This window comes from Glycine soja, chromosome 6 (genome assembly GCF_004193775.1).
Source record: "Glycine soja cultivar W05 chromosome 6, ASM419377v2, whole genome shotgun sequence".
NCBI lineage: Eukaryota > Viridiplantae > Streptophyta > Magnoliopsida > Fabales > Fabaceae > Glycine > Glycine soja.
The window spans coordinates 16,173,087-16,245,175 of record NC_041007.1 but is presented as its reverse complement, the minus strand read 5'-3'; the positions used below and the strand labels follow the sequence as shown (position 1 = coordinate 16,245,175).

Below are 72,089 nucleotides of genomic sequence, written 5' to 3'. Positions count from 1 at the left end.
TTAGAAATTTTGATTCAATAATAATAAAAAATTATATCAACCAATTAAGGTTGTCAGGTCGACAGAGTTTGCTTCACTGATTGTGCTTTAATTAAGTTTAAACAAATGCATCAATTTCCCATCAATAAATTATAAGATAAGGCTATTGGTAATTCTCCGCGTAACATATAACAGGAAATAGCTGGCACCGCACATTTGCCTACTTTATAGTATTTTGCAATTTGCACGAACTGGAAAGCTATAGTTTCCTTTCCACATTGGCAAATATTTTCAAAAAGAAAATTGGCATCGGTGTATCAGTGTATGGAAAATGAAAATCTAGAGATAAGTGAACTGGATTAACGAGATGGTCTTGGCTTCATATAAACATGTAAGCATAGTTTATAGAAATTTCGTTGATTTGCGTTCAGTTCAACTCCAGTACAAGCTTTGTTTCAGGATTGCTCAGGTTCAGGTATTTGTTAAAGAGCCACCTTGAAGTGTTTAGAGCATCTCCACTACTTTCCACTGGGAAAATATTCCTACGCTTTTGCCATTCATTAGTAAGCTTAATCCACTCCCTCCTCCATCCCCTTAGCTTGAAATCTTCACCACTCTCTAAGCTTTCTCTTAAATATTTGAAATAAATAGCAGCTCTGGGACCATAGTAATCATGTAGAAGCCCGTTCCAGTACTTGTTTCCTGTGGAATGAAGTTAAACAATATAACTAAACATCGCAGAGCTTTTATTTTCCTTTCCTTCCAGAAAAGCTATTCATAAAGAGGGGAGTGATTACTATTTACAAAAACAAAAGACCAAAAAGCCTTTACTTTAGATTTGTTGCAGCAAAGGCCAGCACATCCCCCTATAGTGAATAACAAGTTAAATAATAAACTCCCACCGGTCTTGAATACCAGCACAAAAGTTTTTTTTTTATCTCAAATATAAGCAAATCTCAATTATCTGTCTTATTTAATGAGATTGTCTCTAAATTATCCTTCATTTAATAAGGCTAAAAACATTTTTTATGCTTGATATCAAAGTTCCGATGAATGATAGTTAAGGGAAAATGTTTATTTTTTAATTAGAAATGACACAATTTAATAAAGTTAACTAATTTTCTTAATAAATGTGACATGTGTCTTTTTTTGCTCATAATCGAGATTGGAGGGAGTAGCCGAGTAGCATGGTATTAACTGTTTTTCATACCATAGTCACGAAGCAGACTGGCTTCCTCATCTGAGTTGTCAAACCACATGGTGATTTGTGTTCTAGCATTCCACTCAAACTGTAAATGTTACATCAATAGAAGTATAAGACAGATGGATTGAAAAATATGCACCAATGATATTAAAGTATATCAAACCTGTCTCTCCTGTTCTTCATTTAGAGCTAGTTGCTTTGCGCTTTCTAACCAAGGTCCCAGAAGAAACCCATCATGGCAAGCCAATAGTGTGTCCAAATCTTCCACTAGGTCCAGAAATCTCTGGCTGAGGAGGGTCATTCCATGGATATCACGTGATTGATATGCCTCTATGACCTTAAAGAACAATTCATTAGCATATTTTGCCAAGACTTGTCTAGTCAGATCAACTAGGTCATACCTGAGTAAAGAATAAATATCATGGATCTGGATATTAAATCTCAACATATGGTAAGACTATTGAGTTACATTCAGCTGAGTTCTGAAACAAGAGCAAGAATTCTTGTATAGCCAACTTTTCAGTCTTACCTATAAGTATTGCATCTAGAAAGTTCATCTCCACTAGTTATAAATAGTTCCAATGCATAAATTACTTCAGAAGTTGGATACCATAAATGCGGTTGATCAAATGAATCAGTTATTTCCTTGATAATTGTTCCTGAGTAGGGCTTGTCATTGTGGTGAGACTGCTCATGCTGTACTGAAATTAAGGAAGGGTCAACATCTGGGAATGCTACGATGACATCTCTGTTTTTGTCCTGTTCCCATACACCAAGAATATCTGGTTAAAACTAAAATATGATATACTAATCTATTCATGATTAGTTAGGACTAGAACTGAGCATAAAATGTGCAGTTCAGATTGTCATTTGTGAACAAGTTGTCGGTTGGTTGGTCCGATTAAAGGAGAGAAAATAAGTGGTCAAAGCAATGTGATGTATCCTTTCTGTTTCTTGCTTTATATGTATCAAGGACATAATGAAATACAACACCATTTTTGTTTTGCTAACATAAATGCATCACAACTTTGTGAGATAAGGCTTTGTTGTTGTATAAATGCATCATAAAGGGAAAGATACAGTAATAAAGGGAAGACAGTAAATGAGAAGCATTGAACACGTAATTACATAGGTCTTCTATTGCAGGAATAACTGAAAGAAATTACTAATCTGAAGCAGGTTATAAGTATCAACCAAGTACTTACATATGCTCCATCAGTGCAATTGTAAATGGTGTGATATAAGACGTTCCATCCCTCTTGTATTAAAGGAAGTGTCTGTCCATATCGTCTAGTTGAATACATATCAACCCATGCCTGAAAAAGGAATGATCATCATGCATTTCAATCTAATAACATTATGATGTTAGTTAAGACTGAAGACGGATATATGAAATAAAAGAAGGGTTTTCTATCCTTTGAGCCTGATGTATAAGTAGTACTAAAGGGAACAAAATGGTTAGTTATTAATGGAAAATAAAACATTTTTACGTATTTGAAAGCATTTAAAGGATATATTTAATGTGCTCTTAACAGGTGAAAAAACACAAAAGAAAGCATGGATTCAGCGGAAGGTATGCACTGCTTACAACTTCAGATATTAACAGCAGAAACCAAACACACTTGTAAAGGACAAATGACAGAGCTATAGTAAGCTAAATTGGGCTCCTACTGCGGTTGTACCAGAGCTCTAATGAACAATACATACAAGCATACTTTCCTGCATAATATATTGTTAAACCCAAATAACCTATCAGATATATCAAATAAAACTACCAAGAGGAATTGGGTAAAAACATTTGTCAAAAGAATATAGTATATTTACTATATTGTTCCCTTGGTTACGATGATTTTCTCAATGTTAAGGCAAATATATAGTTTCTGATAAAAATTATCTGCAAAATGGGGTTCATAAATATTCTATTGTTCTGTGAATATGTAATTGCATGCATGGGAGGAGAGAAAAAAGATAGAAAGTTGGAATTACATCTGAAGTCCAAAAATTAACTAGTAGAGGTGGATAATTAAATTGGTGTCGTAGAAAGTTTCTCCTAAATGAAACTTGGCAAACAATAAAAGTACAATTTACATTCAACAGAACTGGCCACCCACATTATGGGGGGTTCCACAGGTTACACAAGGTCCTCCTAGCAGGAGAACATAGGAAAACCATGAGTGAAATAAATACAATCTCTTGGCACCAAAGATTCTCTCACTTTTACCTTAACATCAACTTTCTTGTGCTGAAATGCCATTTCTGACATCAAATCATAGACAATGGGATTCTGTTCTATACCTTCCATAGACATTCCAACTCCAACCTTCACAAAATCAAATAGGTAATAATAAGTATTAAAGTATAAAAAATTATTAGCAGAATGACTTGTGAAAATAATATCATCTCTTAAATTTAGAAGGAATAATATTTTATTTTCTCATATAGAATTATGAGGTCATTGAACCTATATGTACATGAGTCTGTTGGCTATTTTAGGAAATATGGACAACTAATTCTAGGGAGACAAATCCCTATAATTATGGGATTTATTCTAAATACATAATCCTAGTATTAATAGCAATATACAGCTGTGATAAAGAATAAAAATACAATCAAGGATAAAATATAAACTTTCTTAAAATACACACTAAGTGACACGATTTTGAAACTTTCCCTCAAGCTGATGAATAAATGTTCTCCATTCCCAGCTTGGATATAATTCTTTCAAAGTTGATACAATTCAGCCCCTTGGTGAGTATATCTACAAGTTGATTTTGAGTGGACACATATGGAGTGCAAATCAAGCCATTGTCTAGCTTTTCTTTGATAAAATGTCTATCCACCTCAATATGTTTGGTTCTATCATGTTGCACTGGATTGTGGGCTATACTAATTGCAGATTTGTCACAATATAACCTCATAGGTTCATCCCACCTTATCTTTAAGTCTTCTAATATAATCTTCAGCCATAGAAGTTCACATATTCCTTGGGCCATTGCTCAAAATTCTGCTTCAGCACTTGATCCAGCTACTACACTTTGTTTTTTGCTCTTCCAAGTCACCAAGTTTCCACCAAGGAAAGTGCAGTATCCAGTAGTTGATCTCCTATCCACAACTGACCCAGCATAATCTGCATCCGTATATGCTTCAAGACTTACACTCTTGTTTTGTTTGAACAAAATCCCTTTTCCTGGAGTCCCTTTTAAATATTGAACAATTCTAAGGGCAGCTTGTAAATGTGCTTCCTTTGGTTGGTGCATAAATTGGCTGACTAAGCTTACAGCAAAAGCAATGTCTAGCCTAGTATGGGATAAGTAAATAAGTTTGCCCACAAGTCTCTGATACATTTCCTTGTCCACGGCAATATCCTCCTCTGCACTTCCTAACTTTATGTTTGGATCAACTAGAGTACTTGCTAGTCTACAAGCTGTTTTACCTGTTTCTTTAAGCAAGTTAGTGATGTATTTTTGTTGAGATATGAAGATTCCTTTCTTAGAATGGGCCACTTCAATTCCCAAAAAATATTTCAGTCTCCCTAATGTTTTAATCTCAAATTTTGTGGCAAGGCATTGACTTAACTCTTGCTGCTCCCTTTTGTCATCCCCAGTTACTATAATATCATCTAAATACACCAGTAATATTGTTACTTCCCCTGAAACTGAATGTTTGATAAATAAAGTGTGATCACCTTGGCTCTGTTTATAGCCCAAACTTGTCATAACTTTGGTGAATCTTCCAAACCATGCTCTCCGGGATTGTTTCAGCCCATATAGAGCCTTTTTTAGCTTGCAAACAGTTCCAATAGCAACCTATCCATCATAACCAGGGGGTAACTCCATTATATTTCTTCTTCAAGATCTCCATGTAGGAATGCAATCTTCACATCAAACTGCAGCAAGTCCCAATCATGGTTTGCTGCTAATGACAATATTATTCTGACCGTGTTCATCTAAGCAACTGGGGCAAATGTTTCCAAGTAATCCACTCCATATGTCTGAGTGGATCCTTTGGCCACTAACCTTGCCTTGTAACGTTCAATGGTCCCATCAGCTAGATACTTTATGGTGTATACCCATTTGCACCCAACTGATTTTTTTCCAGTTGGCAAAGTGGCAAGCTCCCAGGTCTTGTTCTTGTTTAACGCCTCCATTTCCACATCCATGGCTTGTTTCCATTTCCTGTCAGATAATGCTTCAGATACAGAGGAAAGTGTGGGTGTAGTGTTTAGGTTTGTGAGAAAGGTTTTATGGGTAGGAGAGAATTTTTTAAAGGATAGGAAACTTGATAGAGAGTAAGTGGTTGTTGGGTGCATGTTCTAGTTCCTTTTCTAAGGACAATGGGAAGTCAAGGTTTTGGTTCACCAGTACTTCTGAAATTTCAGCAACAAACTCATTAGAATTATTTATAGGATTAGAAGATGTTACCTCATGTAATGATGGTGGACCAGATTCTTGGACATGGATAGAATCTAAAATGGCCTTTTCTCTCCTTGAATATACCATATTTTTCCCAAATTTCCCACCATTAGTCTCAGGTTGAGGTGCAGGTCCTGCAGAATCTGGACTTCTTTCAGTTTCAGGTACAACAACGCTAGTTGTCCCAATTTCAGGTCCAAATGTCATATTTGGAAGCATTAGAGGCTCATCTTCCTCTATTACATTCTCCCCCTAAAGATGAGGTTGCCTGAAGTAGATTTCTTGTTCGCTGAAGGTGACATCCCTTGACACATAGAATCTTCTTGATGGAGGGTGAAAGCATTTGTATCCCTTTTGTGTGGTTAAGTACCCTAAGAATACACACTTGACAGCCCTAGGATCCAGTTTTCCCCTTTCATTACTATGAACATGTATAAAGTATACACACCCAAATATTCTAGGTTGGAGTTTATTTGTAGGGTCCAAGTGTGGGTAGAATGAGGATAGGACTTGCATGGGACTTTTTGATTCTAAGATTTTTGAGGGTAACCTATTGATAAGGTAGGTGGTAGTAAGGAGGGCTTCCCCCCAAAATTTTTTAGGGACATGATTTTGAAAAGGCAAGGCTCTGGTTTGGTTTAATAAGTGCCCTTTTTTCCTTTCTGCAATCCCATTCTGTTGGGGTGTGTTAACACATGAAGACTCATGGATTATCCCTTCCTTTTGACAAAAAGAGTTGAGCACAAGATTAAAGTAGTCCCTGACATTGTCAGACCTAATTCTCTTAATGTTGACTCCAAATTGGTTTTTAATCATTGAGACAAACTGAAAAAAAAACAGAGCTAACTTCAAATTTCTGTTTTAATAAGAAAACTCAAGTCACCCGAGTACAATCATCTATGAAGGTTAAAAATCATTTAGCACCCGAGATATTAGGGACATTAGCAGGACCCCATACATCAGTATGAACAAGAGAAAAAGGGAAAGAACTCATCTTATTACTAATAGGAAAAGATACACGCTTGTGTTTAGCAAGCTCACACACCTCACAATGCAGACTCCCCACATTTAAATTCTTAAACAAGGAAGGAAATATCGTTTTTACAACTTGAAATGAAGGATGTCTCATCCGGCAATGGTATAGTTGAATTTTCTCTTTGCTGGTCATGGTGGATTCAAAGATGAGAGAGTGGCTCCAGGTAGGCATATTAGGATCCTTTATGTAGTACAGGTCATTCCATTCTCTAGCATGTCCAATCATCCTCCCTGAGTTCTTGTCCTGTAGTATACAAGAATTGCTATAAAAAACAACATTACATGAGAGATCTTTTTGAGTTTTTGTATAGAAATCAGATTGGTGGACAGCTTAGGAACACGAAGGACATTTTTTAATGTTATGGATGGGCTTATTTGAACCTCTCCTTGTCCTGCTGCAATTATAAGGGTTCCATTTGCTGTGGAAATTTTCTTGTTGCTAGGACATGGAGAATATGTGGAGAAGTATTTGGGTAGAGGGGTCATGTGGTCTGTGACTCCAGAATCTAATATCCAGTAGTGGGTAAATGGTGTATCTGAAACATTAAGTCCAAAAGAAAATGGAAATTTACCAGAATATGTTAAGGAGCACGTACTTGTGGGATTCTCTAATTTACTAAGGAAGGATCTTACCCTTTCTATCTCTTCATGATTTATCTGAACAACCTCTTCGTTATGTCCAACATTAGCAGTGTGTGCTTGCCCTTGTCCTCCCCCTTTTTTAGGACCTCCTTTCTGCCCCCATTCTCGACTTGGGGGTTTTCCATGTAATTTCCAGCACTTCTCCCTTGTGTGGTGTGGCTTGTTGCAGTAGGTACACCGTACACCAGACTTCCTCATGTTTTTTCTCCATATTGGGAAATCCGTTTTTCTTATGGTTAACAACCATGGCTATTCCTCCTTCAGTTATCATTGTTGAGCTTTCAGCAGTTGGGGTTTCCAGCATCAGTTCTCGCTTGCTTTCTTCACTCCAGATGATGGCTATCACTTCATTAAGTCCTGGGACTTTCTCTTTTCCCAGAATTTGGATTCGGACCTGGTCATATTCATAATTCAGGCCTACCAAAAAATCATAAACTTTATCTTGTTTAATGTATTCCTTAAGGATTGTTAAGTCTTCTGAACACCTTGCTTTTATGACTCGATAGTGATCCAATTCCATCCATAGGGTTTTGAGTTGATTGGCATATTCTGTGACTGATTTGTTTCCCTGTTTGGCACCCAAGGTTTTCACCTTTATATCATATATTTGTGCATCATCCTTAGCCTTAGAATAGGTTTGTTCTACTGCCTCCCAAATTTCCTTTGCTGATTTAAGGAACATACAAGTATCACTGATTTCTGGGACCATTGAATTCCACCGCCATGCCATGATCATGGAGTCTTCTTCATCCCATGATTTGAACTTGGCATCCTTTTCATTAGAGGCATTATCAGTCAGGTGACTGCCTTTTCCTTTTCCCTTCAAGATGGTCCTAACGAGTTGAGACCATTTAAGATAATTCTTTCCAGTTAATCGATAAGCAGAATGAATATTCTATAATTCTCCAACAATCTGGAATTTGTCTCCTATTTCAGGAACAGGATTCACAATTTCAGTCATGGGTGAGATCAAGGTTGCGATGAGTAATGAAGGCAGCAATGAGGGCTGCGACTTAGGGTTTCAGGCATGGTCAGAGGTTCCTAAGGATCGGGAGCTCTGATACCATCTTAAATTTAGAAGGAATAATATTCTATTTTCTCATATAGAATTATGAGGTCATTGGACCTATATGTACATGAGTCTACTGGCTATTTTAGGAAATATGGACAACTAATTTTAGGGAGACAAATCCTTATAATTATGGGATTTATTCTAAATACATAATCCTAGTATTAATAGCAATATACAGCTGTGATAAAGAATAAAAATACAATCAGGGATAAAATATAAACTTTCTTAAAATACACACTAAGTGACACGATTTTGACATCATCTAGTGCATCATTCATATTCTGATGGGGAGTGAAGAAGATAACAGATTGAAAAGATATTGCTCATGTTGGGTAGACTGAGAAATGACACTTTTCAACTCAAAACAAGTCTGAACAGTAAATTAGATCTGTAGATAGTAGAACTCAAAGTGATTATACATCTATTTATGTTCATATATGCACCGACTTCAAATTTATAAAACGTAACTGTCCAGGGTAACTAACTGAAAAATGCATAAACATATTTTTGAAGATGTTGGACAACCTCTCTCATGCTTCTGGTTACAGTATAACAAGAAAACCGGGTAATCAATTGAGAACCTATTTAGGCAAAGTTTGGATAAACTTCTTGATAAACACTTATTGAAGAAAATGAATCAAGGTAACATGATTAAATTTCTCCCATAAGTTAAATCAACTAATACATCTCAACTTTTTTTAGAAGCTCTCTCATTTCACTTCTTCACAAGTTGATTTTAACTTGTAACTTGTAATTCTCTTACAAGTTCACAAGTTGATTTTAATTTGTAACTTGTAAGGGAAAATTGATTTCTTTTATCCCCTTAATTCTTTTTTTTAAAATTTTTTTTAAGTGCTTATTGAGAAGTTTACACACACTGTCCCTTCATTTTTTGATAATACAACTGGTAATCCATATCCAAAAAAGCCAATGAGGCAAATTAATGAGTATTAGAATTTGATTAAAACATCTTATAGGAAGAGTGGTGCATAACAAATTAGCTCAATTTATATTATTTTAGGGTAAGTGTTATATTCCTGTTAAGAATCTTATATCATTCTTAGGGATTTTATCTTATCTTATAGGGAGAGAATGATGCATAATAGAATTGCTGGAATGATCCATATGCAGGGCATTAAAATGGAAATGACAAGTTGGACCGGGCTGGCAACCTTTGATTATTTGCTGAGAGAATGCCTCACATTATATTCAATGAAGCACATGCAATCTTAGAAAGGAAAACTAGAACAACGCTCGTTAGCAAAAACAACATGGCAAAGAAGCCTGGTTTGTAGGGTTGTGCAAAAAAACCAGACAAATTAAACCAAACCACAAGCTAAACTAAATTACAATTAAAAAATCCAAATAATGTAAATTGGTTTCTTAAAGCAAACCAATTTCCTTCTTAACATATGGCTTGATTATCTAGTTTTAAAAACTAGTTTTGATTTTAAACCAATTTTATATAAAAACCGGCTTTAAATACATTTTCTTTTTTCAATATTCACTTTTCAAATTAATTTTAAACCACTTTTGAACCATTTCTAAAATAAGTTTTGGTTTTAAAAACCAATTTTAAATTAAAAACCAGTTTTAAAACGGGTTTTAAAATATAAACCAGTTTCGAACAAAATCCAGTTATATCCATAAAACCAGCTTGAAAACCGGCTCAAAACCATTTTGGTTAAAAACCAAACAAATATTTGAAAATGAACAGTGGTTTGATTTTAAAATTCAATCCATATATTTGGTTTTTAAACTAGATTTAGTTTGGTTAAACCAAATCATGCATACCCCTAGTCCCTGGACCTTGATTTTGCAAACCTAGCCTTTTTCCTTTCTCAGATTGCTGTCTTTAGAATCTCCACTATTAGCTCGAGCTGTTCTTGACTTTTCTCGACCAAAGTTTTATGTAGCTAGCCTAATATTTATGATGTGTTAACAGCTCAATAAATTATTAGCTCTGAGGGAGACTATTAAAATATTTGTACAGTAACCTAGATTGAGTAAATATGTTAACTAGAGAGAAAGATGGTATTTTATTTTAAGATATTATGATGTAATAAGCTTTATTTTGTATGGAATCTTAGATCAGGATTAAGACTTTAGTGCCTATTGCTTAGCCTAACTTGAAAGATAGATATTGGTGTTTTATCTTTTATATAAAATCATAATCATATATAGTACACCAAATCAATTTAACATTTTATTAGTGTGAGCTGTATTCATCTTTGCTATTTTTTTACCAATCTATCCTCAATTAATTCATATAATTTAATAGTGAGAAACTAAATATAAAATTGGTCGCCAATAAAAATTACTTGCCATTGTTGAGTTATTACTTGTGCGTGCATCAATTGGCCCAGATGCTATTGCGTCTAATATCCCATACATCTCAATGTTTCCTGCAAAATTGTGCAGCATACACCTGTCATGCATAACACACCAAATCAGTGAAAAGAACATTAAATAAATTTATTATTTATTTATATATTGATCATCTAATAAATACATAAATCAACTTAACAAATTTCAAAGTTCTAATATCCTGATATACAATTATAGACAAAAGTTATAACAAGCCACAGCAATTATTATCAAACAATTTGTAGGGAAGTCCACCAATTCTAGTTACTATATTCTTTTCATATACTAACAGTGTTGCCAATTATAAAATTAAAAAGTAGGTTTTTCTATGGATTACTGGTTTAAACTACTGAATGCTAGACTGAGCTAAGTTCCAACTTTTGATGCATGCTGAAGGTAATCACACAATATGAGAACACTGGAAAAATATATTATTATTTTATCCAACTAGCTTACAATCCTCAACAGATGTAACATTTATTATTTTTATTTCATAAAATGGAAAATGACTTTCCAGATGTAGGGAACTCCATAAAACTGTTCTGAGGTTACCCAAATGGGTTTTACTTCAGCAAATAGGTCAAGTACCACCAGCTTTCCAACAGGAACAGAATGTAAAAGGGCCTGAAAACAAGAGTAAATAAGAATCATCATATATGAATGGTAATTAAGTTAGAAGAAATAACCAGGGTGAACACATAACTCTAGAAAGCATTGATACCGACTAAAAAATAGATCTGTCCACATAAGTATAAGGATGATTCAGGTTTACACAGGCACTGATGGAAGAAAAAAGGAAAAGGAAAGTTTTGAGTGGATTGCTAGTTACAGTCTCCATGCATAATGGAGATTCAAAGCAACAATTATATTTTAGTTGAAAAAACCATAAACATTGATGGAGCTTAATATAATTTAAATCCTTGCACACAACAACAAAAAATAAACTGTCAGAAAAAATGGTTTGCATAGCCAGATCTAAGACAAGCTTTGCTTATTTTAAGGTTTGCTGTGAAAACAATCAATACAGTTGGGAAGTCAAATATTATGAATATAACCTTCATTTGAGGAGGTCTCCAGAATGGATCATATGAAAATAGCCATCCCTGCATAAATGAAATAGGATCCATTAGGAGTTTGGTGCATGTGTGGATGCATAAGTCTACTTTCATGAAAATCTATGCTTATATACAAAAGCTAGCACTTAGCAGCATTAAATCAAGGTTAAACAAAACAATAATAAATAAACTTTTCTATCACCTGCATCAGCCAAACAGCATCATCATCACCACTCTGCATTCCTTTAAAAGTTGCTGCACCTAATGATGAAATGTACTCTGGATCATCAACTGGTGGGGTGTTCTCATCAAAAGTATCACTGTAATTAGTCCAACATATTCTATGTTAATGAATGAGAGTTTCCTTTATGAATAGAAACTTATAGTAAGATGGTGCATATGCATATAAACCATAATTCAAATGCATTGGTGATTTTTAACTGAATAGATATTTTAATGATAAAAGTACTAATGTCTTTACACTTCAGCACATTGATGGCAATTGTCTTCAATAAAATAAAAAATAAACTTTATCTAGTAAAAGGAGTAGCACTGGGGTATGTTAGTTTTTTTATCTAGTAAAAGGTGTAATTTATCACCAAAAGTTGTTTTGTTTTTATTAGCCAATGTTAGTTTTTAGCTATTGTTAGAATTTTAGTGGGGGGATTTGAACCCACGACCTCTCCCCTCCCCTCCTCACTTCAACCCTTAAACCTTTGTTCCTAACCACCAAGCCAACCAAATAAAAATTGTTAAACTTGAGAGTTAAAGTAATCTCATGGTCTCCTAGAAAAACTCAAACCATTGAATGGTAAGAGTTTACATATTTCAACATATCATTTAAAATACATAACTGTATTCAGAACATAATTTAATAGCATATTTACAATCAATATTGCATATTCTAACTCCATAAGGAAAATGTAAGTAATAAAGTAAAAATGTAACTTAAAACTTGACTAACTATTCTTAATGAGAACTTCATTTTTTTTCCATTTATCACAAACCTTTTTTTCTAATAATATTGATGAGATATTGGTAACTTAAGAAAGAAAAAATTTAAAAGAAAAAAAAATGTTAAGAATTAAGGAGATTTCTACTTGTGACAGTTATATCAATGCAAGAACTTGAGAATCATGAATAGGGAAGTTCTGATATCCACATCATAAATAACTACAAGGGTGGGATTTAAGCATGAAACTTTTTATTGATATGCAATATTATCTAAGGACACTACATAGACCTAAGTTAGGTCACTTAACTAAAGCCATTGCTTGCCAGGAGGGACACATGTTGAGTTAAAAGAATAAGTGTTCCATAAATTTTCCTTCTACCAAAATACAGCAATTTGTGCAAATATGTAAGCAATGAAAAGTTAAAATAGATGAGTAAAGAAAAACTTACCAGTTGTATATGTGGCTGGTTCTTCCATACTCTGGGTGAAAAGATAATCAAATATCACAAACAATTAAATTGGTATCTGGATATTTATTACAAAATAATGCTGCTTATATTACTGTGCCAAGCAACTAAGCCACGAAGTAAAAAAGAAGCATTTATATCACCTTGCAGTTGCTTCTCAATGAATGCTTTCCCGATCTCAATGAACAAAGAATCAGTTGCATCAAGAAGATAGGTGCAGCACCATTTGAGGTCATTCTTGACAGAAAACCTATAGCAAGATGAAAAAAAGGGGTCAATAAAGTCTGTACAGTGGGTGCTTATGGATGCGGATATGACATGAAATTGATACAATTACAGGCTATGATGTCATCTTTTAATGTTTTCATTAGCTCCAGAGCCATGCCATCATTCAGGGTTCATGCTGTAACATCTCATTTTTCGTAAACTAATTTAAAAAGAATTGTTAATTATAAATAAATAGAGTTTTAAAAAAATGATGAGGTTTTTGTAATTAAATGAATAAGGAAAAATAACTTTATTAAAATAATGGTTTGAGAGAAAATAAAAAGGACATTCATTTGATAGAGAATAAAATAGAGTTTGTTTTTATAAAACAATAAAAATAAATAAATAGAGTAAATAATAGGTTGTGAGTACCCTAGCTATAAATAACGAAATGTTAGGTCAGTTTTCAGGATGACTATAGCTTCTCAGCCTCCTCTTTCTCTCAATTTCGTTTTCCCTTCTCTTTCTCCCAAAACTCTCTTTTTCCACATACCACCAAACCTATCTCAAAAAAACGACGATCTCGGACTCATTCATCGTTGGATCGTCATGAAATTTAAGCACCAGGTTCCCAACTCAATTTCGAGTATTTTCACCGTTGGGAATTACGAAAAGATGTCGAAGTTGAGAGAAATACCCTTCGCATTGTAACTTTTCCTTTCCCGTAGAAACCCAGAGCTGGTTCGGTAAAACTACGATCCCGAACTTGTTAACCGTTGTATTGTCGTGAAATTTTGATATGTGTTTCGCGATTCATTACTGCACGTCTTCATCGTTGGGATTTGCAAAATAATGTCTGTGGATGGAGAAAGACGCATCGCACGTAGGACCATGGAATGAAGGCTTCAATCCCTTCTCTTTGTCTCTTCTAAAGTTTGGGAACCCTAACAGAGCAACCAGAGGAAGAGCTCTAGAGAGCACTAGAAATGGCGGAGAACGCTTTACTGACTACATCAAGGTAAGGGATAAGTTATTCACGATTGGGGATTAGTGAGAACATGTGTAGGGATCCTTAGAGTATCAATTGGAATGGGTTTTGGGGTGTTTTTGCAATTTTTGATTCTATCCTTAAAATTATAAGTGTGAATTATATACGTTTGATGAACCAGTTGATGTCCCAATGAGAAATTGTTATGAAATTGATGTGTTCTTCTGTTGAGTGTGAGCCTTATAAATTGAACCTTTGTCTAATTAGCGTGAATTGATGAAATTAAATAAGTAGAGATTTAGCGTAACAAGGATGAGACATTGATTTTGTATTTTCTCCTTTTCATGCTTTTTAGGTTTTTTTTATAGTTTAAAATTAATATTATAGTTGAAATTGACCAAAGATTTCTAGTAGACTGTTTGTTGTATTCTTAGATAATATATATGAATTCATGTATACTTATATATATATAGGAAAGTGTTCATATAATTATTTAGAATTGGTACATTGAAAGCTTATCTTGAAATTCATGATCCAATATGATGTATGTTGCTGGTTTTATATATATAAATTTAGCTGTATATTTATTTATATTAATATTTTATGTAAATAATATTGTAGTGTTGTTATGGTGTGAATCCAAAAATTATTCAAGTGTTGGAGTTTGAGAATATTATGGTTAGATTTGAGGTACATGTGTATTGAGTTGTGAACTGTGAATTATACAATAATCCGACCAGTGTTGATACTGAGAAAAGTGTTGATGCGCGGTGTTAAAGAGAAAGTGTAGGTTTCCTATTTTGGAACCAATGTTAAATTGTAGCGCAATGTGTTAAACGTGTTTGAAACACGAGTGTGAGGTCGTGGGTATTGTATAATTCATGAACAGCGTTTATAAATGGAATATGTGATGAATTGTGGAATAACATGTTGCTTTGAGATTATAGTATTGTTATTGAGATTGAGTATAAGTGCAAAGTTGAACATGTGTTAATTTGTGAGATACGTGTAAACATGTGATGGTGGATTGTGACACTATGAGATATGAAATTGTGAATGAGTTTTGGTTGTGGATAAGTGTGTGGTTAACACTTGATGTGACATTACTTGTGTTGTAAGCTATGAATTGTACAATAACCCAACCAGTGTTATCTTGAGAAAAGTGTTGATGCGCAGTGTTAAAGAGAAAGTGTAGGTTTCCTATTTAGGAACCAGTGTTAAATTGTAGTGCAATTGTGTTAAACATGTTTAAAACACGAGTGTGAGGTCGTGGGTATTGTATAATTCATAAGCAGTGTCTGCATGCAAAAAAAATAAATATTTCAAGGGTTGAACCTGAATCAGGAGGGAGAGGCCATGACAGACTCTTCGGAGTTTAAGCCTTCGGACTCACTCGGTTTGAGTGCTCCTTTAAGTCTGTGTCAATCCCACATGGTTGGAGCATTCTCGCAAAACAGCGTGACCCTGACTGGTCTCCCTATGATTTTACTTAGTGAGAGTGACCTGACATACCCATTGTGTGGTGTGTCTTGTTATGTACTCCTAAGTGTCCCAGGGTGATTTTTCACTGACATGGTACCGCATTGCATATAGGCTTGAGTCTTAGCATAACTGTTGCATACGCTTGCTAATTGTTTATTATGAAATTGATGTGTTATTATGTCTTGATCGGAGTGTGTGATTCTTGTGTAATGTGATTGATGATTGAAAAGTGAATTTTGAATGACAAAGTGGTGAGGGTCCCCAGTCGACATGTTTAGAGCTGAGTAGAATGGGGCAGTGGTCCGAGAAATTCCTAGCCAAAGTGAATTGTGTACTTCCAGGCCATTTAGTAAGCCAATCAGTAGACACAAGAATTCTGTCCAATTTACTCTTAGCTAACCCATTTGGTCTAATCCAAGTAAATTTTCTCCCCACACATGGTACCTCTTCTACTTCCAAATCCGCAATCCAATCATTGAACTCGTTGACATTCTTATCAACCACCCCCCTCTGACAAACGTCCAGTCTTTCTGATGGGCTTCTAATACTGTTGAAATCTCTCAATATGCACCATAGGCCTCCAGGACTTAAGTTTTTCAGCTGCCTGATAGAATCCCATAGAACTCTCTTGTTATGGATATCACATGGTGAATAAATGTTGACTATGTGAACTTTCTGAGCCTCCCGTATCCACACCCCTTCCAGCAATATAAACCCCCTACCACTAACCTCCCTTTCCATTTTGAAAACTTTTTCACTCCATAAACATAGGAGTCCCCCTGCTGTATTTTATGTAGGTTGCATTTCCCAGCTGACTTCAGGGTCCCCCCATAGTGCTTGGCACATTGTCTTCTCAATTTGTTCCTTCTTAGTCTCCTGAATGCAGAGCAGGTCTATTTGTTGTTTCTTAACCATTCTCCTAATTGTTGTCCATTTCACCCCCTCCTTAACCCTCTCACATTGTAAGACATGATATTCATGGGATAATATTCCTATTTCCCAGTCTCTCTACCTCTGTCCTGCCTCTTTTCCCCATGGCCCTTAATCTGTCAATGATTTTGTCATGCTCTGTCCCAATTGTCACCCCAATTCTTTTGCCATATTCCATTGATATGTTGCCTCTTCCAGCTGGTCTATGCTGACTATTATTGATTGATATTGCTTCACCATTTTCATTTTGCATTTCACTTTGCACTGGTGTTGCTTCTGTGAATATTTTATTGCCATTGTTGCTTGTTTTTTCTTTCTCTAGGTCCACATTATGCTGTTGTTGGTTGTTTGAAATTTGTTTTGTAGTTACGCCAAACCTCTTGTCATTTGCACCACCCTGGGCCAACTGCTTTTTGCACCCACTGTTTCTCGAATACACCAGCCAAGCACCTGTATTCTCCTTTTTATTATTTAGTGGGCTGGACCAACTCTGTTGTGGTGTGTCAGCACTGGTGCTATTTGTAAGGCCCACTAAATTTGTGAGTCCACCTCCATCCACCTCTGGGTCACGTGCTTCATTAACTTTTACTATGTTTGACTCTACCATGTCATGACACCCTTCAAATTCAACATTTCCTTTTTGGTGAAAGCATTGTGTCGTTGATTTCGTGTCTCCGTGGCTATCGCCATACTTGTTTTGTGCTCTGCATGGTTTGTCATCTCGGGAGTTGATCTCTGCCACCACCATGGACCGCACGACGTGTTCTGCCTCGTTTCCGTGCAAGTTCTCTAACCCGCGTGCTTTCTGATTGTGGTAATGTGCCCTCTGACCGCGGTCATTACCCAGTGGTTTCTCCACTTCGTTTGGACCGATGGGTAATGACGTGTTCCCTTGGGTTGAGAACCCGTCGTTCGAATTGCCGGTAGGCCTCCTCAGCACAACTTCATCTCCCATCGCACCTGCCACCTTCGATACCGGAGTTTCGATGTCACTGTCGTCGGAGTCGATTTCCTTCGAAGACCCAAGGCCACTCCTGAATCTGCAATTGCACTTTGCAGCACTGTTCCCATTTTCTTCCACTATGTGGACTTTGTATACCTCCCCGCCAATGTGCACGTTCACTGTGTGTTGGATTGTGGGCCTCCCAGGGTTTTGATGAGTACCCTTGCCCTATCCAACCTCCAAAACTCTTCAACGTCATCGTCCACCTCCACCATGTCCCCTATCGTTGCCACAATCTTCTAGATTTGCGCCATGTCCCAAGCTATTAACGGAATGCCCCAACATTGAACCCAGACCAGCCTGTGTCCTGTTCGCATCCTCAGGTTCCATTTTTCCAACGAATGAAACAAGGAGGACCCGTTCATATCCTCTTCCTTGGTCAACTGTTCTACTCTGATATCAGAGGCCGAGTGACAGCACCATGTCATCCCCTAGGTATTTCGGCATAACATCTGCCCCTACATCCCACAAGATTTCATCTTCAAGTCTGTCGAATGTTGCCAAGTTCTTCAACCGGCCCACCCAGGCATCGCTGAACCACTTCTTCTCCCCCGCCGGGATTTCGATCTAGACCGTTGATTGTGATCCATCGTGTCTGTAGATCACGTTCTCATAAGTCCACCTTTGCCCTGAGTTCCTGGTGTTGGTAGCCACCACCGTCGCGTACGATATCGAAGGTATCCTATGCTGTGGTTGCCTTTTTGTCGAGCTGCTTCCGTTTCATGTTTGTCATCGTCCGCCTGCATTTTGATTTCTTTTTTGTATTCTGCCTTTCTCGTCATTTCTCTCCCGTATTTTGGAATGTTCACGTACAACTTCAATCCTCCAACCATAATGTTATCCAAATGCCTTTCCAGGCTACGCTCATCAGTCACCCCTCTGAACCGCACAAAACCATACCTCCTACCACCCTTGTTTCTCTGTTTAGAGATAAAAACCTCCCTCACATCCCCCCATTTTTTGAACTGGACCCAAAGATCCTCTTTTGTTGCATCTTCTGGGAATCTTGTAAAATAGAAGGATGAGATGCCGGATCTCTCCCTCCAATTTGCCCGAGTAAAGCGAGGATGTTGTCCTCCTTATGTCCGACATAGTTGCGTTGGGGATCCTTTCTCTCCCACTCTCCACCTCTCTCTCTACCCCTCCCTTTGTTCCTAACACTTACCCACTCATTGTTTCTCTCTCTCTCATTGTTTCTCTCACTACTCATTCTCTCACTAGAATCAAAATAAGTTTGTTAACAATATTGAATAAAGCAAAATCAAAGGCTGCAAGGATTCAATACAGTCATCATGATTGATCTCAGGGATTGGTAGTGGGTGTTAAAGCCATAAACATCTTTATTATTAAGCATTACCAGCCTAGGAAAGTTGTCTATTTTTTAGGGTGTAAGATGACATTATTACATTTCGTAGGTTGGTTAAGAGTGCACAGGTGCTAAACATGCAAGTTAACTGATTTTCATTTTTCTTCACAAAAGGACCTTTCGAGGGCATTGTCATTGATACTTATCAACTTCCCAATATTCTTAAAGAAATATCCTATAGCTGAATCTTCAAAACAGTGTCAGTTAAATTCTTAAACCAGTGTGGTTGTTTTAGAAATAGATTAATAACATTCAGGTTAAATTCAACATGTACATAGATCTACTCACCAATTTCCCAACCGTGTTATTTTTGCTGATGGAAATATACGTTTCAGTGCAGCAGGGACATTACCAGAAAAGGCTGGCAGGACTGAAAAACAATTATTCAGTATTTAAAAGTTTTACTTCCAGAAATGGACTTCAATCAAAAGAGTATTGCTATTATTCGTCACAGGATATTTTGTAGTTTGCATAAAGATCAACAATAATTTATTGTTGTAAGATGGAAGAGTCAATATTAATGACAATGCTGTAATGGGGTACCTGGTGTCATTCCAAGCTCAAACATTCTGGCTAGAATTTTCTTCTGTAAGATTAATTGTTGATCAAACCAGCTCTGTGGCAGTGGTCCACCCCATCTGGAATTGCATTATCATTCAAAATAGATAACACATTCTCTAAAACTATGACATCCTGATCTAGGAAAGATGACAATGAAACTCAAGGAACAGAGAAAGAGGTTTTGCTAAAAGAATCAAACATGACAATTTCACAATGAAACTGAAAGGTTTGAGCAATTACATATGCATTATTCTAGTGTCCACCTAAGTTATTTAAATTTCACTTATCAACATTAAGCTAAAAACAAGTGAATTATTAAAGTGAAACAAGAAGCCTGTGAATTCTACCACTCACCCATGTAAATTCCCCATGCGGGACCAAGCAAGGAATGCGGGACCTCCAAAGAAATCATCCAAATCAGAAGTGGTCATGTTAAATTTCTCCTGGAAGTTGAATATAAAGTCAGCTATCTAAGTAATACTTCATGGAGAAGAGTTAAGATGTACAATACCCATGATAATTTGAACAATCAAGCCAATCATATAATTAAGGTGCTGAATCAAGCTGTTCATCTTTATATCATTATTAACATCAAATGATCAACAAAACTGACATCAATTTAGATGAAAAAACTGATTAATTTAGTCCTTTCTTAGGACATCATTTTAGTCCCTGGAAATGACAAAATTGATCGACATTTTTAAAAACCATGATTTCCATTTTGTAAAAACTAACTAAACCGACCCCAAATCCTTTACAGACCAAAATAGTATTTCATTTATTTATTTATTACTACAAAAACCTTCTTCAGAAAGTTTCTGAGTGCTAAAGTGTGTTTTTTGCAGGTTGAGTTGTGCAAAATCATGTTAAAGGACCAGCCAACGTGATTTTAAGTAAATGTTCACTGTTTAATCTCATGTTAAAGAATTGATTCAGAGCCCCAAATTGATTTTGAGTTAAGCAACTTTAGGCAGCATTTACATTGGATAAAACATTTTATACAAAGTTTTACTGCTAGCTTCCTTCTAGAATATAAACACCCTTTGTAAAATCACTTTTGCAACAACTCACTCTAACACACAAAATGTTACAATGCCAAACCCAAACCAATAATTAATTTTTAATGCAAATTGGCAAGAAAAAAGACCTGGAACACTTTCTGCCAGATAGCCTCTTGTCCAGTAAACGCAAGCGGCAAGTTGACACCATGCAGGACCATCCAGTCAATTTCTCTTTCCCATCTTTCCCAGTCCCACCAAGCGAAAGAATCTTCCAACACCAGATAAAGTAAAATGAGATTATGAAACCACATGATGAAAACGAAATGAAATCTTGTGACATCAAATTCCACATGACATGACGAAGACTCGAAAAAGAAGTAGTAGCTTACAGCTAGATGTAACGGCGTTTTGGTAATAGCTCCACGGAACAGGCCTCTGAACAGAGACCCCTGCGTGGTGAACGCGCGGGAGAAGAAGTCCCACATTGGGTACGGAAAATAGCTGGGAGCCACCGGTTTTGTCCCATGAAATGTGGGAACCGCACCAGTGCTTGAGGTACCAGTGCAGACCGGCCACAATGTCCACTCCAGTTGTGCCTTCAATCCTGCTTGGGGATTCAAAATGGTCATAGGGGCTTACTGTTTTAGTGTCAGTAGTCTCTCAAATTTTCAAATATTTTTTTTGATAAATTATTTTTTTAGTTTCACACACAATAAATTAATATTTTATAATATTTTTTAGTATTTTTTTTTTACAATTTTATAATAATTTTAAAATATAAATTCAAAAGGGACTACAAAATAAACATTATCACAAAATATTAATTTATTACATCATGAAAAAAAAAAGTAATTTAACAAAATGTTGTGACAAGAAAAAACAATTTTAAAATTTAGAAACTAATAATAAAAGGACATACACCAAATTCAACAACTACAATAAGCCGTAATAAAATGTTAACAGCAAAGCAGTAAACGCTCTTCTCTCAGGTAAAATTCATGTTGCCCCTCTAGTAAAAGAATTAATTTTTTGGTCTAACCAAGATTGTGCTTCTTATTTTTATTTCATTGACACTCAACTAATTTCATTCCGCCGAGTTAATATATTTTAAGATAAAATCATATTTTTATATAATTTCATGTCTAAATCAAAGATCAAACTCCAATTTTAATTACAAGATTCAAGTATTGAATCAATTGTATCAATCAATTGTATCAACAATTTTTGGTTAGTAAAAAAAAAAATCCTCTTGAGATTTTATACAACTTCCATAAAAAAAATAAAAACTCAATTGAAATGGTCTCACTTTATTCCCTGTAAAAGAAAGGTATAAAAGAAGTTAGACTATTAAGCATATTTCTCCAGTTTGAAATTTAAATTTTTTATTTTAATGTGGTCCCTTATTACGATTTTTTTACTAGCATATTGAATCCAGAAAATTTATAACAAGTTAGACGCACTATTCAATCAACCGAACAAAATTCCTTCGCCCTCACTGTAATTTTATTAAATATACAAAAGACTTATTAATCAATTATATATTATAATTGTATAATTTAAAATTAAATAAAAATAAAAATTCAAGTGCAGAAAAAAGGAGTAAAAAACTTTTTTATTCTTAATAATTATGAGTGGAAGTCATTCTAAAATGAGAGAAAAAATATAAATAATAAACTAAATGAGAGATTGAAAAAAATAAAATAAAAGTCTCCCTCCCCAAATCATGTATTCTATATTATACTAATATATTCAACTAGTAATTTTTTTTACAGATATATTCAACTAGTAATTAACTAGTGTATGAATTACTAACATAATCCTAGCTAAGAATCCACTTAAAAATGATTTATAAATTAAAAAATTTAATGACAAACTTTCAAAATACAGAGACATTTTAAAAAATATCTAAAATAATTTAGGTACCTACAAATTAATTGAGATTTAAGTCAATAATTAATATAATACCTAGTAATTAGTTTGCTTAGGGAGAGGGTTATCGTTGACTATGTTTGCTCTCAAATTCAAATGAGAAACACTCGCTCTCTCACTTTGTTAACTAAGAAATTCACACGTAACATACAGGATTTGAGGATCCCCTGCTGTTGTGAAAGAAGGATGGTTTTTTATCTTGAAGCAATATTCACCACCGCATTGCTTCTGTGATAAACAAAACATTGAAAAAAAAAAAAAGAAGAAACTCAATAACTACTTCTGTTACCTAATCAAGAATCAACTAAGCAACAACAATAACAATAAAAGAATAGAGATACCTTGGAGAGTATCCGGAATTCGAAGCTGGAGGAGTGAGATGGCAGCAGGCGGAGAAGAACGCCGCGCGCGGCGGCTTCTTGGACCGAAGGGGGAGCCCTCTCGCGGTCTTGGATCCGAATAAGGCGGAAAATGGTGTCGATGCCCGCGCCGGTGGTGGAGGAAGGGAGGAAGAAGATGAAGATGAGAAAAATGGCGGGAAATGGAAGCTTCATGCTGATGGGTTCTGAGAGTGGAAAGTGGTAGCAGAGAAAGAAGAACAAGAAAAAGAAGAGATTTCTGGTGGAAGGAGTTTCATCCGTAAGAGACAAGTTTTAGGTTTTAAAAAATTAAGCCGGCCTAGACAGTGGAAGCTAATGCTTTGCAATGAAACGACAAGTATTAAGGTGGCAATTTTGTTTAGAGAATGATCATTATTAAAGTTTTGTTTGGAGTTTATAATCCAACTGTTGTTTTTAAATAGAATGGATGCTAGTTTAAAATTTAATGCAGATGTATGCAAATAATTTTTTTCATTAACTTTGTTAATAATTAATTTCCATTAAAAAATACTTTTTTAATAGAATTTTTCATTTTAAACAATTTTTTTATTTATAAAATTCAAACATAAAAGCTTACTTAAAAAATTCAATCATCTGCTTGTACAAACGGCATATTAATTGTATGTACTGGTTTTGAATTCAAAATTTCTAGTTAACTTGGAAGAATTCTGTACCAACTCCAAAGCTAATTATTTTTGTCAGTTTCTCTTTTCTTTCTTTGTTTTTTTTCAAAAGAGACTTGTTTAAGTCTTTCTTTCTCTCTTATTTGGGAGCTCTATTATAAAATAGCAATACAAATAGATTATCGAGTTTCGAGTTGGCGATGTATGAGAGTGGTTGATTGGTCCTAATCATAATTTTATCTCATTAACAAGCTTATTGCAATAAAGACTGAAAAAAATACCGGTGCTATAAAATTATGATAATTCAGTTTAGTCTTTGACGTGGAGTACCATTCTTTACTGATACCTACACCTTTAATCATTATCAACAATGGCAAAAACAAAATTTTTGTAGGTTTAAATATATTTGTCATACATATAAAATAGTTCATTTTTATTTTACTTTATAAATGATCCATTTTTTTTATTTTAGTATCTCACATTTTTTATGGTCAATTTTAATATTTATTGTTGGTTCAAAATTACATTGGATAAAACATTTTTATGGTCATCTTTATTTTAGAATGCCATATCATGAGTGACAAATCATGTTGGAATTGGCTGAATTGTTCTCCCATGTATTTTCATGTCATTTACCTTTTTTAATATAAAAAAATATTGTTAAATTAAAAAACATATTAAATTGAAATCGTAAGCATGATTAGATTGGTGCTCATCCTCTTTAGTGAAGAGTAGCACGATGGCATTGTTTTGGTCACTAAGTTATGAGGGTGGATGGGGCAGTGATTGTGGATGATGATGAAAACGCACATGTTGGGGGAAGAGGTTGAGAGTTTTGCGAAGGTCTATGTGCTTGCCCCAATTAACCAAAATGATAGAAAGAGGCTCATGCTTTGACAAAGATGGCATGTATTTGTGAATTTCAACAACAGACAACATTGGGTAGCATATTGGATGGAATTGGAGTTGAGGATGTGGAAGATGATTTTGAGGGTATAAAGGGAGTCCACATCAGAGGTTGAGGGGAAAATGAGAACTAGAGAAAAGGAAGATGATAATGCGAATGAATCTGCTTGTTTCTCTCTAATAGTAATGGTTAAGTGTTGAACGGAAAAGAAGGAGATTTAGGTTTCTACAAAGACCTCAATGCCTCTCTTTTCATATGTTTTTTTAAAAAAATTTATTAAACAATCTTTATTAATTTTTTTAAGAAAAGGTAAATGACATAAAAATGCAATGATCTATAACTTGGTCAATCCCAACACGATATGATACTCTATCTATCACGTCATCACTTAATAAACATGGACTAACGATGAATACTAAAATCAAACATAAAAAAATAAAATACTAAAATAAAAAAATCGATAACTTAGGTAGTAACATAAAATAGGACAACTTTATAAATATGAAAAATATATTTAACTCCTTTTAAATAAGATTATAAATCCAAGTCTCATAATTAAATAAATAAGATGTTAAGGCTTTTTCCCTCTTTCAAATAAAAAAAATACTCTTAACTATCAATAAAGTAACCAAAAAAATATATCAAACAACTTATGTGATGCATTTATTAATTACCCAAGTTGGATATATATTTCTAATTTAACTATTTATTGTTCTTGTTGGTAATGTACTTAAGGATGAAGCTCATCATTTAGAAGATGGAAAGCTTGTATTAAAGTTTTTTATGAGTGAGTTTATAGTGAAAGAGTGAGAGAGAGTGATAGGGAGTAGTGGTCCACAATGTAAGTTGTCTACACTCTAAAGAATGTTTTGGTAATAGGAGACTTCTACCACCTTCACGGTGGTCCATCATATACTACTATTAACAACCATCAAATTAATCAAGGACACGATGTATTATACACCCTTTCCATCAGATCTTTGCCCCTTTATTGTTCCTCCTTGTGGCCCTCCATCACCTATGGCCACCCTTCATCAACCCTCCACTAGTTTTGGCCACCCATAATCGCCTCCAAATCTGAAATCGTGAACTTCCACAAACTAACCCATGTTTGACATAGATCTCTCATGCACATTGTCCCATTTGTGTTGTCGAAAGGCATCAATGGGCTGCTCTTTCTATCACTTTTGTTCTCCATCTTGTGTGAGTCGTTGGTATTGTCAAAGAGCCGAAGTGTGTAGCCTACGTGACCGCCACAAGAGCGGCTTTTCCTGTTTAGCGGCATGTCTCTCCAATGGCCATTATGAGCTACGAGCTCTTGAAACCAAGATTTACAGTGATGGTGAATTTTTTCAATTTGTCCAATTCTTCAATCTCTGACGGAACTTGCTCAAAGAGTTGAACAAACGAGACGTTGATAGCAATGACTCATAGGTCTTGGTCATATGTTACGCTTGAAAATGAACAGTATAAAGTGTAGATCTAGTGCGTGATGTCATCGTGGTGGTTGCATAGAGGGCCTTGAATTTGTTGGTCCGCTCCCTGTATCATTGAGGCTTTTGAGTTTGGGGTTGCTAGATTTGAGTTTCAATAACTTTATCAGGTTGAACCAACTCCACAGGATGGTCAGCGCCAAAGAAGAGGAAGAAGAGAATGATGGTAGCGAGGAAAAAAAAAATAAAAATAAAACTTGAAACGCCACCGCTAGAAATCACCTCTGACGGTGACAAATGGTGATCAAAGGTTCAGCAGAAAAAACTACAAGGAGAACTAGTGTGGAATGACCTATGATAATAAGATTCATCCTACACTTAAAAATCATGATCCATTGCGAACCACTTAAAAACCATGATAATAAGTTATTTTTTTTATCAACAAATATTAATTATTAATTTTTAATTTTTTGTTAGCAGAAAATCAAACCCACGATCTTGATAACAAGCTATGACTAACATCATCCATGATATTAAGCTCTAATTCTTAATTCCTCATGTCAACAAAGATTTTTCACATTTGAATTTCGGTTGTTTGTGAACCATCATGATTCACACGGTTTCCTTCTTCAAGACCCTAAGGCAAATTAGCAATTCACATCCTTTTATGTTCTGCATCATTGTTTAATAAATATTATAGGGTGGGGGCAGGGCAGAACACACGAAACATGTTTAATAAATATTAGAAGGGACGACAGAACATGCTACATATGCACATATGCTTATTGGATCAAGACTTGTAACAAAACATGTATCATTCTTTTATTTTTAAATATTTTCCATATATATGTAAGTTTGTTAGGTTGTTATTTTGTTAGGTAGTTATTCTGTTTTCTTTTTTATTTATTTCCTTCTTTAGTTTGTCTTTCTCCTTTTATATATATGTAGCTGATAATTATCAGCCAGACACTTGTAATCTTCTTGTTGTTGAATCAATACAGATTCTAAGGCTTTTCCAGTATCTTTCTTCCTTTCTTCATGTACTTTCTTTTCAAGTTATCACAAGATTAATAACTTCAATATAGAATCTGGTGAAAAAGAATATCTACGATCCTATTCCTTCACTACTAGAAAAATAGCATTTTACATCGGTGGAAAATGCCCTTCAAATACGGTCGTGGTAGAGGATGGATATTTCTACGACGGTCGTAAAAGGACCGTCTTAGAAACACATGATAAACAAAGTTTGCTTTCTACATCGGTGTTGTCGTAGGAACAATTTTGTTTATCATGTGTTCTACGACGGTCCTTTTACGACCGATGTAGTTTGTGACGTGTTCTACAACGGCCCTTTTACGACCGATGTAGAAAGCTTTGTTAACTAAAAACAGATACTGCCTCCTCCCAACGCCATCCATGGTATTGCCAAAGTACAGTTCAAATCATGCAACCAAAAAAAGATGATGCACATAAACAAAGCCAATAAGAGGTCTGCAAAGAAAACTTCATTTTAGATATTAGGAGATGGTGTCAAACTTAACTAACATATAGAAGATAGCTAAAAATTGTTATAGAAGCTAAGAGTGAATGTATTCAATTTTTTTCCCAACTGAAAAAACAAGTTGAATATTTCTAATTTGACTATAAATATGTACACCAAAAATACCATTTGGATGATGAGAAATTTTTTTTATTAAAACTGAACTTACAATCCTGAGGTGATGTCTTTGTGAATACAATCAACAAATGAGCGAAAAAGAGTAGTATCAATACTATAACTCTTTCACCCATGATCAACTTAAAGGAGTACACAAAACTTCACTACTCATACAGCTGCCTAATGCTGAATAAAAGGATCCTTTGTTGAAAGCATTCAATGCCAATCTAGTGAATCAACCCACCATGTTGAAAGCATTCAGGTATGCAAAGAAACCATGAGAAACCTAAATAAAAATTTTGGGAAAGACATTTGATTTGTTCTTTGTAATGACTGATAGGTGACTTGTAGAATGAAATCAAATCATATTTATTTTCTAATTAAATGGCAGTGTATGTTTGGAAAGACCAGATTCAAATTTGAATCCAAGAGATGCTCTTGACCCTATATATTAGTCAATCAATCAAATTAAGCAGAGTAGTTATATCATTCTATGTTTTAAGGATATGAATTTACGGTATTAAATACAATATATAAGCACCATATTTTTTCAAACAATTACAATACAAGTATAATAACATGTCAAAGCTCAAAATAAGAACTTTAAGAATAAACTTGGTTATTTGGTAATTTTGATATCTTAGTTTTAAAAAAGTTAAGCTAAAAGTTGTGGTAAAAAATGATAAATTAAATTGATTTTGCATCCAATTGTCTTGCTTAATGAAAGAATTTATTTCCCTTAAAAAATGAAAGAATTTATTTCTAAAAATAAAAATATTATGTAAAATTAATTTAATCAAATAAATTTCAAACATGATATTTTATTCTATATAAAGTAAGTATTAGTTACTAAAGATAAAATATTAAAATAGAATATATTATTTTTAAATATTTTATAGGATAAAAAGTCATTTATTTAAACAGAATTCAATAACATCAAATTACATTAAAATGTATTTGATGAATATATTGTTATAATTGAGAATTCAAAAATTAGACCACAAATTAAAATGTTAAGAAAATTCTGAAATATAAATTAAATTTAAAGAAAAATATAAATAGTTTAAAATATCAAAAAATTATATAATCATACATTTGCGGTATAATAATAATAATAATAATAATAATAATAATAATAACATTTTCTGGTATAGCTAACAAGGAAACAAGGAACTTGAATGATGGAACTCCTCAACTTGATATTTTCTCGTCCATGAGAAGCCAGTGTCAAACTGTGACAATGAGAAAACAAGGAAACAAGGTATACCTTGTAGAATATTCTGGCAAACTCTTCAAGCTCACTATCAAAGTTGTTCAAGTCCTAGAATTCAAAGATTTTACACACAAGTAGAAGACACACCCAAGCAACAAGTAGGCAGAATGCCACTGATGCCAACTGATAAAATTCATGGGTCTACACCAACATAAGAAAAAAATTAGTTAAAAACTAATGCATAAACATACATTTAACAGCAGAGCACAAGGCCTATTATCTTCACCTGAGAGGATATATAAGCTTATCATAAGCTTAAGGAGCCATGGCACACAAGTATGAGATAACAGTAGAGCACAAGGCCTATCTCTTTGTAATTTGTGTTTGTGCCTACCTTTTTAAGAGACCTATCTCTGTCATAACATCTAGTCTCAGCAACAACAACAATGAAGTATAAATAGTTAAAGTGCTAATAAGGAAATATAAGCTGCAGGGAGATAAATCAAGATAAGGAAATATAAGCTCATATACTCAGCAAATCCAAAACCAACAAGGATAATTTTTAGAGTAACAACCAAACACATTGTTGGTGAGAAGAGCTGGACAAGATGCTTGAAGAGAATAGAAGGAGAGTGGAAGAATCTCAGAGAAGAGAATATAAGCTGGACAATTTTGCCAAAGCTTTAAAATCACTGTATAGGTAGAAATAAATTAGGGGTCAAATATATAATTTTTAATAACTCAGATTGTCTAATAATTTCCTTTATTTTTGGTCTATCCATCTTAAACCAAAAATAAAACAAAAAGGGAGTAGTGCAATTTGTTAAACATCTCTGTACTCATCCAAAAAAGTGATACCTCTATTGATTTTAGATTCATGTAACTTCACTTTTAGATTTGTGACATTGGGGTGTCCGGGACTACAAGGCAACCATAATCGTGACTGCATTTATCCACAATTTCCCCCAATCAAGCTTTTAAATTGCATTCACTATTGTGTCTTTGGTTTCGTCATGATTCTTGATACCGCAGGAAATTGCAGACAAATGCAGTTGTGGTCACGGTGACCTAAAAAACCTTTGATCCTGCAACCCAAGTCACCCTTGTGGACCATTTTTAAAACTCTAGCCCGCAATATCAAGGAGAACCATGAAACCGCAATCGCAATTTAAAACCTTGCCATTCACTTAACAACTCGGCATGCAACCTCTAATTTTCTCAAGAAATTACATTCAAAATCAATAGTGAAAGCTAAATAGCACTCTAGAACAGTAACATCAGTAATAATCGTTCGAAAAAATGAAGAAATGTGACATGAGTACGGTATGAAGCTGATTAAAGCGATACAAACCATGAACTAAATTGGTAGACAAATGAGAGAGAACTTACAGTGAAAGAAAAGGAAATGAACACGCTATCGTTCGATGATTTGCAAAACGGTATAGTTTGACAGACAGAGTCGACAATGGAGTATGTTCAGAGCACTACAACTCAGAGATGAAGGGAAGACACGACGCCGGAGATGAAGGGCAAATGTTACGAGGCTACGAAGGAGGTTGCTAGGGTCGGCGTGCGCACGACAGACAAGAAGGGGACAACAAATTAAAAGGTAATGGCACACTATTTTTCTAAAATTTAATTTGCAAAATAGCAACAACGGTGATTTCTTAAAAAATGTGGTTGTATTCCTTGCCTATAGTCAAATACGAAGACGTTTCTTTCACTGAAACGTCGCGTTTCGTGAACAGCTCAAATACGACCTCGGGTTTGAAAAAAAATGTCGTCATTAATGTCGTGGTATTTACAAAAATGCCACCGCTACAAATTCAACTAAGTTCGCCAAAGCATCGATGTTGTTGTATTGATGTCGTGGAAACGCTTTTTTATAGTAGTGCTTATTGGGCATGTGATCATCCCTTTGTGTCTCTCTTCTCTTGATCATTATCACATCAGCTTTTTGGGGTTGGATTCATGGCGGAACAAGTTAAATATTCTAGTCAAGATCTCTCTCATCCACTATTTCTACACCATTCGGATAGACCAGGACTCATCCTCACCTCTCAGCCTCTTGATCACAAGAACTACACCACATGGAGTCGCGCAATGATGGTAGCTCTTTCGGTGAAGAACAAGGTGGCCCTCATAAATGGCTCTCTCCCGATGCCAACCATAACAGATCCTACATATGTTGCATGAACTCATGGTAACAATGCTGTCATTTCTTGGCTTTACAATTCTGTTTCTAAAGATATCATTACTAGCATCCTGTTTGCAAATACGACTAAGGAAATTTGGGATGATTTGAAAACAAGATTTTCTAGAAAGAATGGCCCAAGAATTTTCCAATTGAGAAGGCAGCCAATGTCATTACAACAATGAAATGATGATGTTAGTACCTATTACACCAAATTAAAATCTGTTTGGGAAGAACTCTCAGGCTATAAACTAACCTTTCAATGCAAATGTGGAGGGTTACAAACTCTACAAGATTACAATGAATCTGAATATGTCATGTCTTTTTTAATAGGTTTAAATGATAGTTTTGCTCAAATCTGGGGTCAGATTCTCCTCTCTGATCCTCTCCCCCCCATTGGTAATGTCTTTTCTCTTGTTATTCAAGAAGAAGCACAAAGAGAAATTGTTGTCAATCATATACCTTCTCTAAACTCTAACAATATGACCTTTGTTGTCAATTCTACAACTAAGAACACTAGTAATGGTAAGAGTAGAAATCCCAAGAAAGAGAGACCTCAAAGTTCTCATTGCAACATGTTGGGTCATACAAAAGACAAGTGTTACAAACTTGTTTGCTATCCTCCAAATTACTTCAAGAACAAGCCTCAACATACTGTAAATCAGGTAACTGATTATGCGGAGTCCTCAAATCAAGGTGCCAACAATAATCTGTCTACTGCTCAATGTCAACAATTGATTAGCTTCTTAACAAATCAATTGAAAATTGAAAGCAATGTTGATACTCTTGCGACAAATGTTTCATGTATATGCATGAATACTAATTTTGATTTCAATGAATCTTATCATTATTAGATTATCAACTCGGGAGCAACCTCGCATATATGTTGTTCGAAAGAACAATTTAATTCTTATAAATGTTTACATGATTCTCATGTATTATTACCTAATTCCACCAAGGTAAAAGTTGAAGGGGTAGGAAGCATACAACTAAATAATGACATCTTCCTGCACAATGTGTTGTTTATTCCAACATTTAGATTTAACTTGTTGTCCCTTCTGTCTTTGATAAATGACAATTCTTTCTAGTTTACTATGCAACCTAACAGTTTTATTCTTTAGGACCTCAAGACATTGAGGAGGATTGGCACCACTTGACAACATCAAGGGCTACTTCTTTTCGATTTCCCTAAGTCTTCTTTTCATAATACTAGTATAAAATCATGTAATGTTGTTAAATATGAAACTTGGCACCATAGATTGGGCCACATACCTATACCTACGTACAAATTGATTTGCAATAAAGTTCCTCTATCCTCTATTGATTCCAAATTTCATTGTGTAAAAGTAAAACTTCCAAGATTATTTTGATGATGCCAAAGATTATTAAAGATCCATTCAAACAAGATTAAAGAATCAAGAAGATTCAAGTGAAGATTCAAGAGAAGACTCAAGATATGCGAGAGCCTCAAGAAAAACATCAAGGTAAGTTAAAAAGATTTTTTCAAAGAAAAGATTGAATAACACAAAATTGTCCAAGAAACATCTTTTACCAGAGTTTGTTACTCTCTGGTAATCGATTACCATAAGGTAGTAATCGATTACCAGAAGCCCAAAACATTTTATAACTGATTTACAAAGTAGTAATCGATTATCATGAGCATGTAATCGATTACCATTGTCTTGTAACGTTCAAAAATATTTTCAAAATAGTGTAATCGATTACACAATATTTGTAATCGATTACCAGTGGTTTTTGAACATTGGATTTCAAACCTCAACACGAAGAGTCACAACTTTTGATAAAATAAATTGTGTAATCGATTACACCATTATGGTAATCGATTACTAGTGACTGATTTTAAAGAAGTTGTCAATAGTCACAACTTTTAAAGTGACTGGTTTTGAAAAAATTGTCAAGAGTCACAACTTTTAAAGTGACTGATTTTGAAGAAATTGTCAAGAGTCACAACTTTTTAAAGTGACTGGTTTTGAAGAAATTGCCAAAAGTCACAACTTTTAACATGGCTTCTTCAAGAGCCATCAAATGGCTATAAATATGTGATCATGGCACGAATTTCAAACAACCAATTTCTCAACATCTTTCCAAGAGTTTTTGTTCAACATTTGCTTTGTCAAAAAAATTTCATTGGGCAAAAACTTGTGCTATTCTATTTTCTTCCTCTCCTCCATTCTTACAAAAAGTTTTTCAAGAGATCGACTCTTGGTTGTAAAATTTTTCAAGAGACGGTCTACTTGGTTGAATCACTTGACACAAAGGATTAACATCCTTTGGGGTTCATTGCAAGAGGTGTGATTGCCTCTTGGTATAATCACTGAACACAAAGGAGGAAGGTCCTTTGGGGTTCATTGCAAGAAGTGGAATTTGCTTCTTGATGTAAACATTGAACACAAAGGAGGGAAGTCCTTTGTGGTTCATTGCTTGCAAAGAGTTTTTACAAGGTTATTGAAAACGCTCAAGCGGAATTTGCGTGAGGACTGAACGTAGGCATGGGTTGTGGTCGAACCAGTATAAATTCGGTTTTGCATTATCTCTTCCCATAATCTCTTTTACTTTTTGTTGTGTTTATATTTCTTTAAAGTTACTTCTCCTTATTTATTATTCGAGTAACTTATAATTAAAGAAATAATTGAATCTAGGGAATATCTAAGAAAGGGAAATTTTCAATTAGGAATAGTCAACGAAATTTTAATTCAACCCCTCCTTCTTAAAATTTCTGAGGTCACTTGTCCAACACACTGTGAAGTGTGCCTTATTACTAAACAAAATAGATTAGCTTTCACTAACCAAAACAATTTTAGTGTTGAATTGTTTGATTTAATACATGTTGACATTTGGGGACCCTTTAGGGAAGTTACCTTTAATGGATTCAAATATTTTTTTAACATTAGTAGATGATAAAAGTAGGTTCACCTGGATATACCTTCTCAAAAATAAATCTGATTGTCTCTTTATTATACCACAATTTTTCTTATATGTGGAAAACCAATTTAAAACCAATATCAAAAGGTTCCGATCTGACCATGCAAAAGAACTTGCCTTTTCAGATTTCTTTTCAAAGAAAGGTGTCCTACACCAATTTTCCTGTGTAGAACGTCCACAGCAAAATAGTGTTGTAGAAAGGAAACACCTTCATATTTTAAATATTGCTCATGCCTTGATGTTTCAATCCAATGTACCATTAAAATTTTGGGGTTAATGTGTCAAAACTGCAATTTTCTTGATGAACAGGACCCCTAGTCCTATTCTGAAAGCCAAGTCACAATTTGAGATTTTATATGCAAAACTTCCTAACTATGCTAACTTCAGGACATTTGGAACATTATGCTATGCCTCCACTCTGATATCCAGTAGACACAAATTCTCACCTGGAGTTGTTGCAGTTGTGTTCCTTGGCTACTCTCAAGGATATAAAGGTTACAAGCTTCTCAATCTGTCCACTAAACAAATCTTTATATCCAAAGATGTGAAATTCTTTGAGAATATATTCCCTTTCAAAAACTAGCAATCCAACAACAGTGATAGAGTTCGACCCCTATGTCACTCCTAATCTCATCACCTCCAATAACTCAGATGACACAAATATCACATCAATCACAGAAACACTGCAACATAATCCACAACCTGTTCAGTTAGATCCTACTAAGTATGGACTGAAGCAGGCTTCAAGAACTTGGTTCAATGCTTTCAGCAATACCTTACTTAGAAATGGATTCAAACAATCCAAGTATGATTACTCATTGTTTACTACAGGAGAAGGAGATAACTTCATAGCAATTTTATTTTATGTTGATGACATTATCCTAGCTAGTGTGGGTCAAGAAATCATCTCCATAGCTAAGACAATTCTGAAAGAGCACTTCAAACTGAAAGACCTGGGAGATCTAAAAAATTTCCTAGACCTGGAGCTATCTAGATCAAAAGAAGGCATTTTCATGCTTGCTTGCAAACCATCTTCAATTCCCATGGAAACAAATAACAAATTGACAGCTAACTCAGGAACTAAGCTTGTTCATCCAGGATCTTACAGACGACTCATTGACAGGCTTTTGTACTTAACTATATCTAAACCAGATATATGTTACTGTGTGCACAAATTAAGTCAGTTTGTCTCCAATCCCTATACAAACCACATGCATGCTGCAAACATATTTCTTCGGTACCTTAAGCACATTGCTGGTCAAGGTATTCTTTTTAGAGCCAACTCAAACGCAAAATTACATGCATATGTGGATGCAGACTAGGGATCATGTCCTAAAAGTAGAAGATCAACCACTGGCTTTTGTATCTTCTTAGGAAATTCCTTGGTTTCTTGGAAAGCCAAAAGACAAAAGACAGTAAGCAGGTCCTCGGCAGAAGCAGAATACAGGTCCTTAGCTTCGGTCTCTGGTGAAATTACATGGATTCGAAATTTGCTTATTGATTTCAATATTAGAACTCCTTTTGTTGCTATCTATTGTGATAACCAAGCAGTAATTCATATTGCTTCAAATCCCATTTTTCATGAGAGGACCAAGCACTTAGAGATTGATCTACATTTTGTCAGGGAAAAGGTTTCTCAAGGGATTCTAAAGCTCATACGTGTCAGAAAATACCACCAACTTGCAGATATTTTCACCAAAGCCTTACCTCGAAATACTTTTCTTAGCATCATTTCCAAGATGGGCATTGACAACATCTTCCTCCCATCTTGACAAGGGGTATTGGATCAAGACTTCTAACCAAACATTTATCATTCTTTTATTTTTAAATACTTTCCATATATATGTAAGTTTGTTAGGTTGTTATTTTGTTAGGTAATTATTCTATTTCTTTCTTTAGTTTGTCTTTCTCCTTTTATATATATGTAGCTGATAATTATCAGACACTTGTAATCTTTTTGTCGTTGACCAATACAGATTCTAAGGCTTTTCAAGTATCTTTTCTTCTTTTTTTCATGTACGTTCTTTTTAAGTTATCAGAAGATTAATAACTTCAATAATGCTTCACACGACTCATTATATCCCATGGCTTCTCTATGAATCATGCGCTTCAGGGTTTGCACACAATTCACGACTTTGGCATGATAGATATCAAACAATGAAGAGAACTGCATTTCCCAATTACAATTTTTCTTTCATATTTTGTTTACTTAAATTGTTTATATTTTAAAATTATGATATCATATTTTTAATTCTCTTTTTTAATTTTTCAAAATTTTATGTAATATATTTTACACATAAATTTTTCTTTAATTTTTCTCTATTTTTATTTTATTTTTTAAGACATTAATTTTTTTGATATTTATTGTTCTCAACTTTCTCAATAATTTAAACATTAATTTTACACGATTAATTTTTTTTAAACTCATATTTGAACTTTTATTGCTTCCAACTTTTTCAAAATTTCGAAGACATTACTTTTTAATTTTTTAAAATTTTATTTCTTTCAACTTTTGCAATATTCTTAAACATTACTTTAATACATATAAACTTTTCAAACATCATTATTTTATGAATATTATGTTTCCACGTTTTCATAATTTTAAAGTCGGTACGTTTTTACTTTTACATAGTTTTAAAAATTTTATTCCTTTCAACTATTATAATATTCTTAAATATTGCTTTTACACATTTAAATTTTTTATTTACATTATCATTTTTTGAACTTTTATTTAACATTTTCAAAAAAAATTAAAGACATTACTCTTTAATTTTAATCTTCCACATATTTAAACTTTTAGTTTTTTCCACCTTTTCAATATTTTGTTTCCTTCCCCATAACTCCTAAGGAACTGAGTTGGAGATCAGAAGCGAATTAAACAAGAGCTTCTAATTCTATGAAATGTGCTAATTCCAATTTTAATTTAGCAGCTACTAGTATCATGGCTTTAATTTGAGCTATTATATATATATATATATATATATATATATATATATATATATATATATATATATATATATATATATATATATATATATATATATGCATGCAAGATGTATTGGAGTCATATAAAATGATTAAAATAAAACACTCTTAGTTTAGTTCGGTAGAATGCGGGTCTCCAAAATCCTAGTAGGTTCAAATCCTACAAAACATGATTCTATTCTTGTTAGATCGAGAATATGACAATGAAATAATTAAAATAGTTGAAGCAGTCGAAAGTCTATTTTTTTAAGACATTACTTTATTGCTATTTAATATTTTTATACTTTTATTCTTCTAAACATTACACATCTAAATCTTTTTTTAAACATCACCCTTTTGTATTGCTTCCAACTTTTTCATATTTTTCAAAACATTACTCTCTTACTTTTTCATATTTTTTAAACCTTTATTTCTTTCAACTTTTGCAATACTCTTAAACATATTACTTTTAAACATCTAAAAGTTTTCTTAAATATCACCACTTTTTGAACTTTTATTTCTCCCAATATTTTCATATTTTTCAAGACATTACATTTTTACCTTTTCATTTGCTAAAAAAAGTATAAACAATAATAGTAGGATCTACGTATTTTATCAATACCTTTTTCTTTCCTGTTTCATTATTATTACCACAATTATTATGACTAAATTAAAACAAGATCTATATATTTCATCACTAATTTGATTAGGCACTTTAAGCATGAAAATAAAATTTTATGTGGCATACGAACATGCATTCCCACTACGGATATGATGCGTTAATAACAATAAAAGATAAACAAATATGAGAGTGATTAATTAATCCGCTAAAATAGAAGGTGCTTATTTTAATTAATTTAGGCGTGTATTTATTTTTTTCTGAATGATAAAAAAACAAAAATTCAAGTGTATATTATTTTTTTTATCAACAGTGTATTGTGTATTATGTTTCTTCTATTATTCTTTTTATGTTGGGTTGAGAATAGGTCCCGAAGTCCAATCAATTGGGTATCTAATTTAGTAAGTTAAACATAACAAATGAATTAGGCAGTTGCTATTTCCACTTTCCCTTCCTACTTATACACTCCTCCTTTCCATTTTCCCCCAAATTACCCTCATGAATACATTCCCCACATTTCCCGCACAGCCACACCGATTGTTCACCGCATCTCAATAACAACGTTCCATTAGCAGCAAAACACACCAACACAAACACTAACCTAAACTCTTTGCGGTCAATTTAAAAACATTATTTGTCTTCTTATCAATATCACCATCATCATCGTAAGAGAAGCATGTGAATCTTATGTGTCAATCTGATCCACACTACATGCGTCAACACACTAATGCAATCTATCTGGAAGTCTTTCAAATCTTATGGTTCCTACAACAAAAATCTGAAAGGTTTTCTAGCAATGAAAACCATTAATTTTGACCACGAGAATCTCCCAATCCTTCTCACCCTAAAAATCTACCTCCACAATGTGTTGATCGACGACTATGTTGTGAAGATCGGCAACGACAACAATCCCCCTTATGGAATTTAGACTTGATGTGGAGTTTCAATGAATTTTAGCACAATGACAATGCATTAGTGAGGGGGAGTAGTATGTTACACTTGATGTAACACTCTACTTATCGTAAAATAAATAAAAAAATTATTTAAAAATTAATAGAGTTTTCAGAAATTAAATAAATGAGAGGAAAGAGTTTTTGCTAATTAAAATAACGGTTTCATAATATTAGAAAATAAATAGAGTAAAATGATATTTTAAAAAATAAATATATGTTTTAATTGGTTATTTATTTAATGAAGAAGTAAAATATAATTCTTTTTTATAAAAAATAAAATAAAGATAAAATAAAGTAAATAATAGGCTCAGAGTAAGTAAAGTAAATAATAGATACATATTAGATCAATTTCCACAATTACGATACATTTCTACACTTTTTATTATCCTCAAATTCGTTCTCCCTTCTTCCTCTCCTAAAATTCTTTTTTTCCAGATACACTCAAATTTATCTTAGTAAAACTATGATATCAAACTCGCTAACTGTTTGATCATAATAAAATTTGGACACCACCTTTGAAACTCATTTTCACACATTTCAATCGTTGGGATTTGCGATATATTATATGTAGAAAGAGAAATGAATCTCGCACTAAGACAGTGAAATTAAGGCTCAAATCTCTTCTCCTTCTCTCCAACGCTTGGAAACCCTAGCAGAGCAACTAGAAGAAAAGCTTGAGAAATCTTAGGAAATTGCTAGTGATACCGCTATCGTTGCCAGACTACACACGTGAGCCCACTTAGAGGTAAATGATAAGTTTATCACAATTTGGGTTAGAATGAACATGTGTAATGATCCTTAGAAGATCAAACTAGAGTTTATTTTGGGATGTTTATTGCATTTTAATTCTGCCTTTATGATTATAATTATGAGATTGTTATGTTTGTCGAGCCAATTGATTCCCTGATATGAATTGGTTGATAAAATTGAGTGCTCTTGTTGTTTTTATGTTTTTGACCTATGATTTTGATATGATTATGCGAAATTATTTGACGGGTTTAATCATATGAACATAACATATTAATATTATTACTGTGTGACATGTATATAATGCATGAGGCGTGATAACGTGTTGTCTTGGGATTATGGAAGTGTGATGAATTGTGTGTAAGTGACAAGTTGAGTATGTGTTAAATTGTGAGATTACATGTGTATTGAGATATTGTGTGTATTGAGTTGTGATCTATGAACTGTAAAATCACATAACTGTAAGAGTCTTTAAGGGCGACGAGTTAATGCACAACGAGTTTTATGATGGGCTCCATTGTGGGAACCCGACAAGTCTAATCACTTTGAGGCGTGATGAGTTAAAATGATTTTAAAAAAAATTAAGCAGTTGTGTGTATTACATAGTTCATAGGTAAAGTCTGTGTTTGTGTCATGTATATATTAATAGTGTGTGATGTGTATGTGATTCATGAGGTGTAAAAACATGTTGTTTTGAGATTATAACATTGTGATTGAGATTGGGTGTATGTGATAAATTAAGTATGTGTTGAATTGTAAGATACATGTGTACTGAGATATTGCATGCATTAAGTTGTGAGTTATGAACTGTACAATCACACAATTGTAAGACTCTTTAAGAGCGATGAGTTAATGTGTGACGAGTATTATGATGGGATTCACTGTGAGAACCTGATGAGTTTAATCACTTTGAGGCGCGACGAGTTAAAATTATTTTGAGAACAATTAAGGAGTTGTGTGCGTTGTATAGTTCATAGATAGAGTCTGCATGTTAAAATATTTTTTGAGTTGAACCTAAATTAGGAGGAAGAAGCTCTGATGGACTCTTCAGAGTCTAGGCCTTGGGGGTAAATACACTGGATTTGAGTGCTCCTTTAAGCATGTGCCAATCCTACATGGTTGAAGCATTCTTGCAAAACAACGTGAACCTGACTGGTCTCCCTATGATTTTACCTAGTGAGAGTGACTTGACTTACCAGTGTGTGGTCTGTCTTGTCATGTACTCCTAGGCATCCAAAAAGGTTTTCACCGACATGATACCACATTGCCTATAGGATTGAGTCTTAGTATATCTGTTGCATAACGTTTGTGTAATGATCATTGTGACTTATTATGTGATGATGTGTAATGAATTGTATAAGTGTGAGATGTCGTATTTTATTTGAAATGTGTTGTCTTGAATATATGATTAATCGTGAAGGTGTGGAATGTGATTGGTGATTAAATTCTAGGACAAGTGACGTTAGTGTTGAGTACTGAAATGATGCGAACTATGCCAAAGTTGAGCCTTGTTATATCTATATTGTTGTTATAATTATATTATTGTTATATTTATATCATACATGTATGCTTCCATTTATCTCTATTCATTGAGAAATGTGATGACTCACTCCCCATGTGTCGTTTGTGTTTGGATCTTGTGATGATCTCGAACCTTGTATTCATGGAAGCAAATGGTTAGGTGGATGACTTAAAAGAGCTTCGTGCTAGAGGATGTTGGGACACAATGCCCTGATAGGATATGACATTGAGCATGTGTTTCTATATTATTTGCATAATGTTCTAAACATGTTACTTTATGTTGTTCCGTTGTTCAACTTGTTTTTCTTTTGTAAAAATAAATTGGACGATCTTGTTTTATACTAGAGATATTTTCATACCTTATTTGATAAGTTTTTAATTTGATGATTAATGTGGATGTAAACTTTTTACACACGTGAACTCTTTTATGTTTAGAAAATAAAATCTCTTTTAAGTAATTCCTTATTTTCATATATTTTATTATATAAATATGTATATCGGGGTAGAGGGTGTCACACCTAATCTGAGGACCCACCATCACACTTGATTTGAAGGTTCTTGCACAAGTAGAGGGGGAGTGTGTTTAAGAGGGTTGTTTGGGGAAAAAGAAGCATAAAGGAGTGTATAAGTAAAAAAAGGGCATGAAAATTTGTAAATAGTTTAAAAATTTGGTTGGGCCATGAGTATTAAAATATGCAATCATCATGACCCCGTGGTACCAAGAAGACCATTCACAAGTATATAATGTAATGTATTTCTCTCTTGCTCCCATCTTCATCTTTGCCAAGTGGAATTATGTCAATTTGCTCTAATTTATTTTTTCTTTTCTCTTTCTAAATGGGTATGTTTTTGTTTCACTAAGAAAAGAAAGACAATTTTTTGGATGAATGGTCTGTGCTTGTATTGTAGGGTAACAACCTTAGTTTTATCTTTTGTGAAGTTGTAATTAATATATGTTTGTTTTTCATTGTTTTGTTTGTTAGAGCAGGGTGGTGTGGATGGGGTATTGCCTTATTGGGAGGGTTTCCATATTGATTAGTACTCAACCTTTGCAACGTAATTTGTTCTTGAACCTCAGTTGTGAGAACTAATGTTCTTGAACCTCACTTTTGAGAACTAACTAATGTCTTAGTATGTTTGTTTTGTCTTAAAGGATTTTTGCTTCCATTGCTCCAGGCTTTTCTTTTCCTTTTGAGGGAAAATTGTTGGCTCATTTATTCAATACAATGTGAAAAATCTAATACATCAAAGTTCACCTAATTAACCACATGGGGTGGGACCTCTTCTAGCCAGAAAATTTCATGCTAAGAAAAAGCTAATGAAGCTAAGAAATCAACAACTTTATTACAATTTCTTCTAACCCTACTAAGAACTGATGGTGATAATTCCTCAACTAAAGGAACAATCTTGTAAGATACTATGGAAGTAAGAATTCCCATGTAGGGGACCTTTTTCCAGCAATTGACTAGCTCCTAACAATCTGATTTGTACTAAACATTATGGAACAAACAATCACCACAAACTTCAATACTCCATCTTCAATACTCCATCTAAAGGCTATAGCCTCAACTTCTCAAAAAAACATATTCAAAGGAAAGGAATTTTATAGCAGCTGCCAATACCTGACCTTCGAGGTCCCAAAAAATGATTCCCCATTCAATGTCAACACCTTGCCTAACAATCGCATCAAAGTTCGCCTTTATTTGCCCATCCTTAGGTGGATTCCACACATTGTCCTCCTTGCTACACTATTTTTATCACTTTGTTGAACATGGATTTTTAGACATTGTGCCATGCTTAAAACTTGCTCCACATGGGTCTTGCGTTGCTAAAAAAATAGTAAATTTCTGCACTTCTAGAAAGTCCAAGCTAGGACATTTATCCACTCTAAAACTTTAGGTTCATTGTCCTCCAAACAATTGTTTATCCATTGGCTAAAAGAAGAATCTTTATCACATTAATCCTAGCTTTAACAAGAATTCCTCTTCCAGTCTTTGATAAACCTTCTCATTCCACCCTTTAAGTTTTTTCCAGACTCGTTCTCTAACAAATCAAAAAACTTGAGACTTTGAATTTCCCCCAAAGATTGCTGGAAAACCCAAGTATTTTCCTTGACTCTTCATTGCCTTTACCCCAAGAAGCCTAACAAGCTCATCAATTCTAGAGGTAAGAACATTTCAACTATAGGAGAGTTCTGATTTGCTAAAGTTGATTTGTTAGCCTAAAACAACTTCGTAAGAATGCAATAGAGAAGTAAGATGCACAACTTCCTCCATTGTGGCTCTAGCAAATATAATGTTGTCATCTACAAAAAATAAATGTGAAATAATAGGTGCTTTTAGGCAGATTTTGACAGCATGCAAAGATTTCCTCTCGACAGACAAAAAGAGTGCAACTGACAGGGATTTAGCCCATAGGATAAATAGATATGGAGATAAGGGATTTCCTTGCCGGAGTCCCCTCTATGGCCTAAAAGACTGAGATGGGTTTCCTATTACTAACACAAAAAAAGAAATTATAAATACACAACACATAATGAGCTAAATCAATTTTACCTAAGAAACCCATATTGAGGAGAGTACTTTCCAAGAAAAGTTATTTTGTAAAGATCATTATTTGTTTAATTTACTTGGAAACCCATACTGAGAAGAGTACTTTCCAAGAAAGACTATTTTGTAAAGATCATTAGTTTATGAATTTATTGTTTCTAATATTTTTATATTTTACAAGACATTACTTTTTTTACCTTTTCATACTTTTATATTCTTAGTAATAATTGTGTAAATTGCTAATATATCTTTCCTTATTCAATACAATTGTATTTTATTATAAAATTGTTAATGAATGAGTTAATAAAGCCTCCTTTTGTAGTAGTGTATGTAGACCAAAAGGTTCTTGAGCATGATTTTCTAACAATTATTACATATTCTCATACTAACAAATATTTCTTATAACAAGCAACTTATTTTTTTGCATATAATTATGCTTCTTGAAATTTTGAATATTTAAATCTATCTTTTATGGTGTTATTTTTGTTAACCATTTAAACAATAATTATGATTAAACTTATTGGATGATATTACATATGTGAAAATACTTAACCCTTAATTTAATTTTACATAAACTAAGTTACAAATTGTAATAATGTTATTTTGAAATAAAATTACAATAATGAAAAGTTTTTTTTTTAATCTTTTCATTGATAGAAACTTTTACAATTTGCGTTTGCAATATATATAGATCTAATTATAGAAATTTAACAATATGCATGATAATTATAGAAAAAGTCAAAACAATAACACAAAAGTAACATATAATAATAACAAAAACATATTGACAAACATTTTTCGTTAAATAAATATCTTATCTTACAACTCATAATTCACTCACTATTTTAGGAATCATAATAGTTATCACCATGTCAAACTTAAAATGACAAATACATGACAAAACAAAGGGTGATTGATGAGACAATATATAAAGCATTCAATTCCAATTTATAAGCACCAATAATCACAACTAAGTTTTCTCCCCTTGTTTAGAGAAACATTATGAAGATCTTCATGCTCTTTAGCATAACCTTTCCTTGTGGTTTCCTTGAAAATATTGTTTCAAATGGAAATACTTTTCCATCTAAAGCCGTTTTCAACTTTTGCGATTTTATAAGTGACATTGGAAATGCCGCTACTCAATAATAGTCCTTATGGTTCAACATACTTTAAGCATTCTTCTAGGCGTATGTCAAATGAGCGACTAATTATAGATTTCATAGGTACTTTATTCTCTTGCTTTTCATATAGGTTAAATGAAATTTCCTTGTGTGAAAGCGAGAATATAACACAACCTGTGATCATTTAATTTTAGCTGAGACATATGGGATGCTGATGTTGCCAACCTATATAAATTTCACCGAAGGACAAAATATTAAGAAATGAGTAAATTTTACATCCGTTGGTTCAATTGCACTTGATGAGAATTTTTTGTAACAAAAAAGAATCAATATAATAGAATTTGTGTATTCATTAAGTACTCAACTTGATTGATTTAAGAAGATCAAACCCTCCCTTTGTAAAAACAAAAATGGTTTTACCAAAACACCTTTAATAATGTTTTGGTCAAATATTTGAAATTTTTTCCAATATGACTAACAATATTCATTCCTTTTTATGATAGAGTGCCATAGTTACCTCAAAAACTCATTGTTTCTTGTGGAAGATATGGGTGGAAATGAATTGAATGCAATTATCCCATGTAAAAATATTACAGAACTTCGTCAAATGGTTCCACCAATTGTTGCAGCAATTAAAAATATCACCTCTATATGTTATAATAAATTTATGTTAGCTTCAATTTTAATAGTTTAATTAAACTTGGATTTGAAATATAATTGACTAGAAATTGAATTTTATTTTTGTTTGTATTTGCTAGGAACTTATTGAATAAGGATCGATAGAGTTAGTGGTACCAGAGAACTTTCCAATTGGGTGAAATTTTGTTGTTTTGGCAACATTGAATAGCAATAAGAAAAATGACTATGATCAATTTGGGCGCTTGACAACTTACAATGCTTTCATCGAGTACTATAATGAGCAACTAAAAAAGGCTATAAAGACATTAAGACAAAAGAACTCGCATGTTAAGATAACATATTTAAATTATTATGGTTCTACCAAACATTTATTTCAAGCACCACAACAATATGGTGAGTTGTGTTTTTATTTTCTTTTATTAGATGAGTAGTATATAATTACATGCTATTGCTAATTTTGCAATGATTTATTCTTATCATGTTCATTAATTTATGTAATGCAGACTTTTCTACTAGTAAAATCAATACTTTTAGAGCTTGTTGTGGAAAGGATGAACCTTACCATCTTAGTTTACAAATAACTTGTGGAAGTCTAGCAAGTTTACTTAGATCCTTCAAAATATATAAATTGGAATGAACTGCATTTTACTGAAGCAACATATAGGCTAAGAGTAAAAGGACTAGTTGAGGGACCTATTGCCAATCCTGCTCTCAAATCTCCTCATATGTTTTATACATTTTGTAATTAGAATAAAACAAACACAAATTTCCAAGAACATGGATCTTGTATTCCTCATTGAGAATTTGTTATTAATTAATGCATAATTATAATTTGTATGTTTTGGTATAATGTGGAGGACATACGTGCTTGCATAAGAGAAATTGGATCACAATGAGAAAAAATAAGGGTTACTAAATAGTTATTTTTTAAAGACTTTCATCTTGAATCTCACTATTTTATAATGTTACAAACATGAACTATATATAGTGGTTCGGTAAAGAGAACAAATTTGATTGAATTTTTTTATTATATCAATAAAAGATATATCATCCATTTATCTATATTTGTGTGCTAAACTCATTATTGATACAAGACAAATATTTTTTATGTGTGTTGTAATCATTGTTGAGAAAATTAGATCGATATTACTAACAACTTCAATTGTGAATTAGTTTAGTGATTTGTTGTTCTCTTTAACAAAGAAGAAATCTCTATGTAGTTTGATTGAACAACTTTATTCCACTAGGAATAGAAAATTGTCTAATTGTTCAAACTATATAGTTTGACCAAACAACCTTTTTAAATTACAAAATCACACAAATAAATTAATAAATTAAACATAAAATTTTGTAAATGAACCATCCATATTTTGAAATTAATATTTATTACTTTTAATTTAATTAAAATTAAAAATTAAATCTTAACTAGTGAAATATCTTGTGCAAGACTGACATGATAAATTTACAATCTACAGTTTTTTTATAATGCTATTATTCTTAATATATTTCTCAATTATTTTGTATTTGATATAATATATAAAAAAATTATGAAGCAAAATGAAAAAGAGTTATTTAATTGGTACTTTTGAATTTGGGTAGATACTAGTACCTAATGAATACATTTTTAACATGAGTATAAATAAAAACCACTTAATCACATACTTAACAATACCATTTTTTTTAAGGTTTATTTTATTTTTAATTTTTAAATGATGTTTCAACAATACTTTAATTTCATAAAGTAAAAATGTTAAATAAAATAGTAAAATCAACTTTGTAATAGAAATGATGGAGGGCTTGGAGAAACAAGGGAGGAATTTTTCTCATTCCTTAATCATTAACTTGACATTGAAAATGACTATTTCATAGTGAGAGCATGACTATGTTTCCAAATTGATCTTAGTTGGGTTTTACTTAATATAATTGTATATGATAATGTTAAAGTTGGAGTCAAGGTTCAATGACTAGACATTGTAACATACCCCATTTTTGGAAATATAGAAATAAATTAATAATAAATGGTTAATTATACCCTTATGTGTTATTAATTATAGTCACCCTTTTGTTAGGGCTTAAGAGGAATGGGATAGTAGGACCTGGATGAGACTCTAAGGCCTGAGATAGGCTAGACCCGCTAGGCTGAACACATAATTAATTAAGAGTGGAACAAGAGAGAAAGAGAAAAAGAAAAGAAAAGAAAGAAAGTGGAAGAGGAAGAGAGAAAGAGGAAAAGGAAAGAGAAAATAAGATGAAAGATCAAAGACATAGCACCCCAAAGTTTAAATTTCTACATTCTTCGAGGTGAGTGTTTTACCCTTTGTCTTTCCCTTAACCGTTTGTTTGTTCGTATCTCTTACCCTTTTTATGCTTTAGGTTTAGGCTTGTATGAGTTTCAACAAACTATGCATCATTAGGGGATTTTTGGTGTTGTTGAAGGGTTGAGGAATGTAATAGAACTTGAGGAACTCGTCATCCTTTTGCCTTAAGTTCACTAAGGTCACTAACACCAAGTGGCGAGATTGGATAATGGCAAATTGTGCCCTAAATCTTGCAACCAAAGTTTCAAAAGAATCAATTTAATTTGGTAGGAACATGAGTATACCAATTCAAGGTTGCCCCCTTTAAAGACGTAGGAAAATACAAACACAAGATGACATAATCATTGGTAAACAGATTTTCCTAAGTAGTATAGGCGTTTGTGGTCTCATCTAGATTGGTGGCATTGTCATATCGGTCTATGCTCAAGTTCTTCCAATCAGGAGGGAGCAAAGTTTCCATTATGCCGTCCAGAAAAAGGTGTTGTCGTGTCATTGTTCTTACAGGAGGGGGTCGATGCTCAGTGTCAATTTGAGTATAGGTTTCATGCCTACTTGTCTCCAAGCGCGAGCATTGAGTATGGGCTTCAATCTCATTTTTCTTTTTTAGCGGGATTGAGTAGGTTTTCACTGTGTTTGTCTTTCATGCAACGACATTGTTCATATTTTATCATTCTCCAAGCGTAACGCTTCCACCTTGTCGACATCTTGTTTCCATAGGACCTCAATGTTTTGGTGCATCACAAGATGAATGGGTGGTTTTTTAGGAATAATCCTTTGATGCTCCTTGGGTTAAGACCTTGTGGCATTCTTTGTTTTCCATCTACTCTCATTATGCTTTGTGTTTCTACCATTGCATTGCGGCCAAATGATAGTTTGATTAGACCCAAAGGTGGGTATCAACTATACTTAGAAAAATTTGTAGGGTCAATGGTTAGGTTTGACAACAACACTCTTTTTCCTTTCTAGTAGGTGTAAGGGAACGGTGGTACTTACAAAGATACCTTAACACCTAAGTTAAGAGGTGAGTATTAGAGTTTTCATATTGGAATTGACTTTTAGGCTTACCTCTATTATATATCCCTTATATATGACATATATTGTTATTTGTGGGGTATTTAGTTTCTCAATTATAAAGCAATCAATCTCCCCATTTTTTGAGTAACGTAATGACATATCATTTGAATATTCAATGAAATTCATGCTCACTCCCTTTCCTCTTTATTTTTAATCTTGACTGAAATATACTCAAGGTGATCTAGGAACGTGGTTAGTTTTCTTAGGTGTTGGTTTCATGACTAGTTGAAACACCATTTGGCTACTTGAAGTAGCGCACCTTGATTGAGATTATTTTCGTCGTGATATGGTTTTAGAATCGACCATCATATTTACTTTTAGGTTTAAATTTATTTTTTATTCTTTTATTTTAAAAAATATGTAATTTTGATGTATCTATTTTAAATAGAGATATTTAATCTTCTTATTTTTTAAATTCTATAATTTTAGTCTTTTAAAAAAACAATATTTAGTTTTTTATTTTTGTAAAATCTATATTTTATTCTTTTCTTCAAATTGAAAATGATGATGGTTGAGAGAGAAAGTGAGAACAGAAATATATGTATATGCTCTTAATGATTCTATCCCCTGAGAAGTTAGGACACACCATGTGGTAGTGAACAAGTAAAATCATAGCGATACAACTGCCAAGTGGAACCACATAGCCAATACTTACTAACTATATACCACAAAACAAGCACCATCTTTCTCGTGACCAACATTATGGTTGAGCATTTCCTAAAGACACACAAAACAGTCACGAAGTGCTGCCATAGTGCCATTCACAAGATCACATGACAAAGTACTAAACATTTCTCTGTTTGTTCACCAAGACAAAACCATAAAGAAAGATAAACATGGTCAATCCGGCACATCAATTGGCATTCCAAGTTAAATTCCAAGAATATCATGAAATATCATGAAATATCAATCTCAAAATTATTACGGGTCTATGCTGATACTATCTGCCTTTTTTCATTTGTGGGACCAACCACGGACAATTAATAGAAGTATGGGTTCTTCCAAGTGGCATTAAATTGCAACCTACTTTTTTTTTGTTAGTGGCATAAATTGTAACCTACTTTGCCAGATGTGTTTCTACGATATCCCAAATGGTTGCAATACCCCCATTGCTCTCAATGTTGTTTGATTGTATGGAAGGGCAGGGAATAGCTTTTTAGAATATGAAATCTACAATATCTCTATTCGTTTATATATGCATATAATAGTTTTCATTCCTTGAATGGAAACCGGTCCCAAAGTACCACTATGAGCGCTACTTTTATATATATATATATATATATATATATATATATATATATATATATATATAAAGGTTTTGTTTGGGGTCTCATCATATTGCGGAAGGTAAGGTAGGTTTTGTCCATTGTTACCGAAAAAATGGGCTGTCTAGAATCTAGACCAAGGACAAAATGTTATGATATTTCAGGTTTTTGACATACTGTCAGCCAAATTTACAATAATTGAACCATTGATTGGAAGTATTTAACCATAAGGGAAAGGGTTATTAATACACTTTTTTCCATGCATTTTTTATAGATAAATTTTAATAATGGGAAAGGGTTATAGCTGAATTGTTTTCAATAAATTTTAATAAATAAGTAAAACAAAAAAGTGTTAAAGATAATATATTTAAAAATATATTATTAGTATTATTGATTTGTTATGGTAGGAATTGAAGTCAACATTAGAGTTTATAATAACTCATGTAATTTACTCAACTAATTGAATAGGACCTTTTCACGATATTAGACATTTCATGTCTAATATTTCAAGTATTAATTTAATATCTATGTTAATAAGAATTATTCTAACATTAATTTTTTTTATGGTTACATGCACATTCAAGTACCTATTATTAAATGGGAGTCGCTATGGTACCCTTAGAAATCCAGGAGTTTCTAATTACTAGTTGAATGGGTTTGAGCACAATTAAGAAAGAGAAAGGGGAGATGAGTGAGATTGAATTATCATATTTGAGGAGGAAATCCCAGTGCTGTTATGGTAAAATAAGCAAAATCATATATTTCAATAAAAGGGGTAGAGGGAAATTCTATCCGCAAGACGTTAAAATAATAATTGGAATATTCTTTAAAAAATTCTGAAAAAAATAGAGGTAACCTTGTTAGTTGTTACTTGTTAGCCTGAAATCTTTGCAAATATGCGAGATAGCAACCGTGCATTTACAAATATCCCGCATATAATGCATGAAATATTTTCTATTTAACTTCTACCTTTGAATCTTTCAATTTCCTTTGACTAACGTAGTGCATATGTCAATGTAATCATGTACGTGTGACCTCCAAATTTTGGAACTTTATTTAATCTAAAGCTATAAGATTTAATTATCTTAACATCAACAAAATCCACTAGCTGGATATTTTGACAAAGAATGAGCAAGGAAGGAATTAGTTCAATTAAACAAAACAAAAAAAAATCACAGGTGATATAATGAAAACATAAATAAAAATTGCTGATGTTTATTTATTTAGTTACAAACTATAAGTATATATCTTCCACTTTTATTTAACACAATTATATGTATAAAATTTAAACGCAAGACTAATGATTAATGTAGAATATTTCCGCATTAGTTAATTCATCTACTCGGTGATAATAGTTTTATTTCAATATATATATGTAATTACAATCTTAGGAATATTATTACTCAGGCTAGGAACACATCCTTGCTAAACGAAAAAGCATATTTGATTATGATTTAATATTTTTGACTTTTTTTAAATTCAAATTATGAAAGAAAAAATAAAAGCGAGAATGAAAAATATTAGTTGAATTATATATGTTGTTATATATTCCCACTCGTTCGTCAACATGAAAATGAAAGGTAGGCAAAATGTATGAAGATGACCCATTCATAAAAATCAACTATATATGCCTACAATTTTTTAAAACAATTTATAGCAAACACGAAAATGCTATATCCCACATTCAAATTCGTGGAAATAATTTCTTGTTGTGTGCAATCAGAAGTTATATGAAGTTTCTTATTTAAAATCCAGTTAATTTTTTTACTCAAGTCGAAAATTAAACTCAGATTTCGAGTAAGTGATCTAAAATTTAAATCATTTGTGGCAATGACTTTTCGTTTAAAAGTAATTTTGTAAAACTTAAAATAATCATACCCACTGAACGAGAATATTGAAGATTTAAAATTATAAACGGCATGTAAATTAATTAAAATTATAAGTTCAGGGAATTTACCTAGGTTTGAACTGAATATTTTACCCTTTTTTTTCCGAAAAAGAAACCTAAAAATTATTTTTGGTTTTAACTTTTCCCCTCTTCAGTTTGCTAGTATTTCATTAAAAGTTAAAACCACTCTAATTCTCTCTGGAGTCTGGGGTGACAGGACATGCCTTATCTTCTCAAACACAAGGGGGTGAAATTTTGGTACCACAAATGGGCCAACCTTGGTCGGAGAAAAGAAAATCACATCATGGTTCACAGCCAACATTGACTTTAGAATCTATTGGTATGACAAGCATTATATAGTGAATGATCTAAATGTTTGGTAACGATGAGTTCATTAGAGTTAGGTTCAACTAAAGCATCATATAAATTCATTTTTTTATGGTCCATCTCCCATCCGCATTGTCGTTTGTCTCAAGCACGCTGGCACAACAAATCTGTTGGTCGACCCTACATTAGTAATTCAAGCGTAACTGTAAAACCGCAAATCAAAGGCATGATAGGGTCAGATTATTTATTTAAATGTAAAATTTAATGAAAATAAAAAAAATGATATACTAAAAAAATTGAATCAATGATGTAAAATTTCTTAAGTGACATGTATTTATATTTTATGTTACTTATATAGATATGTACAGGTTAATTATTAACTCACTGATTATTGATTTGACTAATGATCTATTAATCCAGTCATCGATCTAATTTTTAAAACTATGAAATGAGGTATTTAATATTGTATTGTGCTTATATAAATAAATAAATAATCAATACTGTAATGAATTGTATATGCTAAATCAACCTTGGAAGTTCCTCAGGAGTTAGAAGGAAGATGTAACATGTGAGACGCCAAATCGACCATGAGGTATAAATGACAGGGAGGAACAGATTGGAGTGTATAAAAATTATTTGGACAAGTCAAATCAATATTGAGATTTCGAAAATTTGGAACTACTCCAATAGGAACCGTAGGGGCATGGAAGATGGAAATTGAAAACTCTTTGGGGGGGTCCAAATTGAGTTTCGAATGGGTTACAGCAAGTGGGAAAGATATGGGGCAAGAAAACTCAAGAAAAAAAGCTTATAAACAAAAATTGGAACACCTCATTGGGGTCCACATGAGCTTCCTATCACTGAGAGGTACCTGTTACTTATTAGGACACCTGAGTAGTACATTAGTGTATCGCATTCGTAAAGCGTGGAATGCTTTAGATGAACACAGTGTGGAACTGTGGATGCTTCTTTTACTTTGGATCCTGGTGTAGGCAAAGCAAAACAAATGCTTATGAACCAATGCTTAGTCCAACTTGCATGGTGCTTATACCAATGCAACTGCCAGTTTCTTCGACTCCACGTAGGTTAAATTTTTTCAACTATTGTTCATAATTAAGAAAACAAAATAATTACGATGATTTGACATGATAAGATAGAAAAATATTTTAGTTTAATTAATATGTATGATTTGTGTAAACCGTTTTACTGTCAACTAATATATAAAAAATCATAATAGATATAACTTTTAAACTACTTATTATAAAATTAACTAATTTAATTATCATGCATACTAATTTGTTATTAGTTCACAACATAAAGTCTTTTTATATGGATATATATAAATTTTTTCATAAGTTAAAATAAGTTTGTATACTTCAATTTACGAACAAGCTGTTAAATATACGAAAGTTTATGAAAAAGTTGTAGTGTGTAAAATTATTTCCTTAATTCATCTTATTTCCCCCCTTAAAATATGGGTGCGTGTGATATTATTCTTATCATTGGTGTCATCTTTGTGGCGTGTTTGTTACATACTATAAAAGTAGAGCAAGTTACCGAGGCAAATACATTCGACAGGAAAGTCAATCATAAAATAATTAAGAACAAAGGTGGAGCTAATTAAAAAATAAAAAGAATTCATCTTTGGAGTAAAAAAATTATGTATGAAGATATGATTTGAAAAGCCATCTTACCGAAATGAATCTTACCCAATTGAACATGAGTTTAAAAAATCTAACCTAAGGCATAAAGAGGGACTGGAATTGTCCACCACTACTGGTGCAGCCGCTAGACCCTAATGCCTATGTTGTTTTTTTGCACTTTTTGCGACAAGTATACTTCATTCCCTAATAACCTATATCACTAAGTTAAGTCTTCCAGATAATGCTTTGTAATATGTATGAATGTCACTCTTCCATCTCTGGAAAGCCAACTAAGATATTTCTGTATACCCGTAAAATTAGGATTAAGGGTTCCAATAAAATCAAAGGTTTGAACTCGTCATCATGTAAAAAGCCATAACAAGTTGCAGATATATATGATTAACTTTACACTACTTTTAAATATGAGATATTTATTTTTATATTATTTTATGCGCCTATGGTAACTTGCTTGCATCCGAAAACATTTGATGATAAGTCTCAATCAATGACCTAAATCTACATTTTTATTTAATTATTTGAATACATAACCTTATGTTTCTTTTATTCAAAGTGACTGATCCTAGTAATTATATATTTATTACGTGATTGCTCTCACCTGCACCAGCTGCTCCTTTAAAAGATGGCAGTCAGTAATTAAGTCACTAGCAGCCATCTCATGCTTCTGGCAACTATCCATATCACCAGAGTGTTTGGTAAAGACAAGGAAAATAATAGTAGAATAAATTTTTGTACTTCTTTTGAAATTCACATATTTTATATTTTATTTTAATTCAAAAAGTTATCTTTTATTTTCATTTTTTTATTTTTATCATCTAAACTAAACACATGTGATCAAAGATTATTATAACCTTGGAATTGAATCATGCACTCACCCTTTAGTTGGGAAACTAGCTAATTTGGTCATCTTTTATATGTGCATACGTGCTTCTTAAATCTAATTTATACTAAAAAGAATCATTAATTTTAACTGGTTCAGTAATTCTTTTGTTTACTTTAGAAGGTCCATTTTCTTGTATGTGTGGCCTGAACCAAATTTGTCTATTTGAGATTTTCGAAGTAGAGGAGAGCATAAAAGTTGCGCTCAAATGCTTGGTACGGATTTCCGTCAACTCAACTTTACAAAAGGTGAATAGGAAAGGCAATTAGGAGATAAATCCAAAGCTATATTTGATTAAGACTTAATTGCTATCATTACCCTTTTAATCAGTCTGCCTAATGAGTTCAAAGCTCCTCTCATCTCACGTTTTAGAATGACCTTAATTAATTAATTAACACATCCATTCTTGCTTCTCACCCAGTCCCCTGCAGACCCCACACACCTGGCTCTGGAGCAATATAACTTGCTACTGCTATATCTACTTCTTCTCCGGTCTCCACAAACATATACTCTATGTTTAGTATCACATTGAGATGTCAATAATGATGCTGAAATATGATATATGTTTGGTCGTTTTATACGTTTGGTCTCACATTAAATAATAAATTGACTTGAAATAGTTTTAATTATTTTTTGTATTAAATAAAACATATACTACATTTCATCAATTATTAATTTATTTTTAGAACAAAAGAAATAATGTTTCATGGATGTCGAATGTTAGTCCACACTTTGAGAGAAAGAAAGAGATAAATACTTTGTTTGACAGATACAAAACAAAATAGGATGAATCGAAATGAAATAAAATTGTAAAAAATATATGAAAAGTAAAATAAAAAGGAAGGGTTTGATTGAAAATCAATAGGAAAAAAATAGGAAAAGATAAAAATATAAGTAAAAATGAGGTGGAAAAGTAAATGTGACACCAATAACATTTTAATTAATTTTCTCTTTTGTATTTCTACCATAACAAACATACATATTTTCATCTCTTTTATTTCTCCTCCTTCCCCTCAAACACAATAGAATGAGAGAAATATAAGAAGTGGTAAACAAATGTTTACATGACAAGTTCATATATCATTGTTCAAACAAAAATATTTTAACGCAAATTCATTGACTCTTTTTTTCACTGAACAAATTGATTGACTTCAAAATCTATAATTATTTTTTAAAAAATCAATTTTATCAATATTTACTCCCAAACATATACATATAATAAAAGAGTTATATATGAACATCCACCACTTTTTTCTCCACATCATTTTTTTTCTTCTCTCTTTTTTTTTCATCACATTATTTGTCGCAATAAAAATGTTAGTTATGCACTCTAACACACTCTTAAAATATTTTGTATTATTGGTTAAAATTAATATAAAAAAATAAAAAATTATCAAATAAATAAATTTAATTTTTTTGTAATTTCTAATAAATTGTAACTAATATAAAAACATCAAAGAATCTCTTTGGAAAAGTGTGATGGTGCTTGCTAGTTACTAACATTTTTCCTCACTTATTGTGTCTGTGTTTCTCTCCTTCCACTTCAAGTTGTACGTTTGATCAACACTATATATAATATTAGCCTCATTTCGCTTTCCGCCACACCATTTTCACACTCACTACACCTCACCAAATAATGAGCCATGGAATACCAATACCACCCATCATCTTATGGCGTCTCTTCCTCTTCTCACTCCAACCACCATCAACAAGGGTCAACAACACCGAAATCCCTCTCTTCACAACGCAGCCTCGTCTCAGTCCCCTCCCTCAACCACCACCTCCACGCCCCGAATTCCACCGTCTACCACCACTGCCTCACAACCCTCAAGGGTCACACCTCCTCCTACATCTCCTCCTTAACCCTCTCCGGCAAATTCCTCTACACCGGCTCCTCCGACCGCGAAATCCGCTCCTGGAACCGCATCCCAGAAAACTCATCAAACAACAATAACAATAGCAACACCGTACTCACGGGAAACGGTGCTGTTAAGTCGTTAGTAATTCAGTCAAACAAACTTTTCAGCGCGCATCAAGACCACAAAATCCGTGTCTGGAAAATAAGCACTAACAACAACAACGATAACGATCATGACCAGAAATATACACACGTGGCCACACTCCCCACCCTCGGCGACCGCGCCTCGAAAATCTTGATCCCCAAGAACCAGGTACAAATCCGAAGGCACAAGAAATGCACCTGGGTTCACCACGTGGACACCGTCTCGGCTTTGGCCCTGTCCAGAGACGGAACCTTGCTGTACTCTGTCTCTTGGGACAGAACGCTCAAAATCTGGAAAACGAAAGACTTCACGTGCCTGGAGTCCCTCGCCAACGCGCACGACGACGCCATCAACGCTGTCGCAGTCTCCTACGATGGGTGCGTCTACACCGGATCAGCGGACAAGAAAATCAAGGTGTGGAAGAAATTCGCAGGAGAAAAGAAACACACTTTAATAGAAACCTTGGAGAAGCACAACTCTGGGGTTAATGCTTTGGCTCTAAGCAGCGACGAGAATGTTGTATATTCTGGTGCATGCGATAGGGCTATTTTGGTTTGGGAGAAGAAAGAGGGTGATGATGGGAAAATGGGGGTGGTGGGTGCTTTAAGGGGACACACCAAGTCCATTTTGTGTTTATCTGTTGTGGCGGATTTGGTGTGTAGTGGCTCTGCGGATACAACGATTAGGATTTGGAGAGGTTGTGTTGATTCGCATGAATACTCTTGTTTAGCGGTTTTGGAAGGGCACAGGGCTTCGATTAAGTGCATAAGCGCAGTGGTTGACCACTGCAACAACAACAACAACAACACATCGCAGTCCGAAGCATTATTATCTTTTCTAGTCTATAGTGGCGGTTTGGACTGCGACATTAAGGTGTGGCAGATTTTACTTCCGGCTAGCTAAATTATAGGACCCATCATAATAATAATAATAGGTTATTTAAATTAAATTCCTTCCTTCTCTCTTTCTTGCTTTTTAGTAGGAGAGTGTGAATCAAATCCAACTGGTTTAAAATTAAATTAAGTTTAAAAAATTGATTTGAAACTCAACTAATTTTTAATCAGTTTTATACTAATTCTAAAAGTTGAATCAGTTAAAAAATTGATTTTTAAATTGATTTTTGAATTATTTTTTTAAATAAAAACATTTAAATAAAAACTAATTCAGTTAATCGAACTGATTTTATGAAAATAATTTTATTAATTGAATTAGTTTTATAAAATAGTATACTCATTTTTGTTTAACTAATCCAAAAAAGTCAATTCTATTTAGATTCAATTATAAACCAATTTTTTTTTCACACCCCTACTTTTTAGCGATTTAAAGGGAACATGTCAAGCGCAGTTTGGCCTTTCCGCCGGTGAAATTTTGGTCTTTTTTTTCCACTCCTCGGATTGATTAGAACTACGATGGATGAATGGCTCTGGTAATGATCTTTATTTTACGTTTGACTAAAAAGATGTTTGTTGTGTGTGGAAATAAATAAATAAAGCCAAATATTTTATTGAGGAGGCGATTATTCTTCATTCACGGCCGACAATAATTGGCTCCGTATATAATGAGTATGGAACTTGGTTTCTCTACTTTCTTTTCTCAAATTATTTTGATGCTGTTTTTTCAAAATTACATAATTTTTATAATTTTTATGAAATGAGTCCATAATTAAATATTAATATAACTTTTATAAAATATTATTTTGAATGAACAGAAACAGCAGAAAAGTGATGTGATGTACACTATTAAGTATGTTAGAGTTTTGACTTCGTTAAGCGGCACATTAGTAAACTCCCTGTATAATTATGAAGTGATGTGCGCTATTTAATATGTTAATAACGAAATAAGTATCATCTTGGGTAGATTACAGTCGCTTAAACACGAGCAATACCAATATATAAGTTCAGAAACAGGCGTGAATTGTTATAATATTTTATATTTATGATCTATTTTACGGATAAAAAATTAATTATTATGTACGTAATTTGAAGAATTTTTATGATTCTCGCTAATCTTCACACTTCGTAATTTCTTCTAAAACATGTTTACACACATTTTTTATCTTTTACTATAGACGTCCTTTTAAAAAAACTAAATTAGAGTTATTGCTGGGTATTGAGTTTTGTCTCTATAAAAATTAATGTTAATTACTTTTTGCACAAATATCTTTATTTATGAGTGATGTTTTTTAGTTCAATAACTAGCAAATATGATACATTGCACATGAACACCTAATCCCTCCTCTCAGATAAGAAGTAGGGTTTTTTGATTGTCTGTCTTCATAACAAACTCCATATATAACTTCGTTAACAAAGTCACATTTCAACCTTCTCCTAACTATATTGACTCTGTCGTACATCCAATTAAGATTCGTTTTGTAAATGAAAAATCAAAATTACTATTGAAAAAAAAATTGGTAGTGTAACTCCTATATTTTAGACATTTTCCAATTTTTTTACTACATAAAATAGGACAAACTATAACCGTAGACATCTATATAACAAGAGTACCACCCAATTTTGGGAAAAATAATCAGCAAAATAACGCTTGTAGTTTGGACATTTTTTCCCATTTTTTTACTGTATAAAAAATAAAATTAACTAATAGTAGATATATAACAAAATAATAATCTATTAACGGACAATCTTATTGAGTTTTTTACATTCTCCCGTAACAAATATAAAAAAAAACGTATATAATTACTAGCATGCAATTCAATGTTTTAAATAAAATCATACCTATCGAATTTTAGTCACTTCAAACAAATACACATAAGTCAACCAATATTCAGTTTATAAATTTTGGTTACACAATCTAACATCTTATCACACCTATTAAACTCACCTCTCCATTAATAATCAACAAACATATATCTTTTTTCTTAATTTTTCAGTTTATCTCAGAGAAAAAAGATTTTAACTAATTCAAAATTCAGTTAAAAAATAAACAAAATTTAACAAAAAATTATTTCCTTTAAAATTCAATTTGAATATTACCTAAACCATTTAATCTTAACTTTAATACATTAATTACTTATATTCAATCATTTCATTCAAGAAACACATATATAATTACTAAATTCCCAACACAATCTATAATACTATATAATTAATGGCGGTTTGGACTATAACTCCAGCAGGATATATAATGAAGGTTAGGTTAGGACGGCCACATTAAGGTTTTTTAGTTCCAGCTATCAAAATTATAGGACCCTGTTCTTTCTTCTTATTGTCTATTTTTTTTTCCTTCATAAATTTGTGTCTTCTTTTCGACTTCTCGGATTGATTAGAAGTAGAACTATGTACGATCGATCTCCTCCACCGGTAATCTTTACGTTTGACTATCTGTTTGTGTGTGAAAATAAAATTAAATAAAGCCAAATATTTTATTGATTTGACGATTCTTTGTTCATGTGGCCGACCGTGATTAATTTCATCAGGATGAGTATGGTAGAGTTTTGACCTTGTTAATTAAGAAGCACATTAGTAAACTCAATGTATGATTGTAAAGTGATGTAAGATGTTTATATGTTAACGGAATAAATAGTATCATTTTTTGGGTCACATTCCTTAACTTTCTATTTTTATAGTGTTTTTCACTTTTTCTTTATCTAAATTTTTTAAAAGGTTAATATGGTTATTTTTCATATAAAAAATTTAATTTATATTCCATACTATTAATCACGAAAAAAATATTAATAATATGTAATTATGTATTGTTAAAATTAATATAAATATTTTGCTATTTTTTACTAAAATAAATTTAAAAATATTCCTATAAGTAAAATTAATAAACACTTTATGGGTTAAAATACATTTATGTTCATTATCAACATTTTTAATTATTACATATTAAAATCTAAATATAATAAATATTTGTTTTTATATTACTTTAATGAAATTTCGAAAAACTTTATATTACGTTATGTATGTGAATAAAATATTTATTTATTCAGGATTAATATAAAAAAATTGCCACTATAATTTATGTGGGAACTTTTTATTAAAAGATGATTTAGGAATAAATTTATCTAATAAAATGATACTCTTATATTTTGTAAGAGTGAGTATAACTTACACTAATATGAATTATTATCTCCTTATACAGATATATTTATTTATTTTGTACATCATAATACAATAGGATGTCTTCATTTTTATTTTAAAAAAATTGTATCACCATCAAAATAGATTGAACAGAAACAACTTATGATAAAACAAAAAAACAAAAAGATGAATGACTTTTATAATATGCGATATGATACAACATTTTTAAGAAAATATTTTAAAAGAATAAGAGTAAATGATAAAATAATTATTGTAAAATCGAATTTTAATATAATTTTTTAAATAAATATAAATTAAAAAAACACTATAAAAACTAAATATTTAAAAGTATAAACAGGTACATGAGATGAGAGTGTCAAATGGCCATGATGTCACCTTCGTCAATCCTTTATTGCATAGTTATTTTTTAGCTGAAATAAGTGCACTTAGTTAGACAAGCCAACATATCCTATTCCTATCCGAGAAATTGTTATCACAAAGAAGTTATAGATAGATTTCTCTGATTAAGCACTTCGTTGCCCATTTCATTTCACACGCATCAAATCTTTCAAGTTTCAACCGTCCTATTTTTCTTAATGCAGACTAGGCTAATAAGTATGGAAAATGACACACGAGACACAACAAAATACGAATACAATATAATGACATATGGTAATTTTTTTATCAGTAAAATTAAACATAGTAGTAAGAGGTTTAGAACATTCACGTACCATCCTCAATATGTAAAATACAAGTATAAAGAAAGTAACTTATTTTATTTTCATGATTAAATTACTGTTGTTATTTTTGAAATTAAATAATAAATTATTTAAAAAATTATAATGTTACTGTAAATTAGATAAAATATGTTTTTATGATTTCTAATTATTTGAGTCATTAAAAAATTCTTTAATGTTATCCTCATATTTTTAAAACTCTTAAAAATGATGATCTTTTACTGTTAAGTAATGTTGTGATATGTAAATTACTCTACCACATCACTAATTAGTGTGAGTTACTAATATGATTATGTATTATATATCATCGATTTAGGAGTGTCAAAACGGATCATATAGATTGAAATTTAAATGGGTTGACATAGTTCAATTTACTTTTAAATGAGGTACAAAAATCAATCTGATCCAGTGCACCACAAGTTGGTGAGTTGACTCACCAAATTTTGTATAATAAAAAAATTTAAAATAATAAAGTTTTAAAAAATTAAAAACACTTTTCTTTATTTTCTAATGAAAGAGTGATATTTTTCAACCAAATGTCTTAAATAACCATTTAACCATTCAAACAATAAATATAATAATGAAAATAATCATTCAAATATTTCAATTCTTAGAATACATAAAATATCATTTAAAAATCTTAAAACATAAGATTTTAAATCAAAACATTAGTCATAGTTGAATAACATTATAGTCTTTAAATTAAAAATATCAAATTATTAAGATAACTTACATAATTATATATATTATTTATTTAAATATTAATAGGTTAGTGGACTAATCCGACTTAAACTTGTCTAATCCATGAGATAAGTGAGTCGGATTTATTATCTACAAATACTGTGAAATTTTATTTTTTTAGATCCAGATTATTCCGAACCCATAATGAGTCAAGTTGACTGATCTAGTTTACTCACTTTAACACTTTCCCTTTACCAGTTACCACTCAACCAAACACATTAAATTAGTTAAAATTAATTAAGGGTGTATTTGTTTTTCGATTGGACCTCCGTTGAAAGCCTATTCATAGATTTTTTTTTCAGACATGTGTTGAACACAGTTTTGGAAAATAGGAAAATGTAAAACCAAACAGACTCTCTAAGGCCATTTAAACTGTCCCAGGCCGGCAAAATTATGGATTATTGAAATGGGTTAGGCTAATTTAGTTGTGTTAACTGAAAATTTGTTACTCGATCCCATTATAAATGAATAAAGGTCCAAGTATATATGTGAATAAAGGTCCCGAAGATTATTTTACAGTAATAAAAATATAAATTTAGCTAAGCAAGATAGCCAACCCATTGTGAATCTAGCTAGCCCGCATACATGGCACATCTTATTTTTATTTTAATATTCTAAATATCAACACTCATTCAGATTTAAAAATTAAATATAATACTTCATATTTTTATTAGTCTTCAATATAAAAGTCTCTCTTAATCAGAAATATCATATAAGTATATGAATGCAGTACAGTAAAGTTCAGTTAAATCAATATTAAAAATAACTTTATATAAAAATAAAAAAGTGAAAGGTTACTTTGTTTATGAAGTGTTCTATTAATAGAAATAATAATTAATTAAAATTCAACTTGAATTGAATCATAATACCTTACATATCAGACTAATAGGATATCGTGATATCAAATCTCGGCCCCTAAAAGTATATCATTTACAGTACAAGTTGCATCCTTACGTACACTTAATTCCTGTTCCCACCTTCAAAGCATATGAATATATGATGATATCATCACTACATCAAAATATGTCCAAGTGTCCAACATAAAATGTTCTACCATTTATTTCAAAAAGTTCGTAAATCATGATTCGCCAAACTAACCAAAGATACCTGTAGTACAGTCACACTCCAATAAGCAAGGATTTGAGACATCCAAATATATATACAAGTAGTGGAGGCTTTCACAAATGTGAAAAAGAAAGCTATTTTCTTCTCTGACATAATTATAATGTAATCCAAGATCCTTATACTCCTTTTTTTTATAAAAAAAATAGATTAAGTGTTATCTTAAGAACTTTCTAAGACATATGTCAAAATTCAAAGAATAGCTAAGATACTTGAGAAGGTTCATGCATATCCATTTTTAATGAGTTAAATATATGTTCAAAATTTAAAAACAACATGATATGCACTAAATTAAGTAAGCCCCGCAATTTTTGGATGCAGGAAAAGTATATATATTTTTAGTCACTTGGGTTTTCGATGTCCTATTTAGAATCAAGTTTTTTATCCTGATTTTATCAATATTTAAATTAATTTACTTGAAATGAAAATGTTTATTTATTGATTTATTGTTGTCATAAAAATGAAAATTTACCCATCATCAACACAATAATTAAGTCAATATAGTTAGAGTATAGTTTTATGTCATTATAGTACAAATATTTTATAATTTTTAATTAGTTTTATTTACTACCATGTTATGTCCAATTTGTACCACATCAGTTAATTCTTTAAATATTATATCAAATCACATAATGAAAAGACCTAATTATAAATTATATATAATGAGAAAATTTGAGAAACTCCAGTCAATTAAATTGAAACATAACAATGTATTTGATAGAATAGAAATAGACTATAAATTGAATAGAGGAGGAGGTGGAAATGAAGAAGATGATGAAATTGGTGTTGTTTGGTACAAGAAAAATGGTGAGGAAAGGTGTTTAAAGTGGGCGGGTGGGTCTTATATTATTTCCTCATCAGGAGGAGAAATAGGCTAGAAATCCAGTTAGAGTGTTTATTCTCCTTTTCCAACCTTTTCTATTTTACACTTCTTTTGATATTGCTATTTCATCTTTCTGAACTCTCATAATTTTATATGAATACTATATCGATTATTGATGTGCATGATGCACATATGACCAATTATATCCACACTATAATTGATTAAGCGATGGCTTGTGTTTTATACATTGCGAGAAAGAATAAAATAGTAAAAAAACATTTTTTATGTCTAATCTAATTTCTCTACTGTTTCTATCCAATATAAACAACCTTATAATATTATTTCTTTTAAACTGAACGAATACAAAATCTCACCCTATTTTTTTTTTATCTATTTCTGTCTTCATTTTTTTCTATCCTATTATTCACTAAATTTGCAATTGTTTCCTCACTACCAAATGCTACAGTTACTGTGTGACGGATTCAAAATACAATTAAGGGCATTTATATATATTTGCAGAAGTGGCCAAAGTGATTGACTGAACATCATATATATGGACCACCCTAAAATGTGGACAAGATTTTATCCAATTCATAACATTTTCTAAGTGTTTAATTACCTGTACATTACAACGTGGCAATGGCAGGTTATCCATTAAGAATTTTCCTAATTGCCTGTTTACGGGATCTCTGAATTTTACTAGGAATAAGAAGAATAGGTGTTAGGTAGTAGTCATTTAACCTAACATAACTTCTTTTCTAAAATACTCCTACCCTGTTCTGTGATAACATCATATTGACTTGGGAAGTACTAAATAGATGCATGTAAGTCACACATAATACTAACCTAGGTTTCAAAATATTTCAAAGTATGACATCACGAACTCACCTCATTAAACTAAACTCACCACCCTTCGTGCCACTTTGTAAATGAACTTATCTACGCGTGGTGTCTCACTGAAGCCATAAAGTAAACTAACAACATTTGACATTTCAGTATCTAAAAATGGTTACATTGCATACGTACACATTTATACGCGTCAACACTACAAGAAGTGTCCAAGTCACCTTATAAGTCAATAATAAAGGCATTCGCTTAATGTTGAGAAAATTCAGACTTTCCCATTTCGTGAAGTTTAAGATAGACACTTAATAATTAAAAGTAGTACTGGGAGTACACGATTATAATTCTCCAATATGGAGATTCTTTCATTATACAAAATGATAGTAGGATTACAAGGATGTGTTTACAAAATTGATTCATTCTATGATGGCTCACTCAAGCTTAAGGATAGAGACTTCTCAAGCTATTTATCTTCTCTCTCAAAGAGGCTTTCTAACTTTCTAGTTTTCTCACTTTAAGAAGTGGATTCACTCTTGTCTTGGATGGTTAGGAATGAAGACTCCTACTCTTATTTATACTACTCCACCTCCACAATGAATGATGGAAATTACTTGTATTCTAGGGTGGAGATTAATTCTCTAGAATGCTCCACACATTCTAGAAATCTCTACACTCTTCTACTCTATTCCGTATTCTTCTATACTCTTCCATAAGGTTTCAGAAGATTTCACACATCTATAGAATATTCTAGAGGTTTCCACATTCTTCCACAAGCTTCTAGAAAGTTCTAGACTACTCTAGAGTTCTCCAGGACATTCTAGAAAATTTTACACTTTTCTAGAAAGCTCTAGAATTTTCTAGAACATCTCCAATTAAGGAGGGATCTCAACACTTAACTATGATCGACATGGATCAATGAAAAAAGTTAAAAATATTTATAATTTTTCTTATTATGATTTGTAATCACTGGCATGAAGCAATTTATTTTGCATCTAGACATTAATTCATTAAAATAAGTGTTATTAAAAAAGATTTGAAAATCGATTTGCACAATATTTTTCTTCCTTAATTCAATTATATTTTATAATACGAATGTGCAATCAACATGTTCACGTCAATTTTTGACATACACATAAAAACTTTTAGATGCGTAGGATAGGAACGAAAGAGAATTTAATTTCTATAGTAGTAAATAAAGTTCTTAAAAAATAAAAGATCTTTGGAATGCACAAGGGGGCCTTTTTTATAGGCTTGGCTTGATGGTTAAGGGTCGTCAAATCCAGTAGAGTACAGCTCAAAACTTCCGTATCATTATCCACACAGAGGGAGAGATTAAACGTTGTACAGCTTTGTATACATTGCAGGACCGAAAAAATCTAGTAAAGTTTTAAGTATGTACCTACACAAATTATAACACCTTATCCATAGAAGAAAAATCTGGTTACCGTTGACCATTATGCTGGTGTAAAACAGCAAGTCGTCACTCTAGAGGGGCCAGAGAAAAATGTCACTCACTTTTGATCTAAAAGAAGAGGGAATGAATTTAATGGTGAAAATGACATCTTTGGTTTATAAATTTATTATTATACACTTTAAATGATAATATAAAACTATTAATTTAAAGACAATATAGTTTAATTAGTGAAAAAAATTATCTTTCTCTTTAATTTTTCTAATTTTGGGGGAATTATAATTAAGGGAGGAAATTTTTTGTTTCTTATTCCCTTCCAAAATGTTGAGCTAAACATAAAAACTGTATAGAAATTCCTTCTTCTCCGTATCCCTTCAACTAAACACAATGTCATACTGTCTTTGATTCAAGAAAAGTGACAGGAATGGATAGAAAAAAATAACAGAACAAATCCAATAATGTAAGCCTTGGATAGTGTACTTGTATCATGGGGAGTCTTATAGATTTAGAAAGAGAGGGAGGAAGCAAAAGTTGATGCTCTAGATGAATCAATAGGTTGAAATATAGGTATTTGAGGTAAAGTTTGTGTATTTGTAGAGTATCACTATTAAGTTTTAGCCAACATAATAGTCTTATCCAGCTCTAGTGAGATTTGTCTCTAATAAAATATAGTTGTAGTCTTTATCATAAACAAGAGTAAGACTATTAACTATTAAGTTTTGTTTTAGTTGGGGATTAATTATTAATAGTTTTTAATAACCATGACATGTTATATTAGGAATTTAGGATTTCCTATCATGTGAGTTATTTTCTTTAAGAAACATAAACATTCTGAACGTGCCCATGAAAACACCAAATTAAAAGCTGTAACAGCATTGAAGACTAAATCAAGAAGTCCTCAGTATTACTCAGCATTCATATTTATCAGTGATATGCATTGTCTCTGAAACTAAAATCATGCTCCAAATTTCTGTTCTGTTATTTTTGTATTCTGCATGATCGACAAAATGCAATGGTCTTATGTGGTTCAGTTTGAGGTAGTGTTATACATACATGCAGATTGTTATCTCAGAATCTAAAAATGAGTCAAGCACACAATAATGAAAGGATACACAAATTATGACTCACGAATTTTGATCAGTAATGGGGAGCAACTGCATGATGATAAATTAGCCACTGTCTGGACAAGTGATTCTTGAGTTTTGCCACCTAATGTCAAGTTCATGAGAGTGCAATTCTAAAAGTGGAGTGTGTGACCACATGACTCATAAAAACATATTGCTAAAGCATAAACAGACAAACAAAAATCCCTGCTAAAAACTTCAAATTTACTCCAAATAATCTCCACTCAGCAGCTGCATTTTTCCGCTTTCAAACCTGTCGTCAATTCTCTACTCCTTTTAAGTATAAGGGTCATATTCAAAGTTCTCATGATTTTCTAAATGACCTCAATTTCTGTAACATAACAACCATGCGTAGATACGCCTGAAAGGAGTAGAATACTAAACTAATTTCAACCTTATATTTTTCCCCCTCATATTTTCAAGATGCCCAAGGGGCCAAGCCCTTCTTTCATTTTAACTGTCATGTGCTAGAAATTATTACATAGTTTGGGAGGATCATGGACACATAATTGAATTCTATCAATTCTTATCATGGACACGCAATAATCTCAGAGTATCTAATGATATCTCATCAATTCACCGTGAATTTTCAAACGTTATTACATTAGGCTCCAGAGAATAAGAGTCAGTGTGCTGCCCTGGAAAGCAACTACATTAGGCAGTCCATGCTCTATAAGGTTTGAAAAAAAAAAGGTTTAAAATAATTTTTCATTCAAATTCATTCTATTTAGAATATAAAAATACAAGTTTTGTTATAGTCAGGCAGTCCATGCTCTATAAGGCAGAGGATACATGCCATTGTTCTTTCCTTAACAAGCAAGCTATTTTCCATGCAAATCAGTAAACCACCACAATACAACAGCTACATAAGGTTTTAGTGATGAAAATATAAAATTACTTATAGCATGTTTAAAAACAACTTACTTATGTTTGTTATGTTTTCGTTTTTTTTATATCAATAAATTTTAGTCGTTAGTTTTTGTTAGTGGGAGATTTAAACTCATGATCTCTTCTCCCTCCCTTTACCACCAAATCAATCTTATATTTCCTGTTTTCGCTTGTGTTTTACTCGATAGGATTTTTCAGCCACCACATAACAATTAATACTAAAGCCAACCATTAGGCTACCGTGTATTAGAGGATTGATACTTTGTTACATTGAATACATAAGATGAATGATGTGAATCTCTGCTTACAGAAAACTTGGTTCGAATTGCTATTTGAAAGTCGCAATTACGGCCCAACCTATTGAAGAGAGGCCTTTTGTAAGTTTTGATGTAGGGGGAATTGCTATTCTTTCCTTCATATTTGCTATTCATACCGCATATGTGCTTTAAATTGTATTTTCAAAAATATTTTTTTCATGGAGACATGATTTCATTGACAACATATATAACAAAAATGCGTCTATGTTACGTAAGAGGATACAAAAAATTACATAATAAAAATATATTTTCGTTGTATAAAATATATAATAAAAATATATTTTCACTATATTTTTATACATGCATTCTTATACAACAAAAACACATTTGTGTTTTGTTATTGTGAAGGATATATGTTGTTCATATTAATCATATTTGACTCGAACATGATTGACAGGGTGAAAAATACACATGGTCTATATTAAAAAGTTCATCAAAAATGGGATGTACCATTATAATTTTGTTTCCTTTACTCTAGCTTTTGTCTTTTTCCCCATTGCCCCAGCTTTTCTACACCTCCCTATCAGGAACTTGAACAACGGTTGTCAATTCATCAATTCCTTCGCAACATTGATCCCACTTGTAACAATTCCATTCACAAGACAAGAAGCAGCCCAACCAATTCGCCTTCAAATGCAGCTTCATTATACAAAAGTCGCAATTTCTATTTCTATTTTTTTTTTTTTGGGGGGGGGGGGGGGGGGGACTACTTTTAATTTTTTATTTTTATAATATGATTCATTTAACAAGTTTCAATTAAGTAATCCATATCAACCATCAAAATAATTTTCTTCAAAATCGATGACTGCAAATATATATAAAGTTCTTCAACTGTGTGGTCCCTGATTTTCTAGCTCCATGTTAAACTCTACCATGTCTATGGTTTCAGGCTTTGTTTTTATGCCGAAATGATTTGAACCTCGCAAAAAGAACTTCATAATTATATATTCTAGTATCCACTTTTTCTCAGACTACTTTGGTTTGACACATCTTGCCCACTCATAATGCGAGAAAGTAAAAGAAAAAAGGATGGCTCATGAGTGACTTTTTCAGGGTCAAACATAAAGTCATGTATTAGCAAATGCTAAAGAGAGAGATTGTAATTTCCAAAGCCTCTAGTTCTGAAATTACTCGAGGATGAACATGGAAATCAGAAGAGTAAAATTGAAATGGATTCTAGAATTGGACCAACGGATATAGGTAAACTTGAATTTTATCGTTAGGCCAATTTTGTGAAAGAAACTAATATTTACACGCTCAATAGTTAATGATAAAGACTTATGAATGAATTTCGAGTTGATGTTTAAATAAAGTGAGCCAGCAAAAGTAGCTAGCTATAGAAAAAGATTACGAATGCTAAAATTTTCTTTTAAAAGTATTTAACATAATTACTTACATAAAATTCAATTTTAAAACCATATTTAAGCTGCAGAAACAATTCTGTGTCGTACTCACTAGCTAATACTTATAAATAATAAAGGACATATGAATTCTGATATGTTTAAATAAAGTGAGCCAACAAAGCAGCTATGGGGTGTGCAGCAAAAATGTGGATCCAAAGCCAGCAATAAAGAGGGAAATATAAAACAAAAAGAATGATGTAAAATGTTAGTACACAAATATATATTAGCCTGGCGAGTACTGAGTAGTGCGAGAATCAAGAAGTATCACAAGAGCTAGCCAGTATAAGGGTACTGGACAAACATTCAAAATATGCTTATTATCTTGGAATCTTTTCCTCTGTCTCCGTAAACAATGAGTTATTGCTCTCAAAGCCTCAGAATGCTGTGAATATTATTGCATTATCTGTGAACAGTAACTAACAGTTTTGTCCCCATTAATTTCTATTCACTTTTGCAGAAGGACAGTCACTACATTCAGAACGTCGCATATTCTATCTCTTCCTTTAACCTTTGTCTTCCTCTTGTTATATTTTTCTTTTTTGTAGTGTATTCCTTCAAAACCCTATCATCCTTAGTTTCTTTCCCATGACATATCATATAATATTCTTTATTCTCAATGGTGTGTCTTTGTCTCTCATCGCCCTGCTGCCAAATTCCATCTTTATCCTTTAACTAAAACCTACAATGATCATCAGGATTTTATCCCCTCCGTATACTGCCACAAATAGCCTTTTGCTGTTTTGAACATAAAAATTGCTTATATAATATAAAAAGCATTTTCAACCTGATTAAAAATATATATAATTCAGTATTTTACATGTTTACGATATGTATAGGAATACTGACATTTTACGTACGTTGTTTTATATTTTCTCTTTGTTCAAAGAAAAAAGTGTATTAAAATAAAATTTAATTTTCATGTATTGTTAGTTTAAAATTTATTTATTTTGTCAACCAATGAAAAATCAGCATTTGTGTGTATTCCTCATTGTCCCTCTAATTACAAAAAAAAAAAAATCTAACTTCGAAGGGCTAATAGAGTAAAATAAGATAGAGTCTCATCACTTACATATAGATATCTTATAGGTTTAAACCTCCACTTACTTTGTAGAGTGGTTTCTTTTTTGTTGTTGTGTTAGCTTTAGAAAGGTATATGTAATTTTTTTAAGTGCTTTCTATGAGTCTAAACGATTTTTCTTATTTTAGATCAGGATATATTATCTTAAAATTTTTAGTATAAGAATGACATCTTAACAAAAAAAATTTAATGAACACCAGGGTGTGTGTTAGATTTAAAGAAAAGAAAATATTTATAAATACATGCTATTTTAATTAAAAGAATGCATAAGAAAAAGAGAGAGTCATAGGGTGATTTGATAGTTAGAAAGGAAAAAAAAATAAGAGTTAGAGTGATAAAGAGTTCATAGGTTGAAATAATCCTTACTAACATAACATAGTAAACAATAATATTTTCCTATAAAAGAAAAGCATGAGAAAGAGGATTAAAGAAATACGTAGGAGAGAGGAAAGAGTATATAAAAATGAAAATATACGTGACTTCAAATCAAAACAAAGATTTTACACTGTTTTTCAAACACTCAGTTTGAAAATAGACCCATTTCTTGTAATTAATAAGTGTGAACAAAATCATCCCAGAAGCAGTAAAATTTGATTGGATTGTATATTGTAGCCGAGGGAACAGTGGCAGCTAATAATTCCTGCAAGGAAAATGAGACGGGATGCATATTTCCTTTTCCTTGCCAACAAAAGTTGGAGAGGGGCATGAAAAAGTTGGCACCACGATATTCACGACAATTTTTTTCTCCCCTCGAGACACACATATATCAATTATTCTCTTTTTTTCTCTCTTACTCATCACAGAGAAAGAGAAGGATGACACAAACTACCTTGGATTTTTCTCCAACCTTTCAACTACATCACACAACAGCAACATTAATCATCATGCCCTACTCCTCCATGCCACTCTCTCTGACCCTTCATCACCATCATTATTATTACCCTCTCATTGCTACCAACTCTAATTCCTTTATCATAAACATCATCATCATCATCCACCATCCCCTTATTGCACTTGATGATCATAAT

At 32.5% G+C, this 72,089-nt stretch overlaps 2 protein-coding genes, 1 long non-coding RNA gene and 1 pseudogene across 4 annotated transcripts; 2 read left to right on the top strand and 2 right to left on the bottom strand.

Moving 5' to 3' along the window:
* Positions 1–91: 91 nt before the first annotated feature.
* On the bottom strand, positions 92–23,390 carry LOC114416482 (alpha-N-acetylglucosaminidase-like). Of its 2 annotated transcripts, none has more exons than XM_028381355.1 (19): positions 22,997–23,390; positions 22,807–22,883; positions 21,116–21,333; positions 20,873–20,994; positions 20,080–20,168; positions 19,708–19,802; positions 19,453–19,534; positions 13,332–13,438; positions 13,171–13,201; positions 11,969–12,086; positions 11,767–11,814; positions 11,226–11,335; positions 10,670–10,772; positions 3,405–3,503; positions 2,389–2,499; positions 1,713–1,942; positions 1,347–1,584; positions 1,190–1,268; positions 92–681 (listed from the first exon to the last, which is right to left on the bottom strand). In XM_028381355.1, the coding sequence occupies exons 1-19, from the start codon at positions 23,207–23,209 to the stop codon at positions 407–409; spliced, it is 2,445 nt and encodes an 814-aa protein (XP_028237156.1). In that variant the 5' UTR covers positions 23,210–23,390; the 3' UTR covers positions 92–406. The 2 variants fall into 2 exon arrangements, with proteins under 2 accessions (XP_028237156.1, XP_028237157.1); XM_028381356.1 differs by having other exon boundaries at positions 21,116–21,330; positions 22,997–23,389.
* Positions 23,391–28,767: 5,377 nt separating this feature from the next.
* On the bottom strand, positions 28,768–30,511 carry LOC114414063. Its single transcript, XR_003667110.1, has 3 exons — positions 30,258–30,511; positions 29,155–29,293; positions 28,768–29,069 (listed from the first exon to the last, which is right to left on the bottom strand). It is a non-coding gene; the product is annotated as an uncharacterized LOC114414063 (long non-coding RNA).
* Positions 30,512–44,360: 13,849 nt separating this feature from the next.
* LOC114415867 lies at positions 44,361–45,867 on the top strand (annotated as a pseudogene).
* A 10,158-nt stretch (positions 45,868–56,025) lies between these two features.
* On the top strand, positions 56,026–57,483 carry LOC114416481 (protein JINGUBANG-like). Its single transcript, XM_028381353.1, has one exon. It carries the CDS (start codon positions 56,175–56,177, stop codon positions 57,435–57,437), a length of 1,263 nt encoding a protein of 420 aa, XP_028237154.1. The 5' UTR covers positions 56,026–56,174; the 3' UTR covers positions 57,438–57,483.
* The last annotated feature ends 14,606 nt before the right edge of the window (positions 57,484–72,089 follow it).

Coding starts and splice junctions, on each gene's coding strand:
- LOC114416482 (XM_028381355.1), bottom strand. CDS start 23,209: ATGAAGCTTCCATTTCCCGCCATTTTTCTCATCTTCATCTTCTTCCTC. Junction 12,087..13,170: donor ACCAGCCACATATACAACTG/GTAAGTTTTTCT, acceptor GACTAATTACAG/TGATACTTTTGATGAGAACA. Junction 1,585..1,712: donor TCTAGATGCAATACTTATAG/GTAAGACTGAAA, acceptor TTCTTTACTCAG/GTATGACCTAGTTGATCTGA.
- LOC114416481 (XM_028381353.1), top strand. CDS start 56,175: ATGGAATACCAATACCACCCATCATCTTATGGCGTCTCTTCCTCTTCT.